General features: G+C 50.0%; 2 protein-coding genes across 2 annotated transcripts; one reads left to right on the top strand and one right to left on the bottom strand.

Moving 5' to 3' along the window:
• The first annotated feature begins 5,714 nt into the window (after window positions 1-5,714).
• ANGEL1 (angel homolog 1) lies at window positions 5,715-29,312 on the top strand. The gene is made up of 10 exons (XM_058567422.1): window positions 5,715-5,827; window positions 8,589-9,164; window positions 10,079-10,305; window positions 10,763-10,832; window positions 11,425-11,858; window positions 14,115-14,241; window positions 14,553-14,663; window positions 25,709-25,790; window positions 26,316-26,479; window positions 27,210-29,312. Exons 1-10 carry the CDS (start codon window positions 5,764-5,766, stop codon window positions 27,368-27,370), a joined length of 2,016 nt encoding a protein of 671 aa, XP_058423405.1. The 5' UTR covers window positions 5,715-5,763; the 3' UTR covers window positions 27,371-29,312.
• A 3,773-nt stretch (window positions 29,313-33,085) lies between these two features.
• On the bottom strand, window positions 33,086-54,509 carry VASH1 (vasohibin 1). Its single transcript, XM_058567423.1, has 7 exons — window positions 52,884-54,509; window positions 46,942-47,030; window positions 45,637-45,693; window positions 43,470-43,544; window positions 40,048-40,429; window positions 38,182-38,294; window positions 33,086-37,239 (listed from the first exon to the last, which is right to left on the bottom strand). The coding sequence occupies exons 1-7, from the start codon at window positions 53,184-53,186 to the stop codon at window positions 37,167-37,169; spliced, it is 1,092 nt and encodes a 363-aa protein (XP_058423406.1). The 5' UTR covers window positions 53,187-54,509; the 3' UTR covers window positions 33,086-37,166.
• Between the last annotated feature and the right edge of the window lie 1,468 nt (window positions 54,510-55,977).

Here is a 55,977-nt window from a genome sequence, read left to right as displayed (position 1 = left end):
CATCTCTAGGGTGTGAGAGTCTCGGGCAAATATTTTCGGCAAAGCTCTTGTTCATATAAACAATCTGAGTCACCTTAAATCAGCATGGCAACACCATTCTAGTGGTCCAATCTCATGTGGTTCCTTGAAAGAAATACTGAACAGGCCAGAGGGAGTGATCCACTCCTAGGATGACTTGGTAGATGCAAGTCCTAGAGACACTCAGGACATCTGGTCAACCCCACACTGGTACAGAGGATAAGAAAGCGTCCTTAAAGGAGAGAACTGGGGACCAGAGAGTATGTAGGTCCTGTTCTAAGCTCTGGGTGCTCTGCCTGGACAGCACTATGTGGTCTCAGGTACAAAGGGAGAATTAGAAAATTTGGAGGAAGGCATTCCAAATAGCCACAGGGCAGAGGCACCGCCCCCCTGGGTCTAAGGGCAGTAATGGAAATTGATAAGGGTCATGAGGGAGATTCTCTGGGAGTTCAAGGGAGGGTAAGGTTTCTTCATGTTGGGGAGCATTCATGGGCTCTAGACAAGTAGAGTTTGGGGAAAAGGCATTTCCAGGAATGTAGGATAAAAGAAGGCAGCAGAGTGCAAGGTGGATTTGGGGAGTAAAGGGTGCAAAGAGTAGCAGGGAAAAGTGAGTCCTCAAGGACCAGAGCAATTTCAGGGATAGATTCCAACGCAATTAAAAGGCAATAGAGATGCCCTGAAGATTACTGAACAGGAGTGTGATTTAATCAGAGCTTTTCTTTATAATGAGGGACAGCAATATTTTTTCGCTCAAGAGCCAATTCTAGAGAAATAAAAATGTTTCCTTTCAGAATCATAATTTTAAAATTTTATATCTTTTTAAAAATCATGCAATGCAGTATCTACAACCTCTTTTTTTATATTAAGATATATATAAATATATATATATTTTTAGAGTTTTCTGTATTACTGAAGAGTATCTTTTTTTTTTTCTTTATTGATGTTTTAATAGTTTATAACATTGTGAAATTTTGGGTTGTACATTTTTGTTTGTCCATCACCATACATATGTCTCCTGAAGGGTATCTTTTTTTATTAAAGTTTTTATTTTGAAATAATTTTAGATTATTTCAGAAGAGTTACAAAAATAGTAGAGTTCTCACACACTCTTCACCCAACTTCCCCTTAAATTAACATCTTATATAACCATAGAAAAATTATCAAAACTAAGAAATTAACATTGATGCAATGTTATTGACTAAACCAGAGACTGTATTTGTATTTTACAAGTTTTCCCACTAACATCCATTCTTTGTTCCAGGATCCCACATGGCGCTGTTTATCATGTCTCTGTTAGTCTCTTCCAGTCTATGACATTTCTTCAATCTTTCACGACTTTAACACTTTTGAAGAGTACTGGTCAGATATTTTGTAGAATGTTCCTCAGTTTGGGTTTGTCTGATGTTTTGTCATGATTACTGGGAAGGGTACTAGAGTTGACGTGCCCTTCTCTGCATATCGGGGATACATGATGTCGATATGGATTACATTGATCGCTTGGTCAAGGTAGTACTTGGTGCCAGGTTTCTCTACTGTAAAGTTACTATTTTCCTCTTTGTAATTAATACATATTTTGGAGAACATACTTTAAGACTATAACATCCTATTTCAGCTTAAACTTTTTGTCTACTTATTTTAGCATCCACTGATGGATCTTGCCTCAACAATTATTACTGCGTTGTTGTAAAGGTGATTTTCTATTTCCCACAATCCTTCTCCATTTGTTAATTGGAATTCTTCTGTAAGAGAGAGTGATCCCTTTCCCTCATTTATTTATTTATTCGGTTGTTTATATTAATTAGGGACTCAAGGATGTTTATTTTATTCTTTAGGTCACAATACAATACTATCATTTATTTTGCTGTTCAAGTTCCAACTTGGCTATGGGAGCTCATTCAGGTTGGCTCCTGTGCCTTTTCGACATACCCTCCACCTTTTATTTGATTTTTTGATCCTTTCCTTCCTTTCTGGCACCACAGGAATCAACCACTTTCCCAAGGAGAATAGAAACCTAGATCTGGGCACTGGCATGCTCATCACCATTGGGTTGTCACTGCTTCTTGTCCCTTCCAGTGGATAGAGCTAGGAAATATATGTATGTATGTGTACTAACCCATGCATAACACATCTATATTTATTTCTATACCCATTATCTGTATATATATTAAACAAAACCCATGAATCTATACTCATACCTCTGACTCCAGTCCAGCACCACAGGAGACTTTCATGCCTTCCTCCTTTTCATATTTGTCATATCCTTCTCCCCAAGAAACCCAGCTTTCATTTCTGCAATATATTTACTTATTTGCTCGTCTCTAGTATATATATAGTTTCAGAATAGCTAAACCATATCCCTGGAGACAAATTTACCAACTAGAGTACAGTGTTCGTTAGTAAATAGTTTTTTCTGTGTGTTTCTCCTTATAGTGTCCAGTCAAAACACTTTTTTCCCATTATTTAGGTCAGCTCTTTCTTCCCATCCCCTTCAGTGTGGTTAGTTGACTCATTTGTAACATGGATTCATTTGTGACAGTCTGCATTCATCTTTCCCCCCATTTCCTGGTTGATTTTATTTAATTTACATACTGTAACATTCACTCTTCGTGGTGCACAGCTCTGTAGGTTTAGACAAATGCATAGTGTCATGTATTCACCATGATGGTTCCATTCAAAACAGTTCCATCACCCTAAAATTTCCCTCATGCTTGCGATTAACCTCATCCCCCACCCTAGCCCTTGGCAATCACTGTTCCATTTTCCATCCTTGTAGTTTCACCTTTTCCAGATATAAATGAAATCATACAATGTGTAGGTTTTTTTGGGTCTGGCTTCTTTCACTTAGCAAAATGCATTTAAGATTGATCCATGTTATTGCATGAAGCAGTAGCGTGTTCTTTTTTATTGCAGAGTAATATTCCATTGTTGGGGTGTACCACACTTTGTTTATCCATTTGCCTGCTAAAAGACATCTTCATATTTAGGTGTATTTGCCTGCTAAAAGACATCTTCACATTTAGGCACAGATGTCAGCCCAGGGCCAATCTTCCTCAGCAAAAAAGAGGAGGATTGGCGACAGGTGTTAGCTCAGGGCTAATCTTCCTCACACCAAAAAAAATAAAAATAAAAATAAAAACACGCACTGGAGTTTGAAGACAGTACAAAAAAGGGACATAAAATATCTCATTTTTAAATATGGATCATGTTGAAATGCTAAATGTTTGGATATGTAGGGTTAAATAAAACACATTATTAAAACTAATTTCACCTGCTGTTTTTTTGCCTTGTATATGAAACTTCTGGAAAATTTTAAATTACATATGTGGTTCACATTATATTTCTCTTGGGCAGCATTGCTCTAGGCCTTGGTCAGTAGCCTCTGCAATCCTGAAGAAAGCGTCAGGCCACCCTGTATGTTGCACACGTTCAACAAATAAATTAATAAAGGCGCCATGTTGAACTTCCATACACACTTGTTGATATAAGTAAAATGTGAACACTCAAGGGCTTAAATTTCCTATATATGTCCTATATCCTCTAAAAGAACAGTTTAAGTTCCTTAAAGTATTGCACAATCTCCCGCTTGCCTCATAGATAGGTCTGCATCCTTGAAACCACTCAGTGGTCAATGCAGATGTTTGTCATTGCCTTCATGGTTATTACAGTTGGGATGAACTGAGGGGCTCATCTGGTCTCTCAGAATATATCTGACATGATGAGGCTGTGGATGGTGCAGATTATACCTGTAATCTTCCTTTGGGGAAGCCTGAAGCTGCACTTCTCCAGGCCAAGTCTCCTTGGAATCTGCGGTTATGGCTTGCTTAACAATGCCACATTATAGATTGAAAGGCCCTTATTTCTGCCAGGGATTATGGGAGATGACCCTACTTAACAGTAGCCAGAGCTGTTTTTGACCTAAATTCAAAATATATAACAGTAAACACTGAGAGCTTATGCTGGGTTGGACACGGTGAGGAAACTGAGGCTCCAACAGGTTAGGTAACCTGAGAGGCTCCCCGGGTAGAAAGTGGCAGAGCCAGGATCTGAGCTCAGGTCGTCTAACTCCAAAGCTTGCGATCCTCACATTGCCCTACACTTTCCAACATAGCTGCTTATGGATCAGGAAACAAAAAGAGGGCAGTCTCGCTTAAGTGGCCCCAGGAAAAGCCTCTGAAAGAACATGGTATAAGTTGGCCTGACACATTTCGCCCACACATGCATTGAATAGCCCAGCTGAGGGTAGGTCCTTTAGCAGAGGTTCCCAAACTGTACACCAGATTAACTTGGTCAGTGTTTAAGCACCCCATTCCAGACCTGTTGAATCTGAATTCTGGGAGTAGGGCCTAGGAATTTGTATTTTTAAAACATTTCCAAGAGGATAAGAGAATCCTCATTTCACAAGACGATAAATATATTCTCTAGATGAGTACCTGGATTTAGGATCTGATTTGGAACCTGGACTTCTGGGTAACTACTGGGACAAAATGGAAGGAAGGTACAAGAAAGGTCTATTCAGGCTACATCAAAGGAATGGGCCTCACTTTGGGGGCTCCTTAGGTAGAGCTAACATTTCTGCGCTAGTTTCTAGACTTCCCAACCTTCAGATTGTCCCCGGGGCCTCTGCTTCACCTCAGGCAAAGGCTGTCGCCTGAAGATAGACACTGCCACTACAGCTAAGGAAAAATAGTGGGAAGGCCACAATACTGACCTCTCCTTCTTTCTCCTTTTAGCCTCTCAGTGTTATGATGTACCCAGCTGGTCCTGGATCTGGTGACTCCCCAGAGGGCTTCCCTGAACAACCGAGGCTCCAGCCACAAATTGGAAATTGCACAGCTCAGACACTGGGTACTGCAATTGGGAGTATTATACAGTCCTTCCTTCTTCAGAGAGTGGTTGGGGCAGAAGAGTGAAGGTGGGGGATGGGAGAGACTCAAAGAGATCTTTGGGCAGCACAGTACTGACGGAAGACCTGGTCTTCATTTCGTGACATACGGCTCAGTCAACAAAGATTTATTTGGTTCCTACTACGTGTCTGATGCTGTTGTAGGCACTATAGAGATACCTCAATGAAAACCAACCAACCAACCAGACTTGGTCCCTGCCCTTGTGGAAATTTTTTTCCCCTTTCCTGACTCCCTTACCAATGGGACACCCCCTTTTTTCCAGATTAGGTGAAAAGGGGGCCCATTTGGAACAGGATGGGGAAGGAGACGAAGGTGTGGACTCAATTTGTGACCTAGAATCTAAACCGAGGAAGACAGTATAGCCAGGAAAAGGAAAAAAATAGGGAAGAACTCGCTCTCCTCTCTGGGCTGGGAATGGTGAGAGTATACGAGACAGAGTTTGGTGAGGCCTCAGAGAAAGTCCAGCCCCTTATTTTACAGATGAGGAAACTGAGAGGCGAAGAGGTTATATGGTAGACCCCTAGCTAGGCGGCAACTGTGGCCTCTGACTAACACTATGCAGCCTCCCGCGAGACGCTTAATTTCAAACTCCGGCGCTTGTACGGCTGGCGGGAGCCCGGCACGCCTGTTGCCATGGGAACAAGCTCACCGCCCCCGCGGGCGCACACGTGGCTCTCGGCTCCCAATAAAGTTGTTGTTGAAGCGCCACAGTGCCACGTGAGGCGGCCCGGGGGCGGAGCCGGGGGCGGGGCGAGTCGGGGGCGGGGCGGGGCTGAGGGAGACCCTGCGGGCTGAGGCGAGGATCCGAGGGGGGCGCGGGCTCAGGCGCGGGCGGGCGGCCATGATCGCGTCTTGCCTGTGTTACCTGCTGCTACCGGCCGCGCGCCTCTTCCGCGCCCTCTCAGGTACCGGCCCCGCGTCCCGACAGGCGGGTGCCAGGCCCGGGCCCGCCCTGGCGGGGCCCCGCGGGGCCTGGCCGGCGTGGGCGCGTCGGGCCTCGACCCCCGTACCCCGGCAGTGCCCAGGTGTGGGGTGGCGGCCGTCGGCCCGCGACGCGGGTCCTGGACCCCTGGAGGCCCCGGCCTGACCGACGACCCTCGCGGGCCCCCCTCCCCACGCCAGTGGCCTGGTGGCGTTGGGCCACAGTTAACGAGAAGGGAGCTGGGAGGGGCAGGAGCCGACCCTCCCTGGCCCGGGGGTGCAGAGCGGCTCTGGGGCCCGCTGAGTCACTGCCCAGGGGGCGGGAGAGGGTGGGCACCTCGGGGTCGGGGAGAGTGTCCGCATCCTCCGTGGGGAGGGGCCGGTGGGCCCTGGGGTCAGTGGGCTGCAGACCTGGACGTACCTGTCTTCCCCTGGGCTCACTCACCCACACCTTTCAGTGCCGTCCCTCCGTTCTCCTGTCTCAGCCGAGTGTTTGGTTGAGAAACGGATGCTCAGAATCCAGAGACACGTTTAGACCTCAGCTTTGAAGTGCTCTCCCGTGCGTTTAGAGGGAGATGAGGGGGGCGTGGAGGCAATGTCCAGTTGAGACTTTAGAGAGAAAAGAAAGTATTCTTTCACTTTTTCCTGCCTGTGTTCCCCATTCCTGGTCTTTGAAATTCCCAAGGCTCCTATGACACCATTAGTTCCTTTCTCACATCCTGTAGAACTTACAGACTTTTCCTCTGACAATTTAAGGAGTGGAACCAAGAGCGACTTCTAGGAAATTGGGGGTCGGACTGTGCATTCAGTGCTTTTCCTTTCTGGAAGTTTACACAATGTGTGTGTAACTTATATATATTTCATATAAAATATTATTTGTTTTTTACTGTGTGTCTGCCACTAGAATGCAGGCTCCAGGAGGTAGGGTCCTGTCTGTTTTCCTCACTGCGTCTCTAGTGTGAGCACACTGCTTGGAATAGAGCAGACCCTCAATTCAGGAGTGTCTTGTGTGTCCATACTTTTGAGGAATGAGAAACTCCACAGAAGTAATTGTTTTCAGAGAACTAAAGCATATTCTTTAACCCTGATGCTGTCATTTCTGGAGCTCTTTCCATGTGCATGATTGCAGCCTTAGTGACCTATACTAGTCCAGAGGTTTCCAGACCAGTAGACAGAGTTTTAGGGATCTCACAGGAGGGGTCTCCTCCCCCTGTCCCCCCACACACCCATTAAAGTAGTCCCACTTAGTATTAACTTTGTGTATTTGGTTTCTACAGCAGATTTTCTTTTTTAATAAAAAGATTCTGCTGCTGGAAAAAGCACCACCATCAACGAAAACCTGCTAAGTTTGAAAACTAGTAACCTCACAGGTAAACCCAAGGACCTCTGCCATCTGGTATACACAGAGGATGTTTCAAGGGGCAAGGATTAAGCGTGTGCCTGAGACTACAGCCAGCAACCCAGCCCATGTGTTTAAAGCAGAGTTTCCCAAACTTGGTGCTATTGACAGTTGGGCCTGGGTAATTCGTTGTGGGGCTGTCCTGTGCATTGTAGGATGTTCAGAAGCATCCCTGTCCTCTAACCACTAGATACCGGTAGCACCCCCATAGTTGTGAGAACCACAGTGTTTCCAGACAATGCCACACGTCCCCTGAGGGCAAAATTGCCCCTGGTGGAAAACCACTGGTTTAGAGGGACATAAATCTACATAGGCCAAAAATAAGATAGTGTCTTTCAGCATTGGAAACATTTTGAAAATTTTCTTGTCTTTAAAAAAAATAGAGTGATAAAACAAATCTCTGGTGATTGAGGGTCAGCGTCATGTATGCCACTTGTCCTGTGCCGTAAGTGGTTTAGTGTGTGTGGGGTGTTTGCTTGCACCAAAATACTGTGCTTGGAGTTTGGTGGCTCTAATTTTAGTGTTTTTCCCACTTGCTTTCTTGCCTGTTGCCTGTCATTTGTGGCTGCTGTAGCAGAGAAATGACAGCTGTCTCTTGCTGTCAGTTGTCACCTTCTAATTTACAGCCTCTGATGTGTTATAGAACGGGAAAGCTGATAATGAAGTTTGTGAAGATTTATGAGAAGAAATAGCTTTGAGAAGAGGAGCAAGGACCTTTGCTAAGACGTTGAGACGCTCTTTTTGTCTACTTTAGGGTTTTTTCTTTTGGAATGCATTCATAGGAGACTTATAGAACTGGAAAAGCTCTTGGACATTATCTAGTTTCAACTTTCCTTGTCCTCATTTTATAGTCAAGAGTGAGTCCATCTGACTAGAGGCATTGTCCAAAGTCAAATGGTTTTGTTAATTTCAGTGTTTGAGCATAACCCACGGTTTTGATTCATGGTCAAGTGCTGGGTCCAATGTAACGTGGCTCTTAGAACCAGAGAGTTGGTGTTTGATAGAACTCTTAACCTCCAGAAAAAAGCGGTGTGGTTATATGTGACCATCTCTGTCCTAGATTGTGTGGGACAGCCATTCTTTCATTCCTGCACTGGATATCAGATCCCTACCATATAAATTAGTTAATACTTAGAAAGCACTAGAACAGTGCCTGGTACATAGTAAGTGCTTTGCTCTGATGATGATGCTGTTCCAGGCACTAAAATGGGCAGGCTCAGTCATGGTACAATGATGAGCAGGGTGGATATGATTCTTGCTTGTATGGGACTTACATTCTAGTGGGGAGAAGAATGTGGGTTGGGCAATGCAGTCATGTTAACATGGCATTTTGGCTTTCTTCTCAGATGCTTTCTTCACATGTCGAAAAAATGCCCTGTTGGCGAAGAGCTCATCCCCCCAGGTAGAGGGCGACTTTGCCATGGCCCCTCGGGGCCACGACCAGGAGGAGTGTGAGGGCCTGCTGCAGCAGTGGCGAGAAGAAGGGTCGAGCCAGGTGCTCTCAACTGAGAACGAGGGTCCCCTTGTAGATAAGGGACTAGCCCAGAGCAGTCTGGCGCTCCTAATGGATAACCCCGGAGAAGAGGATGCTGCTTCAGAGGGCAAGTGGTCTAGCAGGCAGCTGAGTGACCTGCGGGCTGCGGAGAACCTGGAGGAGCCTCTCCCTGGGGTACTAGGAGAGGAGCCGCTGCCGGAGGTCGAGGGCCCAATGTGGGCAGCTGTCCCCATGCAGACCGACCCCCAGTATGCAGACTGTGCTGTCCTCCCAATGGGTCCCCTGACTGCAGAGCAGTGGGAAGAGGACCCCGCGGTGGTGGCCTGGAGCATAGCACCCAAGCCTGTGCCCCAGGAAGAGGCTCTCATGTGGCCCTTTGAGGGCCTGGGACAGTTGCAGCCTCCCCAGATGGAAATCCCATATCACGGTGAGTCTGACAACTGGCTGCATGAGCCAGGGCTGCAGGTTGTCTCGGGTGTGGGCAGAGGCATTGCTAAAGAGAAGACGCTCTGGTGGGGAGTTCTGCTGCGTTCTGTTTTTCTGAGAATCTTGCAGTATCAGATCTAGAGGGGCCTTAGAGATCATCTCATCCAACCCCATGGTCTTACAGATGAAATAACCACAGTGCAGAAAGGTAGCGGGACATGCCTGAAGTCACATAGCTAGGTAGTGGCAGAACTGAAAGCAGACCCTAGTTCTGATTCTCCATGCTATTGCTTCTCTGGAGGTGACCCTAGGGCTCCCTGGGGGTAGGGATGGAGAGCTCTCGGGGTTTCCACTCTCTGCCTCAACCAGAATAACTCCAGTTTTATCTATATTACATATTGGGTTTCCATTGACATTTGAAGAATGAGTTCTGTGGTTCAAACAGGTTTGAAATCCACTATGCAGCTTCATGCTCAAGGGGAGATGGGGGACACGGTGTGGTCTCTAGCTCCACAGGCTTTTCCAGGTTTAGAGGTCAGAAAACACCCAAGGCTGAGATTACTCTGGAAATGTCTTTAACTTCCAGTGACTGTTAAGCACCTTCATCTGTGTGATTCCCCAGAGACCCGTAAATTTATCAAAAGTAAGAAATTGTGGGCCTGTGTTTATTGAACACGGACTAGGTGCCAGGTACTATGCTAGACACTGGGGATACAGTGAGGATACAGGCCGGATTGTCTGGCTTATGGTCTAGTCTGAGAATGTCCTTAGAATGCTGCTCAAGTTGCCCCAGAGATGGATGGCTGACAGGGAAGATGAAGAAAGGAACTTTAGAGCAGTATCACTGAGTCAGGAGTGGAGATGGCCTGTGGATAACATGTACTTGTCGTGGACTTCTTCTCAACCCCTTTGCAGAAATCTTGTGGCGAGAATGGGAGGATTTCTCCACTCAGCCAGATGCTCAGGGCCTGGAGGCAGGGGATGGCCCTCAGTTCCAGTTCACCCTAATGTCCTATAACATCCTGGCCCAGGACCTGATGCAGCAGAGCTCAGAGCTCTATCTGCATTGCCACCCGGATATCCTCAATTGGAACTATCGCTTTGCAAATCTCATGCAGGAATTCCAGCACTGGGACCCCGACGTGAGTGAAGAGGGGGGAAGTGGCGTCTTGCATTTGCTCTGGACCTGGGCTGTTTCCCAATGCTCTTAGAAAATGAGTTCAACCCCATAGTTGTTCATATGATTGGAGTCCTGCCTGGGGCTGGAGCTTGCCTGCGTGGAGTGAATGAGTTTTTGGCAGCTGCTGAGAAGACTGTCCCTAGGTACACACTTTCTAGCACCTTTATGCAGGGAGGGAGACTTGAGGGATTCAAGGAGCAGGAAACTCCAGTGCATGTGTCTGGTCTCAGCTTACCTCTCGGCCTGTTCTTGCTGCTGGTGGCTGTTTAGGAAGAGTCAGCCCTGTGGGAAGTTTCATCGTGACCCTGCCTGAGACCCACAGCAGCTTCCCACCTGGCCTCAGTGCCTGCTCCTAGGGTGGGAGTCACTCCAGCACTCCCACGACTCTGGAGTGATTGGTTTCCTTGTCAATTTCCCAGATCCTGTGTCTCCAGGAAGTCCAGGAAGATCATTACTGGGAGCAGCTGGAGCCCTCTCTGCGAATGATGGGTAATGCAGCTCTCTGGCCTGTTTACCAGTCTTTCTTCCTACAGCCCTGTCTGCTCTCTCCTGAAGGCACCATCTCAGCAAACCCTCAGTCTCATTGTGAGCTAGCTCCTTCTTTGTGTGGGTGAGAAAGAAAGTAGAGTTATGCGGTTTTCAAGCAACTCCAACGTATATTGCCATTTAATCTTTGAGATAACCAACCCTGTGAGGCTGAGTGTATTATCCCCATTTTACAGTGAGGAAACTGTGGTTCTGAAAATTTGTGTGACTTACTCAAGGTCACAAAGCTACAAAACTAGTAGGTTGTGGAGCTAGGACTCCAACTTGTCTGACTCTAGATTCCACGCTTTTCCTATCAAGTTACATTGCTTCTTACCTTCTGTCCCTCCTTCCCCTTCTAGCCGTTCATTCATCTAGTTACAACTGTAGGGGAGCCTGTGCAGAACCAGAGAATTGGCAAGGGCAAAGACTTCCCTTATTGAGCAGCAGGAGCAATCAATGCCTTAGGCACACAGGCCTGGGCTACTGCCACTGGTTGGAGGGATTCAGGCTTCAAGGACTCTGACCCATCTCCTTGGTGGGGTGTTCCTTGCAGGTTTTACCTGTTTCTACAAGAGGAGGACTGGGTGTAAGACAGATGGCTGTGCTGTCTGCTACAAGCCCACAAGATTCCGTCTGCTCTGCGCCAGCCCAGTGGAGTACTTCCGGCCTGGCTTGGAGCTCCTCAATCGGGACAATGTGGGCTTAGTGTTGCTGCTGCAGCCACTAGTCCCAGAAGGCCTGGGGCAAGTCTCGGTGGCCCCTCTATGTGTGGCAAATACCCACATCCTGTACAACCCACGCCGGGGCGATGTCAAGCTGGCCCAGATAGCCATTCTCTTGGCTGAAGTGGACAAGGTGGCCAGATTGTCAGATGGCAGCCACTGCCCCATCATCTTGTGCGGGGACCTGAATTCCGTCCCTGAGTCACCTCTCTACAACTTCATCAGGGATGGAGAGCTCCAGTACCATGGGATGCCAGCCTGGAAGGTGAAATGGGGGAGGCCACTGCGGGGGAGGGGAACACCGCCTAGGGAGAGATTCGGGTGCTGGCATCCAGTGCTGCTTCTGTGGCCAGGACCTCAGTTACTCCTGCTCTGGCTCCCTCCTGCTTTTTCTTGTTCTGTTGAATAGCTTATACTCAAGCCTGGAAGTGAAGAACTCTTGAGTGCCTTTGGCATATTGGAATGCTTTCCATTTTTATCATTAATTTATTTTTAGTTTTTAAGTAATACATAAGTACATCCTTACAAGAATTCAGACATTATAAAATGAGACCAAAGCCCCCTTTATCACCTACATTCCCCACCTTTCCCCTTAGAGTTAAGTAATAACTGTTCGAAGTTTGGCGGTGTTCTTCTAGATCGTTTTCTGTGCATTGACAGTGATAATCTATGTTCCTGTGATGTTTTAATCATAATTTACATTCATTAAGTACTTACTGTGTGCCGGGTGCTATTTTAAGCACTTTATATGTATTAACTCTTTAATTTTCACAATTTCTATCATTGCTTCCATTTTATAAATGAGGAAACTAAGGCATAGAAAAGTTAGGTAATTTGCTTGCTCTAGGTTATGCAGGTAGTTAGTGGTGGAGCCAGGATTTGTAACCAGGTGGTCTGGCCCCAGAGCTCTTGCCCGCCAATACTATGCTGTGATTGCTTCTAACAGCTGATATATAATCTATTATGTGTGTGTTTATAAACATGATATATTACTGTATATTTCATTTTGGAGCTTGGTTTCTTTTCACTCGACAATGTGTCTATGGATCTATCTCATTCCTTTTAACTGCTGAATGTTGATAGCGTGGCTATCTCATAGTTTTATCGTGGTTTATTTAGCCCTGCTGATGGGCTTTCAGCTTGTGCTGATTTCTTTATATGTCACTTAATCTCCCTGTTCCTCTGTTTTGCCCCTACTGATCCAGCTTATTGCTTAACTTTTGGCAAGGCACAGTGGAGAAAGGACACAAAATGACTGAATTATTGTTGAGCACTTTGGGCTTTTATTTTAATGAGGTTACTCAAATGCCAGCGATGTCCTGGTTGCCATGTGTGCAGAGAAAGGCATTATCCTGCTGGAAAGTTGCAGTAATCAGGGAGCTCAGGGAATGGGAAAAAGAATTCAGTAAGTGCCTGCCATGTGACAGGCACCTAAATTAGGCATAGTGATTAAAAGCACTCATTTTGAAGCCAGACAGTCCTGAGTTCAAATCCCTGCTCTGCCACCTTGGGCAAGTTACTTAACTTCCTTAAGCCCCATTTGCCTCATCTATACACTGGGGATATAATGGGACCTACTTCAGAGAGGCTTTTTTTTGTTTGGTGGATTAAATAAAATAACGCACATAAAGTGTTTTCCAGTTCCTGCTTCAATAATTGGTAAGGGTTATTATTATCAAGATTCTTAATTATATGTGGTATTATTACTCCATTTTATAGTAAAGGATATTGAACCCAAGAGAGTTAACTAACTTGCTCAAAGTCACGCAGCTAGTAAATGGCCATTAAATTCCAGGTCTGTTTTCCTTCAGACAGCATATTGAGAATTTGTGTCCTTTAAGGGCAGAGAGATTGTGTATCACTGCTCTCTCCCCAGCACCCAGCTAGTGTCTTGCACATAGTCGGCATTCAAATATTTATTGTTGTCAAATGAAATAAAGGGAATTTTGCTGCCCACGTTGGAGACACGCAGATGACTGGCGTTGCCGAATGTGCCCCCTGCGTTCTGTGTCCCAGGCCGCTCATGGGCTTTGACCGAGCATGGTGGCGTAGAGACGCTCAAGTGCTTTGGTGCATTTCCCACTCGGTTTCGCCCTCTGGTTTCCCAATAATAGGCTTAAGATGCTAGCCCCTGGTTTAGAAGATCCAAAGATCAGGATGAACCTTTTCCCATTGCAAATCAAAGCCCTTGAAAGTTGATATTCCCTGTGGAGAATCATGTAGATTTTTCTGAGGTGGAATTTAGGGAAGCAAATGTTCATACAGTTTTGTTTTCTTTGACTCACATACCATACTCTCTTACCCCTCGTTCCCGTCTCGTGGATATTTCAGTGTTTCCAGTAAAAAAGTAAGGATTTTGGTTAGCTCCTTATTGTTAACCTTCCCCCGACACTTATGTGTTTCGCTTATATCATGTGTGTAGTGTGTGATTGTGTGTGTGTGTTTGTCCGTATGTCCCAAAACATGGGCTATTTACTTTTTCCATCTCGGTTTCCTCATTCCACCTGCTCTTTCTTTGTAGGTATCTGGACAGGAGGACTTCTCCCATCAGCTTTACCAGAGGAAGCTGCAGGCCCCACTATGGCCTAGCTCTCTGGGCATCACTGATTGCTGTCAGTATGTCACCTCCTGTCACCCCAAGAGATCAGGTGAGCATGTGCCACATTCTTGGTTGGCTGTGCCTCCATCCCCATTTTGGGAGAAAGCTGGTACCTCAGTGGCAAGAGAAAGTGTAATGCCCTCTATTCTCTTAGCAAGTTCCTCTGTTTTTCTCACTGTGTGCTCCTCATGGTCACCCAATGAAATGGACAGCTTTAAATCATAGCTGTTGGAAAATCTCCTTGTCTTCAGAACCAGACTTCCTTTATTTCCCTATGCTGGAAGCTTCTTAGTATTAAGGAGGTCTCAGCATGTGGCTCCTCTTCCTTTCTTTCACTGTATGGCTTTTCCTGGTTTACAGAGAGACGTAAGTATGGCCGAGACTTCCTGCTACGTTTCCGCTTCTGCAGCATCGCCTGTCAGCGACCAGTAGGGCTGGTTCTTATGGAAGGAGTGACAGATTCTAAGCCAGGTAATGGGAACTAAACTTGTTTTCTTGGTCTTTCCTCTTCACCCCTGATATCTGCCAGTTATGTGGTTTCTTAGTGTTTTCTAGGTATAATTCTTAGAGATCAACTTCTGGTAATAAGTATGCTTAGAAGGAAGGTCAATGGATGGCCACATACCTACATGGGTGTGCAACATGGTGAAAACATGGGCTAGGAATCAAGAGACCTAGGTTCTAATCAGCTCTGAGACCTTGAGTAAGCCACTTAACGTTTTTAGGCTTAAGTTGCTAATACTTATCATGTATACAGTATATTTAGGAGAGAAGATACACATGACGGGGCTTTGAAAATCATAAGGTGACAGTAGTCCTAGTTGTAATAAAAATTTACTCCTACTGAGAACTTCCAGATTGAACATGGCAGAGTATACTTGACATTCTCCCCTCCTTGTCTCTGAAACCACTTCAAAGCAACAAGGAGAATGGAAAAAAGAAATGCAAACTCCATCTTTGAGAAAACTAGGAGATCTGAAGATATCTGAAACCATGAAGCACAACGCAGGTGGAATGGCCACAGGAAGCACTGGAGATTGTGCCAGGGGTGCTGGAGGAAGTGTGGAAAGACTTGTCTTTGGGGCTATATGGATCTCAGAAAGAACCAGCAGTGTGCATTTCTTCAAGGTGAGGAGTGTACTTTGAGGCACAAAACCAAAATCCCTTGTTTCATCAACAAGAATAGGCTGCACAGGTTGTGAGAAGAGATTTTCTGAACCTGTTTTGGTCCTGAGAGGCAGTGGCCGAAGGACTGATAAGGAATCAAGCCATATTTGCATTAAGCAGTCTTGTTTAAGTGGCAGAGGGGAGATGAGATACTTATACAGCTGCATATCTGTTTGGCTGGGGAGAAGTAAAGATTAAAAGGACTCACACCCAACCCTGCGTCATAAGGAAAATTCCTGTTACTTGGAATACCTACCCAGTTCTTCCCTTACATAAATTTTGTTCAAATAGCTGGTACAGAAAAACCTCAACTAATTCAAAGCTGGGCTGCCCAAAGGAACCAGCATGAGATCTGTACTAAAATACTACAAGAAAAAAAGGTAAAAGGAACGGGAAACATAAAAGGCAGATAAAGACTACTTACTTCAAAGACAAACATTGTTGCCGTGGAGCATATGAAAATTATGATTATTTTCCCATGAAAAAAAATTAAGCAATTGCCTTTATAAAATAAGAACACAAAAATAAAATAATTCTTTTATAAAATAAGTTCAGGCACATGGCAAGACATTACAAGATGAAATGTAAGCTGCAGAGCTCAGGAAAGAAGTGGAATAAAAAATAAACATCACATCAAATGAAGGCAGAATTGGATACAGCACAGGAGAGAATAGATACTGCTGAAAACAGGCAAGAGACAGAGGCCAGGAAAAAGAAAGGCAAAATGAAAAGGAAATAAAAGGATAAACAGGACTAGAGAGAAGATGACAGAGTGGAAGATAAGGACATCCAACATACACGTAATTGGAGTTCACAAAGAAGATAACGAATATAATGGCACAAAAGAAACATTTAAAGGTATGATTCAAGGAAAGTTTTCTCAAAATGAAAAGATCTGAATCTTCAGGTTGAGGGGCTGTACCATGTCTAAGTATAAAATGCCACGAGAATCAACACTAGGACGTACTAGTAAAGTTACTACAAGTCAAAGATAAAAGAACCATTTGGGCAGTGGAACCAAAAAGATCGAGCTACTAAAGGGTAAAAATAATCAGGTTGGCTTCAGACTTCTTAACGTTAACATTCAACGCTAAAGGAGAGCGAAGCGAGGGCGAGCTTCTTCAAGGGAAGAAGATATGGCGCAAGAATTTTATTCTCAACCAAAAGCCTTTTTTTTTTTTGTGAGGAAGATCAGCCCTGAGCTAACGTCCATGCTAATCCTCCTGTTTTTGCTGAGGAAGACTGGCCCTGGGGTAACATTTGTGCCCATCTTCCTCCACTTTACAGGGGACGCTGCCACAGCATGGCTTGACAAGTGGTGCCTTGGTGCGTGCGCGCCCGAGATCCGAACCCGGGCCACCAGCAGCGGAGCACGGGCACTTAACCGCTACGCCACGGGGCCGGCCCCTCAAAAGCCTGTCCTGAGAAACTATTAGAAGAATAGCTTAAGACAACAAGCAATGACTGGAAAAACGATAGTAAAAGGACTGGTGGTGAGCAATGCATTCATTTATTTCTTGAAGGAATTTAATTTGAATTGGCATTTTGCACAGAGCAGCAAACATTTCAATGGCTCAGTTTTCTTTTTTAATTGCAAAGCTAAATGTATTATTACAACTGTGGCAATAACAATATTAATAACAATGATGGCTGTCATGCACTGAGCGACTAGCATGTGCCAGGAACTGGGATAAGTGCCTCTATCAGTTGGGCCCAGGCAGGGACACAGTGGCTTAGTGTTTTAAGGTTACAAAATTCTAAAGTTAAACAGTAGCAGCATCTCAGAGAGTTAATTAATTTCATGTTAAGAATAGGTTTTAAAAAAAAAATCAGTGCTGTACTTGAAGCATAAAATAAGCATTTCAATTTAATAACAGAATTAATCCAAGAACTTTTAAAATACATACTGACGATCACTTTTTAAGTAGAATCCTTGTATAGGGGGAAATATCTAGTTCACTAACAGTGCAAAATAATAGCAGTATTTTCAAAATTGAGTTTTGTTAGATTTGGGTAAACACAGCCATCCACTGCATACTGTGAACATGCCCTTCCCTTTGTTTAGTATCTCCACCTAGGGCTGTTCTGTGAACAGGCTCCTGATGAATCTCTTTTAACACTCCAAATCTAAAAAGCTGCCACCATTTTTAGGCCATGAGTAGAAAGACTTAAGTGCAGTACAAGGAAATCATAGTGTGTGATTTTTTCTAGAGGATGTGTTTAGATGTGCTAACAAATAATATTTCCAGTTCAATACCAGAGTCATCCAACCCATCTGTGCACATCAAAACTTGCTGACTGGACTGCAACACTGACTTTAAAGGGAAGCATCTGAGTTGTGAAAGGAGGGACAGTGCTGGGTAGTGATGGTCTGCCTTTCTCACAGGCTGACAAGGCATTGAGCGGGTGCATTCTGCATCACCCAGGGTGTATAATAAAAACCACTGTGGTTCTCACTCTCCCAACTCCCTTTGGGAGGAAATAATTCATAAGAAGAGAATCTAAATTTTAATTCCCCCTCTTGTTAATAGTTTTAATTATTAATGATTTCTTCTTGCCAATATGGTTCTTAGAGACACAGAAAGGGGCTACTGTGTTTTCTTTCTCATGAGCACTTGCATGTTTACATTGAGTCCTGGAGCTTCAGGTCTTTTAACATGTAGGAAAAAACTGTATGCCCAATTAAGTGCATTACAGGAAAAAACAATTGCTAATAGATGATTTTTATAAACCAGCGTTTACAAACTGACCAGATGGCCACAGAGCAAAGGCTGTCTGATCAATTTTCTAACCAGGAAAGTTCTGAATCCAGCTTCACCACTGGCCTGTGCCTGACACGGCTTACTATCCTCTTCCCAAGTACTTGCAGAAGAACTTACTTGCTTGGCTGATACCAAGTGCTGAATGGGCCCAGGAAGATGTGGCAGCTCAGGAAGAGGCAGCTGTGGCCCAGGTGCTGGTGTGGCCTGGTGGGGGTGGGGCAGGAGGAGGCCTCCAGTCCTGTGTAACTGCCAGAGCAGTGCTGTTTGTACACAGTGCCGCATGGGCAGAACCTGGTGGTGAGGGAAGCCGTGTTCGGTATCCTGCTGGTCACTGTGATTTTTCTGGCATTGTAGTGGTAAAGGATGTGACTCAAAATGAAGATATTGTTATGAATATTTATGCTCCAAATAGTATCACATCAACAATCACAAAGTGAAACTGCAGGATTTAACAAGGAATAATAGTCAGAAAATAACCAATAGTAGAAGGTTTTAATTCATCTTTCTCAGTCTGCAACAGATCAAGTAGATAAAAGATAGCTAAGAATAGAGAAGACTTAAGTAACATGTATGGTAAATCTGATGTATATCAAACTCTGAACATTGAGAGCAGAGTATCCGTAGGAGATTCTTAAGAACTGAGCATATGTTAGACCACCCAAAAAACCTCAGTAAATTTCAAACAGTAGAAGTAGTATAGTCAACTTTCTCTGTATAGTCAACTTTCTCACGTGCAGCAAAAATAGAAATTAGCAAGAGAAAAGAAAACACTATCATCTGGACATTTAAAAAATTTCAAACAACTTTTGGGTCAAAGGTGAAATATCAACTGAAACTACAGAATATCTGGAAAATAACAATAATGAAAATACCATATATTTGTGGGATATAGCTAAAACAATGTTCAGTGAAGAACTCAGAATTATATAGAATATTTAGAATCGTAGAATTATATTAATAGATAAAAGATGAAAGTAAGCATCCAACTCAAAGAGTTAGAAAAAAGAACAAATAAAGAAAGCAGAAGGAAAGAAGATAAAAATGGAAATGATTTAGAAAACAGAAGGGCCGGCCCTGTGGCTTAGTGGTTAAGTGCGTGTGCTCCACTACTGGCAGCCTGGGGTTCGGATCCCGGGCACGCACCGACGCACCGCTTCTCCGGCCATGCTGAGGCCGCGTCCCACATACAGCAACTAGAAGGATGTGCAGCTATGACATACAACTATCTACTGGGGCTTTGGGGGAAAAAAAGGAGGAGGATTGGCAATACATGTTAGCTCAGAGCCGGTCTTCCTCAGCAAAAAGAGGAGGATTAGCACGGATGTTAGCTCAGGGCTGATCTTCCTCACAAAAAAAAAAGAACAAAACAGAAAAATAGTAGAACTAATAAACTCTAAGTACTGGTTGTTTGGGTGAAAAACAGCTGTCAATTAGATAAACCCATTAGTTAACCTATTTAAGGGGACGGGAGGAGCAAGCAAAAATATCCAGGTGCAGAAGAATTAATAGGATTGTAAGGGGGTTCTTTGCTCAACTAAGTGCAAAAGAAATTGAAAACTTAGGTGGCATATATTAATTTTAGAAAATGTAATTTACTAAAACTGATTGCGGGAGAGAGAGAATCTAAATAGATGAACTACCACAGGGGGAAAAAATAGAAAAAGTTCTCAGAGATGCAGTCCCACAGAAACACCAGGCTCAGATTGCTAGGAGAATGCATCAAACTTTTAAAGAACTTGTAATTCCATTACTATTTAAATTGTTACAGAGCACAGAGGAAAAAGGGGGTCAAGTTATTTATGAAATAAGTATTTTGACACCAACACCTGACAATACTTACATAGGAAAAGAAAACAACAGACTTACGTTCCCCACTTACGAATATTGATGCAAAAAAATTTCTATAAGATCAGGAAACAGAATCTAGCAGCACATTGAAAGAGCAGTATACCATGACCAAATGGATTTTATCAGAAATGTAAAGATAGTTTGATATTGGGAAATCTATTAATATAATTTATCATGTTCATATATATGAAGTATATTAAAATATATGAAAAGCATGTCATCCTATAGATGTCGAAGAGACATTTGTTAAAATTCAACATCTATTCTAGATTCTTTTAAAAAGAGCCCACTTAAGGAAAAAATAGGTGATCTCTTAGGGAAATGCAAATCAAAACTACAATGAGATATCACCTTACACCTGTTAGAATGGCTATAATTAACAAGACTAGAAATAAGTGTTGGAGAGGATATGGAGAGAAGGGAACCCTTATACACTGTTGGTTGGAATGCAGACTGGTGCGGACACTGAAAAACAGTATGGAGATTTCTCAAATTAAAAATAGAAATACCATACAATCCAGCTATTCTGCTACTGGGTATTTATCCAAAGAACATGAAATATATAATTCAAAAAGATTTATGCACTCTTATGTTCATCGTAGCATTATTCACAATAGCAAAGTCATGGAAGCAGCCCAAGTGCCCATCAACAGATGAATGGATAAAGAAGATGTGGTATATATACACAATGGAATACTACTCAGCCATAAAAAAGGACAAGATTGTGCCATTTGCAACAACATGGATGGTCCTTGAGGGTATTATGCTAAGTGAAATAAGTCAGAGAAAGACAAATACCATATGATTTCACTCATGTATGGAAGATAAACAAATAAACATATAGATAAGGAGAACAGATTGGTGGTTACCAGAGGGGAAGGGGGTAGGGGGAGGGCTAAAGGGGTAAAGGGGCACATGTATATGGTGACAGATAGAAACTAGACTATTGGTGGTGAACACAATGCAGTGTATACAGAAACTGAAATATAATAGACACCTGAAATTTACAGAATATTATCAGCCAATATGACCTCAATAAAATAGTTTTTAAGAAAAAGGTAATCCCATACACCATTAAAAATACACGTATCTCGGTCAGTTGGAGCATGCTGCGGTGGTGGGGAGGAGCGGGAGGAGGGGCATGGAGCCTCCACCGGCTGAGAAAAAAAAAAAAAAAACATTTCTCTCAGCTCCAAAAATCAGCATCTTGCTTAAAGATGACACTCTAGTAGCATTTCCGTCAACGGAGCAGGACAAGGATGACCACTATCATTATTCAGTTGAGTTCAGAGATACCAGCCAATGGAATTAGAAATTAGAAATATAGGTAAGAGGGCCGGCCCCGTGGCTTAGCGGTTATGTGCGCGCGTTCCGATGCTGGTGGCCCGGGTTCGGATCCTGGGCATGCACCGACGCACCGCTTCTCCGGCCATGCTGAGGCCGCGTCCCACATACAGCAACTAGAAGGATGTGCAACTATGACACAGAACTATCTACTGGGGCTTTGGGGGAAAAAATAAATAAAATTAAAAAAAAAAAAAAAGAAATATAGGTAAGAAAATAGAAGTAAAATAATGAAAGGAGGGGGTAAATTATTACTTGCTGCTGATATCGTTATATAACTGGTATCTAAGAGAATCAACAAATGACTATTATAAGCATTAAGATAATTCAGGAAAGTAGCTGGGTACAATATTAATATACAGAAGTCAATAGTATTTATATATAAAAATAATATTTGTTAAAAGATATAATGAAAAAAAGCCCTATTTATAATAGCAACAAAAAGAAAAAGCAGAGAAATTAATTTAACAGGGAAAACGTAAGAGATATAAAGGAATATTTCATTTCCTCTAAATTATCAAATTTATTGGCATGAAGTTGTCTATAACGTTCCCTTTTCAATAAAAACAGCTTTATTGAGATGAAATTCACATACCATAAAATTCACCCGTTTAAAGTGTGTAAGTCAGTGGCTTTTCGTGTATTGAGTTGTGCAGCCATCACCACAATCTAATTTTAGAACATTTTCATCACCCCCAAAAGGAGCCCCATAGCCATTAGCAGTCATTTTCCATTCACCGTTCCTCTGTGAAAAATCAATTGACCGTGATGTATGGGTTTCTGGACTCTATTCCATTCATCTATATGTTTATTCTTATGCTACTATGACACTGTCTTGATAATTTTAGCTTTGTGTAAGTTTGAAATAAAGTGTAAATCCGGTAACTTGATTGTTATGTTTCAAGATTATTTTGGCTATTCTGAGCCCCTTACATTTCTATATGGATTTAGGATCAGCAGGTCAATTTTTGTAAAACTAGTTGAGATTTTGATAGGGTTGTACAAATCTATAGATCAATTTGGGAAGTATTGCCATTTTAACAATATTATCTTATGATCAGTGAACATGGATGTCTTTCCATTTATTTAGATCTTTCATTTCTTTCCATGTTTTGTAGTTTTCAGTGTATAAGGCTTATACTTCTTTTGTTAAATTTATTCCTACTTTATTCTTTTTGATGCTATTGATATGGAATTTTCTTAATTTCATTTTTGGATTTTTCATTGCTAGTGTATAGAAATGTGATTTTGTATATTGATCTTGTGTCTTGCAATCTTGCAAATTCATTCATTAGTTCTAATAGTTTTTTAGTGGATTTCTTAGGATTTTCTATATATAAGATCATGTCATCTTGTAAATAGAAATAATATTACTTTTCCCATTCAAATCTGGATGCCTTTTACTTTTTCTTCTTCCATAATTGCCCTGGCTAGAACTCTCAGTGCAGTGTTGAGTGGTGAGAGTGTATGTCCTTGTCTTGTTCCTGATCTTAGAGGTAAAGCTCTCAGTCTTTCACCATTAAATATGATGTTAGCCATGGGTTTTTTGTGGATTCCCTTTATCAGGTTGAGGAAGTTCTTCTATTCCTAGTTTTTTAAGTGTTTTTTTTTTTTTTTATCATAAAGGGGTGTTGGATTTTGTCAAATGTTTTTTCTGTGTCTATTCTGATGATCATATGGTTTCTGTCCTTCAATATTCTATTAATATGATGTATTATATTCATTGATTTTCAGATGTTAAACCAACCTTACATTCCTAGGATAAATTGTGCTTAGTCGTAGGATATAATCATTTTTATATTTTGCTGGATTTGGTTTGCTAGTATATTGTTCTTTTGGTATTCTGAGACTCAATTTCCAGCATTGTGAGGGAGGGGTTTCCCCCCACACCAACAAACACTTCAACTCAGTTCTGACACTATCTACCCAGAGACAGCATCAGATTCCACAAGTTAAGGAGTCAGTCCTACAAGACTGCCTCCCCTTCTCAGATGCCAGTTGCAAGCCCAGGTTGTTACCTGTACTTCTGACCCACTGACTGGCTATAAATCAGAGGTTCCCATGACCACCCTCCTTCCTTGGGTTTGATTAATTTGCTAGAGCAGCTCACAGAACTCAGAGAAACATTTTACTTACCAGATTCCTGGTTTATTATAAAAGAATGTAACTCAGGAATAGCCAGATAGAAGAGATGCATAGGGCAAGGTATGTGGGAAGGGGCATGGAGCTTCTGTGCCCTCTCCAGGTGTGCCATTCTCGCATCTCCATGTGTTCACCAACCCAGAAGCTCTTCGAACCCTGTCCTTTTGGGTTTTTATGGAGGTTTCATTACACAGGCATGATTGATTAAATCATTGGCCGTTGGCGATTGAGTCAACCTCCAGCCCCTCTCCCCTCCCCAGAGGTCAGGGGCTGGGACTGAAAGTTTCCACCCTCTAATCGCAGGTTGGCTCTATTGGCAACCAGCCCCCATCCAAAAGTCACCTCACTAACATAACAAAAGACGTCTTTATCACTCTCAACACTTAAGAAATTCCAAGGGTTTTGGGAGCAGTGAGCCCAGGAACTGTGGAAGAAGAGCAAATATATATGAAAAATATATTTTGGTCATCTGAATAACCAAAATATATAAATAAGTCACAATATTGCAAATGTTGAGGAATTTTGCATCTATATTCATAGAGGATTTGGGATATTGGTCTGTAGTTTCTTTTGTGATATTTTTGTCTGTTTTTAATATCAGAGTAATACCTCATAGCATGAGTTGAGAAGTGTTCCCTCTTCTTTTATTTTTTGGACCTGTTTGTGAAGAAATTGTATTAACTCTTCTTTAAATGTTTGGCAGAATTCACTAGTGAAGCCATCTGAGCCTGGGCTTTTCTTTGTGGGAAGTTTTTAAATTATTAATTCAATTTCTTGTTATAGGCCTATTCAGATTTTCTATTTTTTCTTGAGTCAGTTTATGTAGTTTGCGTCTTTTTAGAAATTTGTTTCATCTAAGATATCTAATTTGTTGATATATAGTTGTTTATAATATTCTCATTTTTTTTATTTCTACAAGGTTGGTACTGATGGTCTCTTTTTCCCTCCTGGTTTTAGTAATTTGAGTCTTCTCTCGTTTTTTCTTGGTCAGTCTAGTTAAGGGTTTGTTAATTTTGTTGTTCCTTGTTATCCTGTTGTCTTAGTCAGTTCAGGCTGTTATAACAAAATACCACAGACTGGGTGGTTTATAAACAACAGAAATTTATTTCTCACAGTTTTGCAGGCTGGAAGTCCGAGTTCAGGGTGCCGGCATGGTCTGGTTCTGGTGAGGGCCCTCTTCTGGGTTGCTGACTGCCAGCTTCTTGTTTATCCTCACGTGGTGGAAAGAGGGCAAGAGAGCTCTCAGGGATCCTTTTTTTTTTTTTCTCTCTTTTGAGGAAGATTGGCTCTGTGCTAACATCTGTTGCCAGTCTTCCTCCTTTTCTTTTTTCTCCCCAAAGCCCCAGTACATACTTGTGTATCATAGTTGTAGAGTTGTGGCTCTTCTATGTGGGACACCGCCTCAGCATGGCTTGATGAGTGGTGAGTAGGTCTGCGCCCAGGATCCGAACCAGCGAATCCTGGGCCACCAAAGCAGAATGTGTGAACTTAACCTCTATGCCACTGGGCCGGCCCCTCTGGGATCCCTTTTATCAGGGCATTAATCCCATTCATGAGGACTCTACCCTCATGATCTAACTACCTCCCAAATGCCCCACCTCCTAATACCGTCACTTTAGGGGTTAGGATTTCAACATATTTTGGGGAGACACAAACATTCAGTCCCTAACACCTATTGTCAATTGGATCTGTAATAATATCCCCTCTTTCTTTCCTGATACTGGTAACGTGTCTTTTTTCTTTATGTGTGTGTGTACATATATATGTATATATAAGTATGTAGACATGTGTATGTCTACATACATAGATGCATACACACATACGATGGATGGCGAGTGATGGAAAATCTCGGGGAATACCCCAGGAATTTGGTAGCATTGGTTGCCTCTGCAGAGGGGAATTGAGTGGCAGGGGCCCTGGAGTAGGAGAGAGACTTCTCACGGATATTTTCCTCCACATTTTGATTTTTGTGCCATGTGACTCTATTACCTAATCTGAAGAATAAATTTAAGTGAAAAAGAAAAAGCTGCTGAGCCAAGGAAGAAATGTCTGTGTTAGAGGCCACTGTCTGTCTGTCTTCCTGAGGTTCTTGCCTTTGGTCCATTGGTTTCTTTCTCCCCTCAGCTTTTCTCTCTCCCTTCCCCCTTCTGGAGCAATCCAGGCAAGGAACTGAGAGGGGTTGCAAGGTGCCAGGTTCTGACCCTGCATCACTGTCTGTGCAAGATAAACCCTTTTCTCTCTGGTCTTCAACAGAGCGACCTGCTGGCTGGGCCGAGTCCGTCCTTGAGGAAGACAGCTCTGAGCCTGAGCCTGAGCCTGAGCCTGTCTTCCCCAGGTAATCTTCCCTCCAGTTCTCTGCGGCTTGCATCCCAGCCCCTGTCTAGGTGGATGAGAGAGGTTCCCATTGGCTTTCCTCAGGCTGATTTGGGGGAGCATTTCTTGCTGAGCTCTCTCTCCCCCTAATGCTTGTTAAGCTTGTGGAGGGGCACACAGATTTGCAGAGGCAGGGGGTGACTCACCCCGGTTCTTGCAGATGAAAATCCCATGCCCTTTTCCTCAGGGAGTGAGGCCTCACAGAAGAGCTTGCTGATCCGCAGACAAGGGTACATTAGGTATACTTCACCGGGTAGCGAGAGGAGAGTGGGGGTGAGGAATGTCGGGGGACTGAGTATAAATGTGTCTGTTTCTAGGCTAATTTGAGCTAAGACTGTCAGCCCCTTATTAGCATGGGCAGGAATTTGCTGAGATTGAGTTATTTGGGATCATCCCTTAAAAAACTTTATAAAACCCACAGAGAAAGTGACCTGGGGAAAAGTTCAATCATGTTTGTTGACTGACATGTTCTCCTCCATCCTTGTAGGACTGTAGGCACCATCCAGCACTGCCTCCACCTGACCTCGGTATATGCTCATTTCCTGCCCCAGCATGGCCGCCCAGAGGTCACCACCATGCCCTTGGGTCTTGGAACAACAGTGGATTACATCTTCTTCTCAGCTGAGTCCTGTGAGAATGAGGAGAGAACTGGTAAGCCTGGAGGACCGTGAGTTCCCAGAAGCCACCCCCAAGAGTCCCTGGGAACAGCTGATGGTAGGTTAGGCATTAGGTCTCGTAGCTTGGGCTGCTGGGACCTGACCAGCAAAGAAGCAGATTTCATACCGGCCTGGCACTGGTCGTCCTCATCAGACTTCCCTTAGGCCACTTGCCTGCCTTCTCCTTTTATCCGTGTGGCGTTAGAGAGAGGTGGGCAGAACAAGCACTCTCCATCCCTATCATAGAGGTGAAAATAGAGCTCCAGGAGGTGATTGGGTTTGCTCAGCGGCAGCCAGGTAGTGAGGGGCTTGGTTGGGTTAGAGACCCTATCTCCTGTCTCCTTGCCCCATACTGGTAGTCACAGTGTAGCAGTCTACCAGTCCCATGCCAATCTCGTTGAAGGCGTGTCTTTTAAAATGTTTAAATTGATTGCCTGTGTTTAAAATTCAGATTTTATATAGAAAATCGAGATTTGCAGCTTCTCTTGCAAAATCAGATGATACGTTTTTGGGCATACGTTCTCAAGTTTGCCTCTGTTCCCCCGAACCCCCCTGCTTCATTCATTGCTATATCGTGGAGTATCTGAGAACATGAGGCCTCAGCCAGAGGCAGCAGGAGAGGTGAGGGAGGCTGGGGCAGCCACGGGGGTGCAGCCTCCATCAGGCGTGGCCCTTGCAGCAGGGCTGTGGCTGCTTTACCCACTGGCTTCTGCTTTGTGCCCCAGATCGCAGGCTCTATCAAGATGGAACTCTCAAGCTCCTGGGCCGTCTCTCCCTCCTCTCTGAAGAGATTCTCTGGGCTGCCAATGGCTTACCCAACCCCTTCTGCTCTTCAGACCACCTCTGCCTGCTGGCCAGCTTCGGAATGGAAGTCACTGCCCCATGAGGGGCTCCCAGGGGAAGAGAGCTTCTCTTCCAGAAGAGCTCCCTGGATCAGAGACTGTGGAAATACCCCATGCTTCTGGAAACTTAGAGCCAAGAAACTTTCGTCCCCTCCCCTCCCCCTCCTTGTTCCCTTTTTCCCATAGTTAGATTTTCTCCAGGCCTATCCATGTTCTCTGCCTGTGGTCCCTTTTCCGCCCCAACCTCTTCCTAATCCTGTGCCACATATGCAGTGGCCCTGGGAGAGGCAGAAGCGGGGGAGTCCCTCTTCCTTCCATGTATCCAGCACTCCCCCTCTATTTTTAATTACCAGGGTTGCGGGAGCTGCTGATCTCTTGGTTATTTGCTTTCAGGCCGTTTCTTGGTGGTACCTTCTGACCCGACCTCCCTGCTTTCACGATTTCTGGGCCCAGCACTCTTGCCAGGCACACACACGTGAGACGTGTGTAGGGTGGGTGCTTGCTCTGGGAAAGGACTGCTCCGCGTGGGCATGCCTGCTGCTGACCAGCCCAGTTTCCACACTGGGGCTGTTGGCCTAGGGGCAGGTCAAGAGCTGTGTGCTGCCAGGAAGCAGCAGGGCCATGGGCCCTTGTCTCCTTTCATCTTCTGTGTTTCATTAGGCCTTCATCGTGCCAACGAGGGCATACTCATCATCTGGGCTGGGCTCTGGGAACAAACGGGCCCCACGGCCAGGGGCAGCAGATTCAGGGATGCTCTACCTGCCCCAGCGGCCTCTGCGCCTCCAATCAGAGTTCCCGACAGCCTGGCATGCTTCCTCTAGGGCTCATGCCTTTCCCCAGGCTGCTCTGAGGGAGGCAAAAGTGTGGGAGTTAATGGGTTGGGATAGTGGTTTAAGGTTTAAAACTCTTTAAGGATGAGGAGAAAGAACCTTCAGGAAACTCTCCTCTCATTGGACTCTGCAGCGTGCAGAACTGGGGCGAGGGTGGGAGTCCCAGCAGGGAAAGAGCAGCAGGCTCTGCAGCTGCCTTGGCTGGGAGTCAAGGCCTCAGGCGCTTGTTCTCTTTCCTCTGCACACCTGAGAGCAGCCTTCTGTTCCTCTCCTCCCACCACGGTTTACTTTTTGCTGCCTCCCTCATTTCTTTCCATTTTCTCCCTAGAAAATCCTGGTACTTAGCTCAGGCCAAACCTTCTCAGCAGAAAGGTGGCCTTGGGCAAAACTGGTACAAGAACCCGAGGTGGCAGTGCCTGAGGATTTGCTCTGGTCAGCAAGGCCTCGGCCGCTTGTTGCCTCTGCTTTCCCTCTCCTAGCGCACGGGTACCCTGGCCCATTCAGGGGGCTCCCGTGCCCACACGTGTCACCTGCATGCCTTAATCTGTCATTGCTGGGGTGTGGCCTGGAGTGCCCCCGGGCCAGCTCCTCCTCATGTCTCCTGTAACACGGAATAGCCACTGGCCCTGCGGATGTGACTTGCTGTTGCCCCGCTCGGCCTCCAGAGTGGGACTAAAGGAAGAGCTGAGAGGCTGGAGTTAGGGACAGTTAGCCAGAGGCTAATGTCCTCTCCTGTTTTTTGAGCCAAAGACCCAGCTTGAATGCTGCTGCTGCTTTCATGGTTATAAACTTTCCATGCCTAGGCTCTGGGGAATTTGTCTGTGTGTGTATATTTTTAAACATTGTTTCTTGGGTACTGGGCGTGTGCCTGTCTGAGCCCCAGGCCTGTCTGTCCACACCCCACCGTTTGCTCTTTTTCTCCCTGGGCACCTCCTGAGATGGTCTCAAGACTGCGCTATTGATTCCTAGGACTATGGCCCACCACTGTTCCCTTCGGCCATGAAATGCAGTTTAAAAATGGCTAAAGGTGGCAGAGGCCAGGAGCTTGATAGGTGATCTTTTCCTTGTTTTCTTGTTTCTGTTTTGCAAATGAAATGGGGGTTTTAAATGGTCATTTAAACTCTTTTCCAAATAAAGGTTTACTTTTCCCCCCTACTGTTGGTCACTTTATTAGGATCCAGAAGGGCACTGGGGAGAGAAGGCCTGGAGAATGAGGTGGGCAGAGAGGAAAAGACTGCTCCTAGGGTGTGGTCTCAAGTCCTAAATCTAGACCCGAGAAAGGCGTGATCTCCCTCTGATAACTGAGGCAGATTCTCTCTGCGCTGAGGCCTGGAAGGAACGGGGCCTGGGCAAACCTGCCCTGACTTCTGTGGAGTGCAGCTCTCTTCTCTGTCCTCGCCGAGCTAGCAGAGAAGAGCTCTTCCTGCGGCTTTCGTCTTTATTCCATCTGCTGCCCCGTACCTCCCCCCAGTCCATGCTACATCTCAGGAGAGTCTGTGCCGAAAGTGGACGAGAAATGTTTTCCTGGTCAAAGCTGTGGCAGCTGCATGAGGCACGATGCGGTGGCAGATGCCTCTTGCTGAGCGTCTATTTCTGATCATCTGTTTTGCATTCTGGAGCCAAGGCTGAGCTGTGGGCCATCTGTTGCTGGAAAGGTTTCTCGTCCTTCCCAGGCCTCACTCTGCTGGGACTTTTGTCTTCCTCCAGCCTCCCTGCAGCAAATCCACCAAGCCCACGTGCCCATGGGAAACCTGGAAACCAGGCTTGGCCTTCTGCCTTATCCGAACAGACTCCCAGACCCCACAACTCTGAATCCGTCTCTGAGAATCTGAATTATTTAAAGCTGCCTGGGTGCTTCTGTTGAACTACCTGGGCTGGGATTCAGCAGAAAGAAAAGTTAGCCACTTGTCATCTTGGCCTCGTCACTTGGTGACTGTGGGTAAGTTTACCCCTTCTTATGTTTCAGTTCAGATAGATATCTTGGTGAAATGGAAATTAAAGTAATAATCTTTTCCACTTGTGAGGAATTTTCAGCTCTGAAATTGCGTTTTTTTGGCTTTGGTAAGCAAAGGATGCTGAGAATTCCAGAGTACTGTTGGTAGGAGATGAGGGTAGGCAGTTCTCCCTGGCCAGATGGATGACTGGCCCATGGGCTGGGATGTATCTTAAAGCTCCTATGCTTTGAGGTGTATCCCCAGGGACCTCTGTCCAGGCCTGGAGGGTTTCCCCCTAGTTGCCTGAGTCACTTAACATGTGCAAAGCACTTTTATTAACAGTTTACACAGTGCTTCCACTATCAGTAGCCAGTAGCACTACGAGGTGGCTGTTCAGGTGTTCACATATTACCTTCACATCTGAGGAAATAGAAATCCCAAAGAGGCAAACTGAGAATCTCCTTTGCTTTATTTCTTCCCCCACCAAGCTCCTCAGAACACAGCCTTTCCAGGAGTAGGAGAGACAGGTTATCTTAAAGCAGACACACAAGGGGGTGGGCCTGGGAAGGGGAGCTCAGAGGCAGCTTTCAGCTGGAGACTAAGGAGGGAAACCACCAACTGGGCTGCTGCTGGTTTGTTTTTGTTTTTAAACTCTGTTTTGTTTTTCTCTCCAGTTCTTGCCCCAGAGTAGCTCCTAACAGGAGGATTGGTTTTTGATTGGTTACTGAATGCAAAGTGCGGCTTCTCTTCTCCCAGGGGTAGGAGGGGCCCACATCATCTAGTTTCCACCAGGGAGAGAGCTGACCTGTGGCCCAACACTTCCAGACTCCTCCTGGTGCTCCCCTCCTCTCCGTTTCCCTCCCCTGCTGAGCAGATGGGCAAAACACAACTGTTCCAGGCAAGGGCCAACCAGAGGAGAGCCTGGTGGGATGCCGATCTCACCTGGGTTAGGAGAATGTGAATTTAATGTTTCAAAGGGAACTCGGTCTTCTGCCCCATCCCGTCAGTTCCTGTGTTCCTAAGGCCTGAGGCCTCACACAGCTGTGGAAATGAATGGAATCTCTACACTTCAATTTTTGGAGGTTGTGTCTTTCCCACGACCAAGTCCTTTTTGGCTGGGGGTTGGAGGGAGTGCACATTCCCAAGTGGGCAGGTCTCCAGAGATGCCTCTCCAGCCAACCTGAGGTGGCCCATCTCTACCACCTGCCAGGCCTTAGCATCTGGTCCCCTCACTCCATTGGCACACACTAAGGATTACCAGGCAGCCCGCCTCTGGGCCAGGTGGCTTGGTCTTTGGTATGACCACTGCCCTTCAGGGTAGTGGTCAAGATGTCAGATGTCAGATCCTGGCAGGTGGGGGTGGCAGAGCTTCAACCTCTTTATGTTCAGGCCTCTGAGAAGTACCACCTGCATCCAAAGGTCCAACCCACATTAGTCACGTGCCTCAATCAGGCAGGCACATGCTGTTAGCCTGAAAGAGGGCAGCAGGAAATGAACCAACCCCCTCCAGTAAGTTGGGTTCTTTTTTGTTTTTTTTCTTGTGAGGAAGATTGGCCCAGAGCTAACGTCTGTCGCCAATCTTCCTCTTCTTGCTGAGGAAGATTGGCTCTGAGCTAATATCCATGCCCATCCTCCTCTCTTTTGTATGTGGGATGCCTGCCACAGCATGGCTTGATGAGCAGTGCGTAGGTCCATGCCCGGGATCTGAACCTGTGAACCCTAGGCTGCCGAAGCCGAGTGTGTGAATTTAACCACTACACCACCGGGCCGGTCCCCTAAGTTGGGTTCTGATCCTTCTAGGAGTCTACGATAACATACACCTCTGTGTCGGTTCTAAGAAAGTGGCCAAGCAGTGTCTATGACAAGCCTGCTTGACTCATGACAGACTCTTAACCCAGCACTTACCCAGCTCTCATTTGTACAAGAGCAGTCCAGGGGCCACTGTGTATGAGCCCATCTCACTGAAGCCCACCCACAGGGTCCCTTACGTGGTATTTTAGCTGGGCTTGAATGTGTGAATTGCAACACTGCCTTTGTGTAAAGGAGTATGACCCAAGTCGTTCACAGATATGGGCTACCTTTACTGAAAGGCCCTTCTTTGGTATTAAGTTGGATTTAAATGAGCCTGTAACAAAACTACCTCTCTTTAACAATGTACGGTCTAAGATGTTCATAGATTCCAATGGACTGCCTCTCTTCTCCCCAGTTGCCCTGCCGCACCACCACCCTACTGAAAGCAAGGAAGTCTCACTGTGCTGAACGACACTTCTGGTTAGGACTTTACGGGGATTGGCTGGGATAAGAAGTAGGAAATATCCTACCTGCTCTTATCAGTCTAGGATTTACTCTCAAACTGAATGAAAGGAGAGCAGAGAAGAGGGGAGGGAGGACGAAAAGTGAAAAGTGCTGTGAGGTCTAAAAGATATTTCTGTGCAAGTCTGGGTGCAACTATTTGGGCTTGTCTTAAAGCATGGGAAGAGGTCCAGAGCCTGAGGGACAATGCTGAGGAAGGGGTGACAGGAACCAGAGTTTTCCAAAGCTGTAGCTTTAACCACCAGATTCCGCACTGGCAAGTGTGATGAGATTTCAGATCCCTGTTGCTATGGTTTCCTGAAATAACCTCATCTCCCAGGAGAACACTCACCCTTCCTCCTCTGTTCCCGATGGACTGCTGGGGACTAGGACAGGAAGAGCAGGGCTCTGGAATGCATCCTGGGAGCAGACTCTGGCCTCCGGGGCCAAGCTGGCTGTGTGAGGGAGAAGGGGTTCATTTACAGCCAGCAGGAAAGCTGTAAAGATCTCCAGATTAGGATTAACAAGAGCTGAGTGGCTTCAGCAGGCTGAGGGTGACAGTCTGGGACCCCACAAATTTCATCATGACTGCAGGGCCTGTGAGGTTTTCTGTTGGCTGGTTTGGGGCTCCCCTCACCTCTGGTCAGGTTCTTCCCAGAGCTGCCCATGGGGCTCCCAGAGGAAAGGAGACAAGGCTTATGTGTATGTAGTGTTTTCCACCCAGCCCACACAGCCGAGCTGGGGAGACTTTATTCATTTCAGGGGAAGAGTGAGAACAGGAATGAGACGAAGTGTAAAAGTGAAAGGGGAGGGCAATACTGATATGAGGAGAACAAAGTCTAGGACCACATACAGCCCAACACAAAGCTTAAGGGAGGGGGCGGCCCCATCACCAGGTCCCCGGGCCAAGCACCCTGGTTCTTCTCTTGTCAGACTTGAAGAAGCAGGGAAACTTGGGACTCCGGAGCACCAAGATGGGGCGAGAGGGGTCAATACTGATGGACTTGCAGCTAGCACCGGGCAGCCGGGCAGCCGTGCCTGCCCTGGGCAGACCTCTGCCTCCCACCACACCCTCCTCCAGGGGACGCTCCCTGCCCTTCACACTGGTTTCTCAGTGGGAACAAGGGAAGTGAGGATTTCAACACAGTCGAGCTCTAGCACAAAGAACAGTCAATATGCAGGCCCAGCTCGCACCTCCCTGCATTCTGAAGCCAGAGGGTGGGCCTGGGGATGCTGCTGCAGCCAAGACAGAAAACATCCCAGGCAGAGAACCAGGCGCACAGGGGCCTCTGGGCACGCCTCTGGCCAGAATCAGACTGTCCCAGAGCCAGTAAGTCAAGTCCAAGCTGGAAGGGGTGGGGCCTGAGATGACAGAAAGGACGGGAACCAGACACGGCCAACCTCTCTGGGCTGGCTCTTGTGCTCAGAGCCCTAGGCTTCATCATCGTAGCCCCAGGCCAGGGGCTACTGCTGTCCCCACTTGGCCACGCCCAGGAAGGACGGGGTGGCTGGCGTGATGGGTCAGGGGGATATGACAGGGTGTTGAGGCCATGGGAGGGAGAGGACTGGCAGTTAGGTGGGTGGGAAGACTCTCTAAACCCAGTTTCCCAGTGTTCTGACCCAGCACTGAGCACAAGGAGCCAGGCTTTGGGGAGACCATGCGATCACCCCTCACCCCGACCCACCATCAAGCAGCTTTCTCTGACCTTACCTTGGCCCCTCCTCAGCTGGCAGCCCCACCCGCCAAGTGCTGGAAGGCAGTCCTGAGTTGAGTGGGGGGTTGTGGGGGCGGTTGCCTAGCCCCTGTCCCTCACAGGAAGTGAGATGAGGTGATGCCGAGGATGGTGACTAAGGCCCCGAAGTCCTGCCTCTGCCTCCCCAGACACTCTGCAGCCAGGCCAGCCCTGGGGAGCAGAGCTGTGTAAACACGCCCGGGAGGGGAGGAGAAGTTGCTACATATGAGAAACAGTTAAAAATAAATTAAGAAGCACCACTGTCTCCTGTGGTGGTCTCCACAGGCCGAGGTCTCAGCTAGGAGGGGGAGTGCCAGGGGATTATCAGCATGGGGGGATCAGCTCCCTCCCAGGCAGACAGCAGTAGGGGTTGGGGCTTCATTCAGCTTCCTTCTCCCCAGGGGGTTGCGGGGAAGGAGCCTGTGGGTCAGAGCGTGCCTAGGCTGCCATACAGGAGCAGCTTCCCCATGTCTCCCTGACCCTAGCTCCCAGCTCCCTCTCACCTCTCTCCTCCTCTGGGGCATCTGGGGCCACTCCCCTGCAGATGAGCAGCCTGCAGGGGGCACCCAATTTCAGACCCAGAAAAGGCCTCGTTTTCAGCCTCACGCCTCCCAAAGTGAGTGATCTCTACCTCAGGCAAATGTGGAAACACAAGGACCACCATCTGTACTCCCTGAAAGCTGGGATGGGATGGGATGATGAGTCAGGGGTCACAATGCCCCTCAGAGTGGTCTGGCTGGGGTGTGGCCCGGGGGGAAGGTCAGGCACCTCCCCAGGGCCCGCTGACCCCGTGAGGAACTTGGTGAGGCCGGGGAGTGACCAGCTGGCCTCCCTGCTGGGCCTGGCTCTGGGCCAGGAGCTGGTGGTTTGAAGCGCTGCCAGCCCCTGGTGCCTCCCCTGACAGGCACTCGCATCAGCCAAGGCATCCTGTCCCTCCCCCGCTTTCTCTGCTTCTCAGGCACCATCCATCTCCCTGGCAGGCCGAGAACTGTACTCTCTCTATTCCACTCCACCCCCTCTGGCGACACGGCAACCGCAGGGGGTCTCTGACACGTCTCTGGTCAGCAGGGAGAGTGGGGAGGATGACAGGGAGCAGCTGCCCACTCTGGGAGGGGCCTCTGTGGCAAGGAACCTGCTCTGGCCCAGCCTGCTCTGGGAAGCCTAGAACTCTCATACTTTCCACCTCAAAGCATCTCTGTGGACTTCTCCCCAGCACAAGCTCACTCGGCTTCAGAGACTACAAACTGGCATTCTCTTTCACGTTGGGTTTTTAAATTTTCTGAACTGATTGCCAACATTTCAAAATCAGGATATTTCGCCTAAAAATTCAGAGTTCTGGCCTCTGAAACCAATCAGACAATCTGGCAATGCAGGGCCTGTACTCTGAGGACAGCTGAGCAGCAGCGGTTACTTTAATGGGGGTATGCTCTCCTTAGTTGGCCACAGTCCCCACCCAGCCCTGTAGCCCTCCTTTTAATCACCTGCCTGGCCCTGTAGGCATTTGAGTTTACCACTCTAGTTCTGATCGTCCCTTTTCCAGGCTCCCAGCCCCCTGCAGCCTTACTGACAGCTGCCCCTGGCTGAATCAGAGCCTCTCAGTAAAAAGAAACCTAATGGTCATCTCACCCAGCTACCCTTCCATAACCTGACTTCTCTCTATAGCTTCCTGACAAGTAGCCATCTAGTCTTTGCTTGAATACCTCCAGCAACAGGGAACTCACTACTCCCCAAGGCAGCCTTATTCTAACTCTCCCCCACATCCTTTCCTCACTTACACCTCCCAGTTCTCGGGCTCTGCCCCTCCTCCATGGCCACACTGCACCTTTGCCCTACACCTCCTTGTTGCTTAAGCCTCCAGAACCTTCCCCAGCCCCATCAACCTTTCTCTACAGCCTCTCACTTGCCCACCATGCATCTCATGCCCGACGTGCAGCCTGTGCAGACTCCAGCTGTTTAGGATCTTCCCTGAGGAGCCACATGCAACAGGCCTGATCATCCTTGGGACCCCCAAACGATGGGCTGCTAAATGAGAGGAGGCAGGCCCGGGGTGCAAGCATCCTCGTCTGGTCTGCATTCCCCCAGCCAGGGCTGAGGTAACAGAAAGAGGGGAGCAGCAGTGCCCACCCCCGAGGACCGCCAGGGGACAGACCCAGCTCTTGAGTGCCCCACTGCATCCCCAGCCACGGTTCCTGGACCCCCCAGGTCTGTTCAGTCCCCACAAGTCATGCTGAGCCCAGTGCAACTCTGGGCCCTCGGCAAAGCCTAGCCCCTCTGCAGGGAGCCCCTGGCTTCAGCAATAGGCAGAGGTGGGCTGAGCAAGGAGACCGGGTAGGGGCCCAGGAACTCTTCCCCTGTGATTCTCTCCTGGGCTCTCCTACAGCCCACCCCAGCAAGGGCCTGTGCCAGTAGGCAGTGTCAGCACACACAGCACTGTCCAGGGGGCTCTCCCGGGCCAGGGGCTCCCACGCTTGGGGCAGATTTGGCCTGTACTAAGCTCTAGATATGGGCCACACAGACCTTTCCCAGTATGATTCCTACCCTGCTTCCGTTTCCCTGGGTCAAGATTCTGCCAGGGCAGGCAGACTGGAGAAACACCTCCACCCCCTGCCCCCCCACCTGCCACAGGACCAGTGGGGCTGGGAGGTTTCCACAGATAGGATGGACCTAAATCCCGGAGAGATGCCAGGAGCAGGGGCACCAGCAGAGCCAGTAACCCCTCCTTGCTCAGCCCCGTGGCACTTCGATCTCTTCAGCACTGGCCTTCTAGCCACTGGCAGATCCATTCGTTTTAAGTTTTTCCCAAATACCTTAAACTTCAGTTATTGAGTTAAAAACTCCAAATACAATACTAACTGCCTCTCAGCCCAAAGTTAGGAGGCTTGGCCCAGCAGGAGGGGCAGCAGCTTGGCTGGCTGAGCTCGGACACGCTCTTCCTGCTGCCCCAGCCCTGCCCCATCACCTGTCCCTCCCTCCCCACGAGCGAGCGAGGCTGGTTCTGGCAGATGGATCCTGGCCTCCAGAGGTGGCGAGGCCGGGGCGCTGCCACCCGCCTCACACTCGGATCTGGTACCCGTTGAGGTCTGGCATGGCTTTGGACTCAGAAGGCTTCTTCTCACCCGAAGGCCTGCAGGGAGGAGAGAGCAGAGGAGGGGCAGGCGGTGAGTGTCTATCAAGGAGGTGCGGGAGGAGAGAGCAAGCAGTGGCTGCACCTCGTGCCTCCCCCTCCATTATCCAAGGTGCCCCAAATGTAGCCGTAAAATCCGCGTGGAAGTGTGTTTTCTGGAACCTCCAACCCGCCTTGTGCTGTCCTGAGTGTGGTCCCTGCACTCTCTTCCAGGCTCCTGCCCTTCCCCGGAGGTCAGCTAACCTGGCCACAGTCAGCTGTAATAGCTTAACATGTAAACCTCTCAGAGGGACATCTGTGCTCCACAAAAGCCCCAGGTCAAAGTGAATGATGCCGGGTACTGGGGGCCTGCTCAGTGCCCCTCAGTCTCTCCAGAGAGGTGGCTCCTGAATGACAATGATATTGAAAGCAAAAGCCAGTCTGACACGCAGGAGACAAATCAGAGGAGATGGCCTGGTATTTTTAATGGGCTGTTTTGGCGATCTAGATTCAGGCAAAACCCACAGACTCGCAGGGGCACAAGTTCTGTTCAAAGCCATCCACCAGCCGCCATCAGACGTTCAACCTTTCCCAACCATACTCCCGGGAGAGCTCACTGTCTGGCAGAGCCCACCCTTCCATCCTGCCACCCACAGAAGCTGCCTCAGACCCTCTGCCATGGCCTCTTGCTCTGGCCCCGGGGCCCCACACAGGGTAACCACTGGGCCAGGCAGAGCTGTTTTCTCTGGGGAAATGGGACTGCACTGCTGCCAGGCGGGAGGGGTCACCACATAAACACACAAACCCGCCATCTCAAATCACCTCCCTCCAGTGGGGGGCAGGGGGGAGGGTGGAAGGGAAGGGTGGGACAGAGAAGAGCGGTGGAGAGAGAAGCAGGGATCCAGGAGATGAGAGGAAGGGAAAAGCCTTCTCCTGGTCCCCCACACACGACCCGTCCCTCACCGCCTTTCGCTGCGGCTGTTCCTGCGGTGGGGGCTGGACTGGCTCCGCTGTGGGGAGGACACATCCTTCTTCCGGTCCTTGGTGGGGGAGGGAGGGCCAGTCCCTTTGCCAATCTTGGTGGGGAGGAAGAAACAAAGACTCACTCGGGGCAGCCGTCTCGCCCTGCAGGAGCCACAAGCCCTGAGGCTTCCCTGGGCAAGACCCAGGAGACCTCCAGCAATGCTGCGTCCTGTCTCCCGGTCTTCCCAAACCTATTTCCCAGGTGCTAAAGCCACCAGGGCAGCGATTCCTCAGCAGGGCTGCCCAATCCCTTCTAGCCCCTGAAATAGTGTGGATGTGAGGAAGTCACTGTGCTTTCACGCTATTGACACCATCGAGAAAAGGGCCATCTCCCCATGCCAGGCAGACGTGCCAACTGGGGCAGCAGCCCATGTCTGAGCTTTGGGCTGGGATCCTACCAGCCCCAAGGGTGACACGGGTTATCTCGAGCCAATCAGAAGCTCAGATCAGTAGCTATGTGTCTGATTAAGAAAACAAGAGAACAAATGAATCATCTTTATACGGCATCACCAGCTTGACCTCAATTTTCAAAACATGGGGTACACCATGGGGGTGCTGGAGAGGACAAATAACATGGGGAGTCCTTAGCACTGAATAGACTGAGAATCACAGCACTAAGGACTAGGTAACTATCAGCTCCAACTGTAGACCCAACCTGTTCCCGTGAAGATGCAGTAACGCTCTAGCAGCAGGACAAGGGTGCTGGGCAATCAGAGCTACGCAGCCCCTGAAACAAGCAGGGTCGCCTGCAGCTGGCTTCTGCCCTGGAGGAAGGTGCTGTCACCCCACAAGGTGTGGCCTCGGGGCTGGCGGGCAGGGCAGCCCTAGCTCTGACATGTCCCTGCCAGGCACTGCAGGCACCTGTGACATGCCTGCGTTCCCCATCTGGAGACTGAGCTCCGGTCCCATCTCCCCACCGCCCGTGAGCAAGCCTCTGGGCTCCCTGCACTTCAGTTTCCCACCCTGAGAATGGAGCTCCCACCTTCCGCCCGCTGGCCTCTTGGTGGACATGAAAGTGCCAAGGTCATGGTTGTGGCACCAGGCTGCTGGGAGGGCAGAGTCACAGTGCAGCAGTGACTGAGCAATGGGGAGGGGATCAACTCCTGGGAGGGGCCCGGCAGGCCCCCCCGAGTCCAGGGGGACCCAGGGAGAGGCCACTATTCTGCCCACTGTAAGGCTTGGGGCTGACTCCTCAGCAGCCCAGCCCACCTGCTCCGGGCACAACAGCCCCTCCTGCTCCGGCTTGTTGGGGGTAGGAAGAGGGAGAAGGCACAATCACCTTCACGGTGGGCCGGGGTCTGACTTCCCTCCATTTCTGACTTCCTCCTGGTCCTTCACTGGATGCGGGGCTCGGGGGGTCAAGAGTCAGGGTACACAAGAGTGGTGGGAGCTCTCACCACCCCACCTTCCGTCCCCTCCAGATAGGCCAAGCTTTCCCACTAACAGATCTTCACTCACAGGCCCTCCACCTGGAGACTGTCATGCCTCTGCCCTTCATACACCCAAGACCTGCCCTCCACCCAAACCCAGCTCACCTGCTGCCTCCTTCTGGAGCCTCCCCTGGCTGCCCACCTGAGGGGACTGTCCTAACAATAAGGACTACTGAATAAAGCCCAACACAGAATAAACTTCACCCCAGTCACCGCCTTTGATCCTCACACCACCTCCGCTGGGGCAGGGGACGGGGCGAGGGCGTGAGAGGCATTCCCTGGAAGAGTGCCCTACTAGGAAGCAGCAGCCCTCCCATGTCCACACCCCGGGCTGAGGGCCTGGACGCACATGGCCAGGGCCGGTGCCCAGACTGACCTTGAGGCGCATGTCGCGGGCGTGCCGCTCCAGCTCCTTCCGGAAGTCCTCTCGGCCCAGCTTCTCCACGTCCAGGACCGAGTGCTTCCACTCGATCTGCTCCACGCTGTGCGGGTCGTGGGACACGCACTGGCCCAGCTTCACCTTCTTGAGCACGTGCCAGCAGCGCCCATAGGCGGCCTCGTAGTCCAGCACGAGCTCGCTGAGCGTGCGGAAGGCCGGCGGCTTGTACATCAGGTCCTCGCGCCGGCTCATGCCCAGGGCCCCGTAGCGGCCCCCGAAGTTCACCCCCAGCACAATGTGGCGGAAGTAGTTCCCTGAGAAGTAGGTCTTGAAGCTGATGGGGAAGCGTTCCAGGGTGGGCATGCTGTTGGTGAGGTAACTGGCCGCGCACCCCAGCTAAGGAAACAGCCAGGGAAAGGCACCGGGGCCAGGGACAGAAGCAGGGCTGGGACGCCACCACTCCGAGGGGGATGCTGTGGGAGGGGCCCCTGGACATCTCTCTCCTGTCTCCATACTCCTGTCGTCTAGCATTGAGTCTGGCATACAGTAGGTGCTCAATAAACTGAATCTCCATGGGTCAGGTCTCTCAGAGATTAGTGGCTGCTGCTAATGATGTCAATCAGGGTTCACAAAGTAATAATAAACGGTCCCTCACCCCAAACTGCAGGGCTTTCCGGAGTCCTTGTGGCTGCAGGAGGGATGAGAGGCTGCAGGGGGGCCCGCCGCCCCCACCCTGCCCATCTCCCCCTCCTCCTGTTAGTCATGCACATCCTCCTCACCCCTCCATCCTCTCTCAGACACTCACGTTTTCTTTCTCACTCACACAATTTCCTCCCAGATGCACAGACAACTCTGCTCTCCTCTCTCTCTCTCACTGCCCACCGCGCCACACACACACATACTGCCCAGTGCCCTTCAAATAAAACCAAGCTTGTGCCCACGGCCTGGGAGGCCAACACCTCCTGGCCCAGCTGCCCACTCCAAACTCTTACCACACTGGCCCCACTTACTCAGTCTCTCCATCCACCTGGATTTCCCACCGAGGACCTTCTGCACGAGCTCCTCCCTTTGACCACAGAGCTGTGCCCTGCCCGCCCCGACCAGCTCCTTCTCCTGCCTTAGGCTCAGCTGTCCTCGCTGCCCTCCCTTTCTAAAGCAAGTCTGTCCTACTCTTTATTTCCCCCACAGCACATTCACCAGTCTGTCATTATTTTACTTATCTCTGTTTACTTGCTTATTTTCAGTCTCCCCTGCTAGAACGTCAACTGAGAACAGGGACCTCGTCTGTTAGGTTCTTTGCTGTATCTCTGGGGCCCAGCACAGGGCTGAGCACATAATAGTTACTCAGTAAAACTCTTTTGGAATGAATGGGTGGGAGATGAATGGATAAAAGCTTGGAGCTGATACCACTGGGCCAACTGTCCCAACAACCTGGTGAGACGGGCACTACTGTCGTCCCCTTCTGCAGAGAGGACTCTGAGATGCTAAGGATGCTAAGAAACTTCCTTGGGGTCACACAGTAAGTGGCAGAGCTTAGGATTCAGGTCCATGTCAGCCTGACCCTGAAGTCTGTGCTCTCAGCCACTACACCGTGCTCCCTCCAGCACTAAACTCATTCCACTGCTCACTGGGCCCGACTCCTTGCAAGCGGCCGAGGTCACAGAGATGAGCAAGGCATAGGCTCAGAGAGCAGCCAGGAGAGACATGGGAACAAACCCAGTACAGTGCCCAAGACGTGGGCAGCAACCGAGGGAGCTGTGGCAGTGCTGTGGGGACACTGGTGAGGGGGCCCTCGCCCAGATGGGGGTTGCTCCTTTCTTCCTGCCCACAGACCACCAGGTAACCCCTGAACAGCCTCTAGGACCACGTGATCCGGCCTGGACCAGCTTCTATGTGTACTCTAGGGGGAGGGGAGCAGTTTCCCTCCGACAGTGTGGGTGGGAGTCCCACTTTGGTGTGTGGCCCTGAAGGAGGCGCTTGCAGTGGCCTAAAATCTTGGGCTGGCCTCATGTTCCTCCCAGCAAAGAACCACTAGGTGGGGCAATGCTTGTTGGGTTCTTGGAAATAGGCCTGCCCATTAGCAAAACACTGCCACTGTGGACTTAGCTCTCAGGACTTCAGGGGGAGGGGGACTAGGCCCCCCCACCCCCAGCCTCTCTGTATAATTTAAGGCAGGTATGTTTGTGGGAGAGGGGGGAGCGCCTCCCTCAGATCACACTCCTCCTTGGGGAAGCTGTGCTTCTCACCTTTGACCATCATCTTCTCCCCACCTGTCCTAGGTCCTAGAGAGCGGACTCCTTGTTCTGTTCAACACCCTCCCCCTTGCCCTGCTTGGCTGCACTGAGCCAGGCGCCTCCACCAGCGTGGCAGACAGAATATTTAAAAGTCAGTAGGGGGCCGGCCCCGTGGCTTAGCGGTTAAGTGCGCGCGCTCCGCTGCTGGCGGCCCGGGTTCGGATCCTGGGACCGCACCGACGCGCCGCTTCTCCGGCCACGCTGAGGCCGCGTCCCACATACAGCAACTAGAAGGATGTGCAGCTATGACAGACAACTATCTACTGGGGCGTTGGGGGAAAAATAAATAAATAAAATCTTTAAAAAAAAAAATAAATAAAAAAATAAATAAAAGTCAGTAGGTACTATGGGAAACGTGGAGCTATGCAGGGTGGGCAGTTATGAAACAAGATTGGCCTAGAGTTGGTAATTGGTGCAGCTGAGTGATGGGCACATGGGGTTCATTATATTGTTCTGTCTATGTGTGTACATGCTTAAAATTTTCTATAATAAAACAATTTAAAAAACAGGGCAGGGCTCAGGAATGGACCAATTAGGACAGAGAACTGGCCATAAACCCCAGTCTCCCTGCCCTGCTTTGACTAGGGACATTGGGGGGCCCTCTCCAGGGGGCTTGTCTATCCCACCTAGTACCCTGGTGAGCCAGCCATAGGCCCCAGTTCTGCCCTTTGGGTGGGGGTGACCGAGAAACCCTGCTTGCTTGTTTGTTTTAAAGGCAGCTCTGTTTCAAAGATCCCACCCATCCTCCCCACAAATCAACACGGCCTGGAAACGCCAACATCTGGGCACCCCACCTGCTTCCCCCAGACTGTCTAGTTCTTGGAAATAGCACAACAGCCTCTGTGAGACAACGTGCCCTGATCAGAGAATAGGGTCGCTGTGTCCACGAGACTCAAACAAGAGCTGCCCAGGCAGTTCGTGACTGAGGCGTTGGGGACTGAGCCCCCCGCAAGCTCCTTCACTTGGGGGCTAAGTTTACGACTGCTGGGAGAGTGAGCTGGGAGGGCCTTGGAGCCCATGGAGCCCATTCAGCCCTCCCCTTCCAGGAAGAAGCTGAGGCCCCGAGGCTGTGCAATGCCCCCCCCCCCCCACCCCGCCAGGCCTCCCAGGGTCCAGGAAGGATACATTCCCAGGATCACGGCTTCCAGGCATTTGATTGGCAGAGCCTCTTTGGTCATTTCCTTGGCCAGGTCCATCAGCCTGGGGGGAAGGGAGGCAGAGCCTTGAGGACAGAGCCTCCAGCCACTTTCTGTGGGGGAGGGTCAGAAGGAGGGGCAGGGTAGACTAGAAATGCTAGTAGGACAGAGACACTCCTGGACCTCCCCCACCCCCGCCTTCCAAGCTGCCTCAGCCCGGCCCAGCACGTCCCTCCTCCTCTCCCCACAAGACCATCTGAAGCCTGGGGGGGTGGGGGGGCGGGTCAAGATGAGGCACCACTGAAGATAAGGAAGGAGGCCCTTTCCCCCCTTCCTTTCCCTTCTCTCACTTCCTCCTCCCATCCCAGGCAGATCCTTTGACAACCACTGAGCTGGGGCCTTCTGTGATAGTGGTGCTGGGCCAGAGGGAAAGCATGTCAAGGATGCTGAGGACCTCAGCACTGACCTTGTCCCTTCCGGAGCTCAGTGGGCACGCGTGACCCAACCATGGCTTCTCTGAAGAGCTCGTAATTGATTGCAATGCTCCCCCACAGCTGGCCTGCTGCCCAGGGCCTGGACAAGGGATCTCAGGCAGTTAGCCTGGTGACACCCCAGCCTGCTCCTGAACTTGGAAATTAGGCCACTTGAAGACAGCCTTCCCCTGAGGCCCAATTCCTTCCTTCTCACCAAATGGTGCCCCCAAGCCTGGGAACGCAGCCTGCCACTGGCTTTGCCCAGGAGGGTGCTGAACCCCTCCATCCCAGTGAGGCTGGAGCTGGGCCCCCAGCACACAGTAGCCACAGGACAATAAGAGCAAAGCTTTGGGGTTAGGGAGGCTGGATTCCACCCGGGGGCTTAGAGAGGGGGTAATTAAGTAATTTAGCTAAGAAACCATTTAAACATTTTTCACAAGAAAGTGAATATGGAAAGATTATGTGTGGAACAAGACGTAAAATTCAGATTAATTTGTAAAGCACAGGGTTGTAAGCCTGTGGGCAGCTGCGGCATTCACTCTTCACTCTCCCCTGACCCCAGGGCTTCCTGGGGGTGAATCCAGCCGGCGGTCTAACTTGGGTGGTGGAATGGGAAATGAGAGGTGCAGCGTTCTCTCCAGTGGGGTCTCTGTTGCTCAGACACTGGGCCTTGTACTAAACGACCAGAAGAGAGTCCAGTAAGGCAAATGCGGTGAGGCCCAGGCTCCCTGCACTGGGGAGAGCACAGGCAGTGCAGGAACTGGAGAGAAGTGGGGAGGGCTCTCGGCGGCTAGACCCACCTCTCATTATAAAAAAAAAAAATCCAAATGGGTGAAGGGGGTCAAAAGGTACAAATTTCCAGTTGTAAATAAAGAAGTCATGGGGGGCCGGCCCCGTGGCTTAGCGGTTAAGTGCGCACGCTCCGATGCTGGCGGCCGGGGTTCGGATCCCGGGCGCTCACCGACGCACCGCTTCTCCGGCCATGCTGAGGCCGTGTCCCACATACAGCAACTAGAAGGATGTGCAGCTATGACATACAACTATCTACTGGGGCTTTGAGGGGAAAAATAAATAAATAAATAAAATCTTAAAAAAAAAAAAAGTCATGGGGATGTAATGTACAGCATGGTGACTATAGTTAGTAACACTGTACTGCATATTTGACACTTGCTAAGACAGTAGATCTTAAAAGTCCTCATCACAAGAAAAAAATTGTAACTACGCGTGGTGACGGATGTTAACTACACTTATTGCAGTGATCATTTCACGGTACATACAAATATCAAATCATTACGTTGTATATCTGAAACTAATATAATGTTTTATGTCAACTACACTTCGATTTAAAAAAACAGATCCCAGGCTCACCTACAGATAACCCACCTAGGACCACCCTCTATCAGCAGCAAGGCAAGCTGGAGGCTGCCCATCACCTCCCAGCTCAGCAAGGATGTCAGGGTTTCCTCTTCATCAAGGGAGCCCTGGCTGTTCATCTTGACCAGAGTTTCCTCTTTATGACATCCTCAGGGCCCCGTGGTGGTACTTGCCCCTGCTGGCTGGCATCCCTGGGGAGAGTCCCTTCCTGCCTCAAAGAAACTTCCACCCAAAGGCTCCCGAGGGGCTTCACCGGCTGGGGGCACTGTCAGCCTCGGTGCAGAGGGACAGGGTGCCCCTCACACTTACCCTGTCAGAGGTCTGCTCTTCTTAATTTCAAAGAACTGTGTCCCTGTGTGATTGTACCTGCGGGTGCGGGTTAAGGGCTTCCTGGCTTGGTCCGGAAGAGGCGTGTCCCTCTCCCCCCTCCCACCCTCCAGATCCTCTGGCCCAGCACTCCCAGGGGTGCAGGCTGGGTAAGGACCCCACAAAGTGCTTTCCACAAGGCACCCTGGAGGATGCTCAAGACCTGATGGTCTGGAGGGGAGAGGAGGGCACAGCACATGAGCTTCTCCTGCCCCCAGACGGCCCCTCAGCCCTTCTCTCTCATCCTTTTTGGCTTCCACCCTTGCCCTCCCCTCGCCTCCCCTCCTAGGAAGGGAGCTGTGGAGCAGGCAGCCAGGCCAGCCAGGGCTGGGAAAGAGGCTGAGCTGTGGACAGCTCTCTGCAGCACTTCAACCAGCTGAGAAGCAACAGGAACTGAGAGGAGAAGGCTGGGATAGGGGTCCAGCTCAGCTACACTGCTGGCTGCTGCTCCTGAGCCAACCGCCTCCCCAATTCGGGACACAATTTCCCCACTGGCAAAGGGAAGGGCTGGACCCGATTTTCAGTAACCAGCCTGGCTTTTCTCCTGCTCAGGACACATGCCTGGTCCTTCCATCTCTGCCTCATCTGCAGCTAGAAGGGCTGGGGGAAAAGAACCCAGGACACAAAGCTCCAGGCAGGGCTGAGGTGGAGGGCAGGCCCAGAGCAGGGACATGGGGGAATCTGAGGCTCAGGGGAGTCCAGCTATTTCCACACTGGGCCACCAGCCTCCTGCCAGGAAAGAAAAAGGCAAAGAACTGGGAGAACATTCCAAGATGTGGAAGTTACTTCCTGGAGCACAAAATCCTTTTCTCCTCCCTCTGCCCCACCCCCCCACCTTTAAAACTAGTTTTTAAACAGCCCCAAAGGAGCTCTCCCTCTCTCCCTCTGCTGGGGCTGGTTGGACAGCAGAGGAGGAGGTATGGGCTGGTGGGCCTAGGCTCGGCCCCCCACCAGAGAGTCGCTTGGGAGACATTTACCCCATCCCACGGAGGAGGAGGCAGCGGGTGGCAGAGAGGCCGGAGCGGGTATGGCATTCATCAGACAAAATCCCTCCAATACCCTGGGCAGACACGGGCCATGTGTGCACAACTCCAGGGTGTGCAATGCTTTGTGGACGGCGCCCCTGCAGTTGTGGAAGGAGGCTGCTCTGCTGAGACCTCCCCAGCCCTGTCTGAGAACGAGCCCACTCGGCCTTTGGACCCGCACACCAGCCCCACAGCGGCCCTGACCTTGGACCAGAGAGGATACTGCAGCTCCCTGATGTAGCGCTGCACGGCTTCCAGGCGCTCAGGGACGGGCGTGGAGGGCTGGAACGTAGGCACAGTCGGTATGGGGATCTGGGGAGGGACACAGAGCTCTGGTCACAGAGGGAAGACCCCAGGATAAGCCCCTAGAGAGCCACACCCCAGGCAGGGCCTCCCTCCTCCCTCCTCCCCTGAGTGTCTCTCCCCGGCAACCCCTTTTGGAGGCTCCCGTCAGGCCCTCACCGTGGCCATGCCTCTCCCTCCTGGCACTTGACAGCTGTTCCTAATTTGGAGCATATGTTGATGTTCCAATTTTGTGCTTCTTTAATAATTTTAGAAAAACACAGGTTCACTCACCGATTGTTTTGAATTTTAAATATTCATTAACTTCAAGGCTTAACGAGAATGTCAACATTGGGGTTAAGTTCATTTGGGGTTCAAGTTCAGAGTGTGGGGTTCACTCTGGTTCAAGAGCTAGGTGAAACCTGGTTGACCAGGTGTCCCATCCCTCAGGGCCCTGCCCTGGGCTGGGGAGCACTCCCTTGAGGGGTGGACACACCTGTGGCAAGAGGTGTCACCCACCCCGTATATGGCACACTGACGAGGCCTTCCAGGCTCCACTGTGAACCGTTGAGGAGCAAGTCAATGGTAGCAGGCCGGAGGAACATGCTTTGGGACGGGTCTTGCTGTGGATCTACTTGCCGTGGCCTGGCTGCTTTGAGGGGTTTCACGGAGGCACAGGAGCCCAAGTTCCCCTCTAATACCTCCCTTTCCCACTAGTTCCACACCTGTAAGCTGTCCTCACCAGAAGAGACTTCCCAAAGCCCAGCCCAGGAAGCGAGGGCGGGTCAGGCAGGCGCCTCCTGGTGCTTGGGAACTGACAGGCCATGGGCTGCCAGGCTGCTGAGATGAGTCAGAAGCCGCAGACCCCCAAGGCTGTCCCCTCAGCCACCAGGCAGTCTCCAGGAAAGAGGCCACCACACAGGTGTGGACCCCCACGCTGCAGGCCCCCTCTCTGGCCAGGGAAGCCCAAATCCTGGCAGACTGGCTGCAACAAGTTAGTGAGGCTGAGGAGGCCAAACAAAGCATCAACTAGGACCCTCTGGAGTTACAGAACACACTTCTTTGGGTAGAAGAACCAGATTCCTAGGGACAAGGCCCACCCCTCTGAGCTCCGCCTTGGCCATCAGCACTGCCAGCTGTGAGGTGGTTTCAGGCTCTTCACACGGAGAGGTCCCACCCTCGCCCCCCAGGCCTCTGCCCAATGCCCCAGCCCACACGGAGCCCACCCCCCAGGCTGGGGCTGCAGAGAGTCTCAGTCTGCATGGGTAGGTGTGTGTGTGGAGGGATGGGGTATAGCAGGATCCCCTGTGAATCGAGGTAGGGCTGGGGTGGTGGGGCTCTCCCTGCAGTGAGATGCCGAGCCCACGGGGCACAGCCTTTTGAAGAACAGGGCTGCAGTGGGTGGGGCTCTGACATGGAGGGAAGTGACATCCGTGACCACGTACACTCGTGTCTGGGGTGCCGCTGATGGCAGGGGGCGCACCGGACAGCCTCTGACAGACCCCTACTCTTCCAAAGGGGAGGAGGGAAGGCCTGGTCTGGGAGCCACAGCTCTGCTTGAACTTCCTCTCCCTCCCTCCCTGGTCCCCTCCTTCCTGTCTGGGCAGTCCCCAGCAGCTGACACCTCTGTCTGGGGGAAGCTATTTCCCCTTTCACATCACACCACTGCCCAAACTGGTGCCATCACTTACAGTCACCAGGAGGATAAAAACCTTGGGATGGGGGGCTCTCCCTCTTCCTGCCTGACCACCCTGTGCCAGACGGGCTCCAGAACTCGCCAAGGGCCTGGCCTCACCTCCCTGTGTTAAGGATATGGGGTGAGAGCAGGGGTGGGGGTGGGGGTGGGAGAGGAATTAGAGGAATTACTTCAAAATTTACTAAACAGCATGCCACCTGACCTCAGGAGGAAGGTCCCTGAGAGGCAGGTGGGTCAGCTCCACTTCTCAAGAGAGAGCATCCAGTGACTCCCAGGAGCTTTGGGCAGAGACTCTAAGTACGCCCTCCCCTGAGACACCGCAAATAAGGAGGAGTCTGAGAGGCCTTCACCTAAGCTCGCCAGAGCCGGGTCTGCGCCAGGGCCAGGAGGAACCCACGAGGGCATCGGCACCTGCCACCCAGACAGACGAGCCAGGAACTGGCTGCTCTGGGAGAAGGAAATGGCTCCAAAGGTTAAAAAGGACCAGGGATGCACAAGCAGGGCCTTAAAGGCCACCACCACCAAGCCTTAGCAGTAAGGAGCAGTCCGGCGGCCCCGTGACTCAGGATAACTCGTATTAACAACCCCAGCAGACAGCGCTGATGCCTTTCTTCTGAATGTTCACACAAGCACACCCTCATTCGCTCAAAACAAATAAGACTCTGTACGTCCAAACGACCAGGCTCACTTTAGAACTGGGAGCCTGGATCTGCCCCCTGACCCCTTGCCCCAAACCAGGAGCCAAGAAACGCTTCGTCGCTGCTGAGGGGTGGGGTTACGTGGGGTGTAATGAGGGTGAGTGAGATGGGCTACCCAGATCTCTGCAGGGACAAGTCCTCCTCCACCACCAAGGCCAAGGGTCATCCTTGCCCCAAGAACCCCCTAAAGTCCTGACATTCTCCCTGGTGGAGTCTGTCTCAGTCTAGCACAGAAAGGAGGCTTGGGGGAGGGGTGACAGCTAAACATGTGGGCAAGAGGCAAGGCAGCCTAGAGGCTGACAGAGCCGGCTCTAGGACCAGACCATCACCATCTAAATCCCCGCCCTGCCATTCACTGTCTGGCATCAAGATCTTTAACGTCTCTATGCCTCAGACTCCTCGTCTGTAAAATGGGTACCATACTAGAACCAACCTCAGAGCATAGATGACTTGCTGCCACGTCGAGGCCTTAGCACAGGGCCTGGCACACAGCAAGGGCTCCACGCCTGCTCACTGTCACTGTGACTCCAGCATGTGCCAAAGATCCCGGTCAGCACCTACTGACCCTGGTGATGTGACCTCTTGGAGGAGATGTCCAAATTTGCATTCTGAGGAGCTCAGAGACCAGAGCCACAGTCAGAAGACCTTGGGCAGTTGGGTCAGGGATGAGTGGCCACTGAGCTTTTAAAGGTTGTGGCAGCTTGAAACATCAAGGAGAGATTCTTATGAAGAAGCACAAACCGTTCCCGGGTCTGGGCTCCTTTTGGAAACTGCTGCCCTTTAACATCCTGGTATCATCCTCTTAAAGGATGTTTCCCCCAAGTGCCTGTGCGGTAGTCTGCTACACCTTCCTCCTTGCTCCATCTGCTGGGCGTGTATTATACGCTCACCTGTTCCACATGCTTTACCTCATCAATTCCTCCCTACAGCCCTCCAAAGCAGGTATTGCTATTATCCCCATTTTACAGCTGAGGAAACTGAGGCACAAGGAGGTTGCATACCTCCCTCACATAAGCAGTTATGGGAGACCCAGGATTTGAACATGGTGGATTTGACTGCAGAACTCTCTCTTTTTATCACACTACACTGTAGGGGTCCCAGGATGAGGAACCTGCAGGGGCCCAGCTGGTAACATAATGGGGAAGGCAGGCTGAGAGGGACTGGGGGGGACTATGGCCAACTGGGGGAGGGGCAGCCGCTCCTCAGAGCCAGCTGCCATGTGGTATCGCAGATTCTCTGTTCCCGGATCTTCTGATTTTCTGAAAAGGTGCCAAAAATCTGGATCTTTACGTGAAATCTCCTAATTTTAAATTTTGGCTCAAGTGGTCTTTATGCCATCCCCAAATATCTCTTGGGCCCCCCCCATGGTATGACCTCTGCTGAGAATGCCTCTGTGCCAGCTCCAGGGGCCCGGCCACTCGGGAAGGGGCCAGCCCAGGGGTTGGTCCACTCTGTGGCTGGCATTCTGGGATCCAACCACTGATGCCTCCCAGACTCCAGGGCTCCTTTCTACTCTGGGCCAAGGTCGAGGAGGAACCCCACCCAGGCTTGGGTGGGTTTTCCGTCTGCGACACTTTTCCTGTGGTTTGAGGAGGGGAAGTTTCAAACTTTCCCAGTCCTCTCAAAAAAATTCCTTCCACACTGCCATACTCCTGTCAATCATGACACTCCCCCTCCCCGCGACAATAGCTTCATTCCTTCATTGGTGTCTTTTCTATACATGGAGGTTGAAGATGAGAAGATGACATTACAGACCAGTTGCTAATGAGCTCCCTGACTTTTTAGTCTCCAGGAGTGGTGACAGTTCTGCAGGGAACCATTCACACTCTTCCACAGCCTGATTTAGACATAAGCAAGATGGCTGGAGAGCCATCTGCTAAACGCCAACTTGCTCATGTGGGAGAATCTGGAGCAGAAGCATGTGGCTCTGGCCTCACAAATGCTCTGAGTGCAATCTAGCCTCCTTCCTGAGGAAGAACGTGAAGACGGGTATTGAACACCCAGTAACCAGTATTAGTTTGAGGCTTTAGTTTGTCTGATGCTTTAATGCATAGTCTCTCATTTAACCTTCACCACAAGCAACTCCATTTGACAGATGAGAAAACTGTGGCTCAAATAGGTTGAAGGGAACCGCTTAATGTCATATATATAGAAGGCAATCCGAACTAATGGTCATATCCTTTGATGCAATGTTTTCTCTTCCAGGAATTTACCCCAAAGAAATAATCAGAGATAGACTCCCAAATTTATATTTTAGAATGTTGACCACAGTGTTCAAAATAAATTATTGAAAACAATGTCCAACCATAATGGAATATATAAACTAGCTAAACAAATTCAGGTTAGTACAGTAGGCAATTACGTAGCCATTCAAAATCAATCCACATTTTATTTTCCCTGGAAACATTAGGCGGTTGCTCAACCTTCAACCTTTGAATTCTCTTTTCCCAGAAGGCAATTTCTGATCTACCGATAACTTGGTAAAAACAAAACAGGTGACTTGTCTGTCTAATCAACATTAATTGCCATTCTGCCCAGCTGCCTTCCTTCTCACCTGAGCAGTCAGGATTAAGCACTGGACTCTGACCTCTGTCCAAAGGGCTTTTCTTTGGGGATTTCAGGCCTGATCTGAGGGAGTGCTTCTTCAGTCTTAACAATAATGTTAAAAAATCAGGCGTGTACTTCCACATAGCACTGTACAGCACAGAATGTCTCAAGCACCCTTTCATTCAGCAAATACATTTAAGTGCCCAATCTGTGCCAGGCACACAGGAAGCCTCGGAAAGACAAAGATGAATGAGACAGCCTCAGCCTTCCCGGGTGACACAACTGCAGGAGAGCCGTCATGGAGGAGTTCCAGCCATGCACAGAAAAGTAATTTAACTTGACCCCTCTCCACAGGCCCTCTTCTAACTGCCATGATCTAATGTCTAGCAGAGCAGAGGACCTAGAACCCAAAGACCTGGGGTTGAGTCTCTGCTCTGCCACTTACTGGCTCGGGGACCCTGAGTTCGGACTTGAGTTTTCATCGTACCCATCCGTAAAATGGGGCCCCATACAGCACTTACTTCACGAGGCTGTTGGAGGATTCAGTGAGATAACACATGAAAATATTTTCTCAACATCTGAAGCCCTGTATCCTCCTTAGTCATTCACTAGCTCTCTGCCCACAGGTCTCTGGTTTAGCAAATAAGATGTCAAGCCACATTAGTTAGTTAATCTGTTGCCCTGCCCACAAACATGGGCATTTTAAAAGAGATGAAGGAGGGCCTCCTGGAAACAGGGCACGTGGTCCTCAAAGAACAGCTCACAGGACCTCAGTGACAGTGGAGAGAAAGTTCTTCTGGACAGGCACAACCTGTCTGTATTTTTAAAATCTTACCATGCCAATGGTCCCTTACCCCACTAAGGAAAGTGTGGCTTTAGTGTGCTCTCCCAGTCCCAGTCCCAAGGTCATAAAAACCCTAGATATCCCCACAAACCCGTCACCTTGGGCAGGTCCGTGGCCCCACGGATCCGCTGGGCCACCTTCTCTCCATCGGGGTGGATCTTGGCCACGTGCTTCCACATCCTTTCCCAGGTGGCCTCGTCCACAGGCAGCCCACCCCGGTTGATAAAGAAGGGGATGCCTCCATCTCGCAGGTCCTCTTCTCCTTCCTCCTCTGGCTCATCATCTCTCTGGGCTGACGCCCCTTCGTTGGTTTCCAAACGCCTGGGCCCAGAGGGGGCCGCAAGGGCAGTGGGGGCAGCACCGCTGCTGCCACCCCCGACCACCTTCTTCCCCGCTGGCATCCCCAAATCCTTGACCGGGGTGGGAGGATGTGTCAGGAGGCAGGAAAAAGTACGTGGCTCACAGGAGGCCTCCCACACACCAGCTGCAGAGATAACACATGGCCAAAAAAGAGTGCACGGCGCCTTTAAGAAACCAGGGCGTGGCTCCTGTACAACAAAATACTACTAGATAAGAAAAAAATCAGTGCCTCCACGTGAAGTGGAGGGCGGAGGGGGTGGTTGTCCTGGGCGGGCCTTAGAGACCTCGTTCTGTTTGAAAAACGGGATAAAGCGAACACACCCCAACTTGGCAGCCTTCACAACGCACCCCCATCTGACAGCGAGAACAATAACAGGCAGCAGTCTGGGCTGGCAGAGAGGAGAAAAATCAGAGGGAAACTGAGGCCGGACAGCTCAGACCTGCGGCCACAGAAAGGGTCAAGGCACGGGTGCCCACGCCGACTGCGCGCCCCAGGTCCCAGTTTTGGAGACGACAAATTCCTCTACAAAATATCGCACGCTCCCACCTGCGCGCGCCCCGGGGGGGACCGAGGGGACTCCAGGCCGCCTCAGCTCCGAGCCGGGACCTCCGGACGGGAGGGCGGCGAGGGGGCGCGGTTTCTCCGAGGTGATGAGTCCGGGAGCCAAGACCCGCCGCTAGCGGGGCGCGGGGAGGGGGCGCGCGCCGACGCGCACATTCCACGCCCGCGGCCAAGTCCCCGCACAAAGTGGGCTTTGTCTCGGCCCCCTGTGCCCTCGCCCCCGGGAAGCAGCAGCGGAGCCCCAGAAGGGGGAAGGGCGCGGCGGGGAGGCGAAGGCGGGGAGCGCCCAGACCCCGCCGATGCCCAGCCGGGCGCGTCTCAGCGGGCGGACGGCGGGCACCCGGCGCGGCGCTGCGCCAGCCGAGCCATCGCGGGGCGCAGGTCCCGCTTCGGGGCCCGGGGCTCAGCGAGGCCGAGTCGGGCGGCGCGCAGGGGCCAGGCTGAGCTCACCAAGCGGCGGGCTCCGGCCGCGGGGTCGCCGCCCCCAACTGGCTGCAGCATGGGCGGTGGCGCGGCCGGGGCGGGCGAAGGATGCTCCGCGGCTCTTCGCTCGGGCTCCGGCTGCCCCGGCTAAGGGATGGAGGAGGATCCGCGGGGCGGGAAGGGCAAGCGCGGAGGCTCGCGCAGCCACGGCCCGCCAGTGAAGCTGGAGACAAGTGACAAAGCCTCGGCGAGCGCGAGCTGCGCTTGTCCCCGGAGAGCAGCCCGCAGAGCGCGGGGTCCACGCGCAGGTCACGGCTCCGAGGCTCGGTGAAGCTCGGACCACCGCCGCCCCTGCTGCCCCGGGGCCCAGCTGCCGCCGGCCGCGTCCAGGGTCCGCCCGCCGCCCACCCGGCTCGACTCGGGCCCGCGCCGCGCATGCGCTCCGTCCCCCCCTTAAAGGGCCAGCGCGTTCCCTCCGGGTCCTCCGCCTCCCGAGGCCATCCCTCCGCCCCAAGTTATCTCTAGCATGCGGGTGGGCGTTCGCTCCCCTCTCACCCCTCTCTCAGCGCGCCGCGAAGCCGGTGCGGAGCTACAGAGGAAGTTTACAACGTGCCACACGGAGCTCAAACTCCACGGAGATTCCGGGCTCGGAAGGCCCGCGGTCGGGAATTTCCTAAGCGGAATACCTCACAGGGGCCCTCAGGATGTAGAAGCGAGAGCGCTGACCTGGAAGACCGGGATTCTAGATCGGTTCAGCACCTATTTTCCTGTGGGACGTATAACAGATCGCTTCCCTCTGTGGGCCTCAGTTTCCCCATCACTCAGCCGAGGTCGTCTCTCTGGGTGAGCGCAGAGCCCTCCCGGCGCGCGCGTTCCTTAAAGGAGGATATCTGCGGGTTAGGCTCACTACCTCTAGAAGTGAAAGGGTTAAAGTCACCCTGTGCCACCCCATGACCTGCACCATTGGGAGTGGGGTGCTTAAGTTTCGCAGGTAGTCTGCCTCCTGGACCCGGCTCTGGGAGACCCTGTGCCTGCACACCCTGCAGGGCGGATGCTGCGTCCCAGGGTTTTGGGACCGCGACTCATGGGAGTAGGAGGCGATAGTTGGGAGGGTCAGCCCGTCCAGAAGAAGGTGCAGGTACAGCCCATTGTTGTGCCCGGGCCCAGGACTGCGGACCCTCCTCCTCCCCCTCCACAGAGCAGTGACGCGGAAAAGGTAGGAACAGGGAGTAGAAGTGAAGAACTTTACTATTGAGACACAGCCTGTGTGCTTTAAGCCTCCTCCCCACCCTCTCACCAGGAGTTGGTGTGAATAACAGTCTCGTGGGGGTAAATGCAGATTCCTGGGCCCTGGCGGGCCGCTTCGGATTGCTGCATTTCTCACCATCCCCTTCTCTGACAAGCTGAGGTTACCGCAGCTGGGCGGGACAGAGAAGGCCTTGGAGAATCCTGAGGACCTCAGGGGTTACCCATCTGTTCCTTAAAGTTGCCCCAGGTGTCTGAACTTCCCAGGTCCTCTGAGCTCCAGCAGCGACCCGTTGCTGCCTCCAGGGGCAGACATCAAGGGTGATCAGGGAAGGGTCACAGGACTTCAAGACAGCTGGTTAAGAGGGGATCTTCTTAAGCTCACTGAGGCAAGAAGACGCCAAGCATGTAAAAATCACCAGGGACCAACAGCTGCAACCCACTCATTGTATAGCTGGGGAAACCGAGTCTCAGAGAGTAATTGCTGCAAGCTCACACAGCTAATAATTTGAACTGAAGCCTTGCTTCTTCAGACACTTAGCTTTCACCCTGCACTTTGCTTCTTGTGCTAGTTAAGTGGTTATGGTGGATCTAAACTATGT

Source organism: Diceros bicornis, chromosome 24, assembly GCF_020826845.1.
Source record: "Diceros bicornis minor isolate mBicDic1 chromosome 24, mDicBic1.mat.cur, whole genome shotgun sequence".
NCBI lineage: Eukaryota > Metazoa > Chordata > Mammalia > Perissodactyla > Rhinocerotidae > Diceros > Diceros bicornis.
Note: the sequence above shows the minus strand (reverse complement) of the source record. Positions and strands in the feature narration are given on the sequence as shown.

What these genes read in the sequence shown, in the direction of transcription:
- ANGEL1 (XM_058567422.1), top strand. Translation starts at nt 5,764, where the DNA reads ATGATCGCGTCTTGCCTGTGTTACCTGCTGCTACCGGCCGCGCGCCTC. An exon ending in CCTCTTCCGCGCCCTCTCAG is followed by an intron (nt 5,828 to 8,588) that starts GTACCGGCCCCG and finishes CTTTCTTCTCAG; the next exon opens with ATGCTTTCTTCACATGTCGA. An exon ending in AGTGACAGATTCTAAGCCAG is followed by an intron (nt 14,664 to 25,708) that starts GTAATGGGAACT and finishes GGTCTTCAACAG; the next exon opens with AGCGACCTGCTGGCTGGGCC.
- VASH1 (XM_058567423.1), bottom strand. Translation starts at nt 53,186, where the DNA reads ATGCCAGCGGGGAAGAAGGTGGTCGGGGGTGGCAGCAGCGGTGCTGCC. An exon ending in GAAGCCGTGATCCTGGGAAT is followed by an intron (nt 40,430 to 43,469) that starts GTATCCTTCCTG and finishes GTGCGCGGCCAG; the next exon opens with TTACCTCACCAACAGCATGC. An exon ending in AACAGCCGCAGCGAAAGGCG is followed by an intron (nt 37,240 to 38,181) that starts GTGAGGGACGGG and finishes TCCTCCCTGCAG; the next exon opens with GCCTTCGGGTGAGAAGAAGC.